At 40.6% G+C, this 72,089-nt stretch overlaps 1 protein-coding gene across 1 annotated transcript; it reads right to left on the minus strand.

Annotated features, from left to right (window-relative positions):
• Nucleotides 1–16,718: 16,718 nt before the first annotated feature.
• uts2rl.S (urotensin 2 receptor-like S homeolog) lies at nucleotides 16,719–40,307 on the minus strand. The gene is made up of 2 exons (XM_018237856.2): nucleotides 37,965–40,307; nucleotides 16,719–17,603 (listed from the first exon to the last, which is right to left on the minus strand). The coding sequence occupies exon 1, from the start codon at nucleotides 39,097–39,099 to the stop codon at nucleotides 38,020–38,022; it is 1,080 nt and encodes a 359-aa protein (XP_018093345.1). The 5' UTR covers nucleotides 39,100–40,307; the 3' UTR covers nucleotides 16,719–17,603; nucleotides 37,965–38,019.
• Nucleotides 40,308–72,089: the final 31,782 nt, after the last annotated feature.

Here is a 72,089-nt window from a genome sequence, read left to right on the forward strand (position 1 = left end):
ATACAATTATACAGTTATGGAATGTTCTGCACACACCATAAGCTTGTTATACTGTAGTGTGTTTAGGGAACCAGCATGGCTCTTTCTACTCATATACCCATATTTTAAAGATTTTGATCTGTGGGAATTGCAGGAAATCTTGTCTTGCCTTGCATAATGAATAAAAGAGATCTCCCAGACAATTACAAGGACAAGAGAAAATAAGTAGCTGGTGGCTAAAACAATATCCGAGTTCCTGGAAAAATCTATCCACAGCATTAGTGAATCTGAACAGTAGTTTCCCGCTAATGTTAAGTGGTTATTTCTGACTTCTGAGGAACAGTTACATGAATAGTTGAAATTACAGCATTCAATGTGAGTTTCCTTCCCTATAACACTTGGCCACATTTATGGGAATCCCTCTCTATTTGTCATAGACTAGGTTTTTAGCACATGGTATAAGTGAACAAGAATAGCACTTAATTTAAAAATATAATTTTGGTCCTTTTGCTACACTGTAGTCTACTTATTCTTTAAAGACAACATTTAAAGGGAATGGAGGAATGAAAATACCCTCTTTGACAATTTCGACGAACAACTTCGACAATCCTATATTATTTCCCCAGTACGTTTTTCTTTGAAAAGTTTTCAATCAATTAATTAATTTCAATTAATTTTAATTAAAACCACTTGACATGAGAAAGTCTTGCCAGTAGGGAAAAAAATCTGTCAAAATAAAATCCAATTAAATCTGGCCCTAGGGCTGAGTTGCAGCACAATGTGCATCTGATTAGTAAGCAAGGGTATTGAATGATAAGACAACAACAATATCCACTGTGCCAGCCTGCAAAAGGTATTATTTCATTAACAATGTATATGATTTCTCATATGTATTAATTAGGTAAATACCATGTTAATAGTTAACTGACCCTGGTCCATTAATCCCTTCCATACTTAGGCGAGAGCATGAATGAGATGGGATAACAAATGGACCCCCTGGTTCATATTTGCTTGTTTGTTTTTTATATATCTTCTTGCAGTGAAGATATTTGGCATGGTTATTATAAATAGGTTAACAGAGTAGTTTTAGGGCAGAGACACGCGGTCAAATTCGGGGAGATTAGTCGCCCGGCAACAAACCTCCTCTTCTTCAAGGCGACTAATCTGCCTGAACTGCCTTCCCACAGTCTAGAATGTAAACCACCGGCGGGATGGCAGTCGTAGCGCTTCATTTTCCATAGTCGGCCGAGGGTTTCCTCATAAGGCAACTTCGGGCAACAAAGTGCTCTGAGTGCCATCCCGCCTGGGATTTACAGTCTAGCTGGCGGGAAGGCAGGGGAAGGCAGTTCGGGAAGATTATTCACCCCAAAGAAGAGGAGATTTGTCGGCGAGCGACTATTCTACCCGAATCTGACCGTGTGTCTCTGCCCTTATGGTATCTTTCTGTAAAGGCTATGAGCAAACTTAGCGGCTGTTCCTGCTGAATTGTGTTTAGTACAGGGGAATACCTTTGCTGTCATAATTTTATGGGATCTCTCTGTACAGGCTAAGAGCAAATATAGGGGGATGATCCTGCTGAATTGTGCTTAGTACAAGAGAATACCTATGCTGCCATAGGTTTATGGTATCTCTCTGTACAGGCTATGAGCAAACTTAGAGGGCTGTTCCTGCTGAATTGTGCTTAGTACAGTGAAATACCTACACTGCCATAGATTTATGATATCTCTCTTTACCAGCTGTGAGCAGATTTAAGTAAAGATTGGGATTCACCATGTTGACCCAATAAATAGTTAAAAGCAAAGTTTTGCCTGAATGCTCACAATTATTTAACCTTGTCCCGTTGCATATATTCATGATCACTACTATTTTATATGAAAAAAAACCATTTTCTGTATGTATTATTCTCTGTTTCTATATTTGTCTCTATTAGACAAGTGAATTTTTGAAAAGAAGGGTGTTAGCAGCAAAGGGTGTTGGCCTGTTCTTTACTGTCGTATTGCTTGGGGTGAAGTACCTATTGCCCTCTGACAGCAAAGGAAACAGTTTTCCTTCTGGTTCCATGAGTGAATTTTGTATCACTATGGTAACTCCAATTATTCTGATCTCCACCATTCATGTCGGTAATGAGTAGCTGCGTGGAAACATTATTTTTCTCTAGAGTGGCATTACAGTAGCAGCACCTTATAACAAAAAACGTGTAGAAAGATGAATACAATATCAGTTCTGTATTCAGTTTCAAAGGGATGCAAGCTATGAAATCTGAGAAAGTAAGAAACAGGAGAAAGAGGGAAACAAAGGAAGAGAGATGGTGGGCAAGGTCAGACTGGGCCTGCAGGACACCATGAAAAAACCCACTAGCCCCCCCAACCTAGGAAGGAAAGTAAAGAAGGGAGCTAGAAGGAAGCTGGAAAAAAGGAAGCTAGAAGGGAAGGAAGATGGGAAGGAAGAGAAGAATAATGGAAGGCTAAAGAAATGTTCTAGTACAACTAAAATGATGTGCCTAGAAAGGGTTTATTGCAACATAGCCAATCGATACCCATTTACCTAATTATCATTACCAAATAGTATCCAAGTCCTGTTTGTTCCAGCTGCCATCAGATCTGTCGACTTGGATCAGTAACTTGGCTGCTATTGAATTTGAATGCCTTGTTCGAAGTATACAATGTATACAGCTGGCCAAAAGTAATCACTGACTGGCTGCATTGGATTCTTTAACTTGTACACACATCCATCTTGTAAAGAAGTCAATAAATCAAACTGTTCGGCTCCAAGTGCCAGATCCAACATCTAATCGCTGGTCCAACTGAAATGTGCTTATTGTAATTAGCGTAAAGGATGTCTAACAGTGAAGCTGGGAACTGAATTCTCAGGGGTTTTTTTGCAACAAAATTGAAGACCCAACAAATATTTGTACTCAACTTGATCCAAAGCAATTTGTACAATTCTGCATTTCCTTACAGTTGTCATTGGTAATGGCTAGTACATTGAAGCAATTATATTGCAAGAAGGAAAGGGGAACCAGTATTTCTATGTGACTATATAAATATGCATGTATCTGCGTTCTCTTCCTTTATCATGTATTGTAGGGAATAATGTACCCCTACTGTAAATTATAAGCATATTAGAAGTCAATGAGGGGTTCTGTGACCATATAAAGGCACAAGGCTGCAGGCTGAGTTATACAGGGAACTCTGAGTATCACTCATGTATTATAAGGGATAATGTACCCCCTACTGTAAATTATAAGGATATTAGAAGTCACTAAGGGGTTCTGTGACCATATAAAGTCACAAGACTGCAGGCTGAGTTATACAGGGAACTCTGAGTATCACTCAAGTATTCTAAGGGATAATGTACCCCTACTGTAAATAAGCATATTAGAACTCACTGAGGGGTTCTGTGACCATATAAAGGCACAAGGCTGCAAGCTTAGTTATACAGGGAACTCTGAGTATCACTCATGTAATATAAGAGATAATGTACCCTTACAGTAAATGATAAGGATTTTGGAAGTCACTGAGGGGTTCTGTCACCATATAAAGGCACATGGCTGCAGGCTGTGTTATAATAGGACTCTGAGTGTCACTCATGTACCCCCTACTGTAAATGATAAGGATATTGGAAGTCACTGAGGAGTTTTGTGACCATATAAACACATGTATTTTTATCATTTCTAGCATATATGATATTTTATATACATTTTATTTTTCTTAAATACATTTTCTTTTCTCAGGGAAAAAAATGATGGATGCAAGCAGAATTGCTATCAGCAAATGCCCTGCATTTAAAAAGATAACTTGCCTCTTCCATTTTAGTATGGTACAGAAATATCTGGTATATCTGTTCAAACATTTTTTATTGTTGTATATTGGGTGCCATCCACAGACTATACTGAATCCATGTTCCTCAGTGTTTAAACTGACATAAAAAAAGGGTTTAAAGAATCAGTGTGTGTGTGACAGAGACATGCAGTAAGTGGAGTGTGAATGTTTCAGCACCATGGAGAGCGGTTGCCTTGCATGTGCATTCATATTTCCTTCAGCACCTTAGTCCTGTCTTCTATGCTAGCTCCTGCCTAAAGATATCAGTGTAACAGTTTCAGCACCATGGAGAGCTCATCCCTTCCAGCAGTCCTCCTCAATCACAAAGCCCAAAATAAAATACCTTTTCAATTAGGATTTTTTTTTTTAATGGTGGAGGGCCCTTTAACTTCCATAAATAGGATTGCCAACCTTTGGTTTTTCGGCTGTTGCTGAGCTACAACTCCCAGTACTCTCTCTCAGAGCTTTTGGTTGTATATGGATTAGCAACACTAATGTGAAGCATTGTTGTCTCAACCTTGCCCTATTGTCATCATAGTTTGCCTTTGTCTCTATCTTGGACTAGTGACAAATTTCAGTCTTACAGGATCATTTAATAAAAGCTGCAACATTTGCTACAGTTCTAGTAACCTGCAACAACCAATCATCAGGTAGCATGTACTGGACTTTTAAGCCTATGATTAAGGGTGGAAATGCCGAAAATGCATCAGGTGGCATACTCTGCGTGCTGTTTTAATGTGGATAAAAAAAAGTAATTGTTTTTAAACATCAACATTCTGAACTCTTCTAGCATTTACTGGTCGCCTGTTCAAAAACAAACATCTTATTGCTGCTATGAGTTATTGAGTTTGGGCAAGCTTGGTGCCTCTTATTACATGTAGAGTTAATGTTTAAATATTGCCCTACTGTTGCCACCTTGTTTTTCTATTCCTGCTACCCTAAACTTCCTACTTACAACTGCTGAACTGGGATTTCATCAACTAAGGGGCCCAGTGAAATAGCCCCTACTTGCACCAAAATTCCAGCATATGAATGTGATTCTCTGTCAATAGCCTTTGTCCCCCAAAGATTTCTGTTCAACAAGGTATGACAGGTTTGATAATACAAGCTGTTACCTTATGGCATGTGCACTTGGGGCTTTTAAGCAGGAATATAATTCAAGGTACAGTGATTTATAAAGTATTTTGGTCATGTACCAAACTTGAGTTCTTTTTGTCTAAGCTCAGCAATGTCTTTTGTTCCTCATAATGTAACAATTACTTTTTGATTCCTTCAGTTCAGAATGTTACCATAGCTGATTACTGATGTAATGGTGTTGGTAGAAAAATAGAATTCCTAACGCTAAACAAATTCTGGAAGGCTGCAGCCACCCTTGTTTTTGTTGTACAACTTCTTTGAACTTGCTGGGCTCCCCATTCTCTTTGCCTGCAACACTGGTTATACTCCCCCTGCCTTTGTCTTTCTTCTGTATTGCCTTTTGTAGCATTCCTGTTTACAGTTGTCATAACTGGTAAACAACAGCACTGAGTAAGATAAAGGGCTCCTACCTTATCTCAAAGTCAATGATCTGATCTGAGCAATCAGTTCCCCTGGGCTCTCTCTCTGTTTTTTAACTTGCTGTTCTATTCTCACTGCAAGAGCCACTGCTAGCATTTTATTGGATGTATTTTATTTTTCTCTTTTAAACTGTAGCACTTTCTGCCAAATCATGTTCAGCCAGCCTACCCCCCTGCTGCTAACCTAATGTCAACCCAGCCTTGAGAATATCTCATTCCTAGGGGACAAGTGATAGACAAGAAGGTATATTTCCATACCATCAGCCTGTCATGTGTCAAGATTTATCACATATATCTAAGTGATAGACAGAAATGACTTACAGTACACAAAGTGCACCCTAAAAGGGTGATATAACTGGGAAGGATGTCACCTCTCTCATTTCTATAGGCCAAACTAAAAGGCCCCCTCTCATGACCTGCTCCCACTTTGATTATCACTTGTCAATCAGTCGTATGGGGATGATCTGTTTCTTCATTCCTTTTTCTGAGCTTATTGCCACTATCCATCACAGGATCACACACACTAAAGAATAAATTCTACAAGAAGCCTGTAGCTCAGCCAGAGAAATCTTATGAATGAGCTAAACGCATCCTGTAATCATCAGCACTTTGCATTCTAAAGCATCAGTCCCATTTTGTAATCTGTTACTTTAAATACTATAAAATACAGTTTTCCGAATCTTTGCTGTGGATTGCGGTAACATTTAGGGCAACACTTAAAGGGCCACTATATATATGCGTTTTTAAGGAAAAATTACCCCTTATATTTATTAATGAAAATATTAGGAGGGGGCTACATACCGGTAATTATTCCCCTCTTGCTTTGTTTTGCCTGGATTCTAGGGAAATGCCACTGATCTCATCCGGTTTCTACAGAGCAATTATAATGCATTGTGACCTATTATTTCTTTGGGGACCTGTTGACTAATGATCAATGAAATACCTCCACTTCTAGTTATTGACCACAATTTAGGATAATTTTATTCTTTCGATTCGCCTAATGTATTACAAACAGGGAGTCTGTAACTCAAGCAGTGGGTGGAACTATAACGCTCTGATGGAAACTTACGGGGGTAGAAGGAGAGGCAATGAGTCTGTAACACATGCAGTAGGTGGGACTAGGTGACTCCATGCTATTATCCACTTCTGAGTGCTGTAATTAGAGATGGTTAATTGACATTCATTAATACATGGTTTGCAATAACAACAGGTGGTGGAACATTATCCCCAACCTACTTCTGGTTCCCTGCCAACATCTAGCTTTATTGCGCCTGCACCTTTATTTTGTAAAGCTCATTTATTAGGGATATGTGGGAGCAGAATCGCACGGACATCAGGTAGAGGTCAGGGATGGCTCCATAGGGGATTTATTTTAGATTAAATGTCAGGTTAATGAATGGCTCCTCTTATCTTTTTAGTGCAGGAATTTTCCACCTGCTGTTTCCTGCTTGCTGATGAGCTGCAGTTCTCAACATTATTTGTCAGCTAAAGCTTAAAGGCAAACTGCAGCCAATCTTCAATTTTTTCCTATACATATGCCTGTGTAAGACATTAGGCATTGCCTGTATGACAGATATAATATTGTTTAAACTAAACTAGGGGTAATTATTTTAAGACTGTGTCCCTTTAATGAAAAATTATATTGTCCTTGTGATGCCTGACCTAATGGAGCACACTGACTAATTAAAACTTGAATAATTATACAGTTTGAGTTGGGAAATACCAAGACCGGATTCATCTCCGTCAGACCAAGATGAGCAACCTCAGAGACCCTTCGGATCAATCAATGGGCAATCATTTCCCTTGGCTTGCTAAATAAATTATGACTGATCTGTTAATCTCTCGTGGCAGTGGGTTATTCTGGAAGTATCATAAATGGGATAAATTATACCGTCGAAAAGATGGGAAAATGTCATGGAAAGCAAGGCAGGGGCTATTACCATAAATCACTGGCTAATCTTGTCGGTGGGTCACTAATGAGCATTAATTAACCCTTTCAAGATTGCTCTATGGAGAGCTGTGCAAAACTGTTCTCCTCTATTTTTACATTACAGTAGAATGACATTGTTGAGCATTTAATATCGTTGTGTGTTATGTATTACTCACATGTCACACTAAGGGTTTGCTAATTTGCAATGTGGATATGCTGTTTACCTGACCACATTGAGAAGGGGTCTAGTCTCTTTAGGGAACTCTCTTATTAACATAAAATATGGAACACAATGTTAATGTGCACACTAATCCACCAAAATAGATCGATCCATTACCTATCGTTTTGCACCATAGATGTGGTCCTTGCAACATTGCAAAATATACATTATTGCTAATAATCAATAAGCAATTTAACAGTTGGATGCTGGACAGAAACTGTCTTTACAAGGCCTAGACTGTACAGAGAGAAGCCATATACCTATTCGAGTATATGTATTCCCCTGTACTAAGCACAATTCAGCAGGTAAATTAATGGCATTATGTCTAAACTGGTGAAAACAACTTGGTTTCATGTTATTAACGCTTGTTATTAAATGCCTGGTTTCCTGTTCTTAAAGTATTTCTGTGCAATTTGCCAAGTTCTCCGCTCTTTGCCCCCCTTAACTACATGTAAATCACTGATCTAAGCACCTCCAGGCCCTTGATGGACCTTCTTTCTCCATTTGAAACTACCCTTCTTCTTTTAATCTTTCTACCAGCTATCCTGCTTTTCTGTTGCTCTGTTTTCCCAAGTAACCATTTTTATTGTTTTAGAAAATGATTTATTTAAATTGGTGAAACAGCATGGTAGCACAGTTCCTAGTAACCCCCACTCACCCTGAAAAAATGGGTTTTTGTTCAAGGATGTATTGTGCCCCCTTATCCTAATACCCTGTACACTGTGGGGTAGGCAAGATTATAATAATACTAACCCCCTGACTGTACCACTTAATTAGGGGTGCAGTAGCCTGGATGCAGTCATGTACTCTGCACAGACAACTCTTGGGTGAGCCATCATCCCCCTATTCTCAGTGCTGGACAAAATGATCTCTAATTGAAGGAAATGATACAGAAGGTTCATTGTTGTTGTAAATATCATCCTCATTATGTGTTTATATATTGCCAGTGTGTTGTGCAGAAAACCCACGCAGGGTATTACTCACCCTTAAGTATTAATATTTATACGCTTCCCTATGTGGCTGATCCTTAGATACATTTATGATGATATGTATGACAGCTCCCGCCTTTCACAAAGCTTCTCTGGCAAGTTTATCCAAAGACAAAACTCAAATAGAGAGATATCTGACGACAATTGCTTCATTATTTATAAGATTTTGTCTGCAAACACTACGGTGACTTTCTACTTGTAACCTTGTGTAGAATGATTTGTCTTTGCTGTTGAGGGGAAATACAAGTTATCAGGAACCGTGTGCCAGATGGTGGCTTGAAGCCAAGTGGGTGCTCAAATTAACTTGCTTTCTAATGTGTCACTTTCACTAAAGTGAATTTGTCGCTTTTAGGGAAAGGGATGGCCTTGCAATGCAGAAGGGCTGCCAAAACTTCTACACAGTCAGCATCCCCCTCTTTCTCATACTGAGCAAGTTGGGACACTAAGCATGCATGTGCCAGGAGCTCCCTTCCCGTAGGGCAGCATAGTACTAACTATCACCAATTTTGATTCCCCCATGTTGAGTGCAGGCTTTATCATCCTCCCCAGGTTACATTTGTGTCGTCTAATCATCCTTCTGAAAGAGAACCAGCTCTAGAACTGGAGTAGACATATTCAAGGACTTGTGCATCTGCGGTTGGGGGGTTGCATCAGGCCAGGGTGCCCAAAATGTAGATCTGGATCTACCAGTAGACCTATAGCTGATGATCAGTAGATCTCAAGATACTCTCAACAAATAGCTTGTCTAAATCACCCTCCTATTTCATGCTTTTCATTCAGATATTTATTACCTTAAGGTCACATAAGAAATAGTTTGTTAAATATAACAATATGCAAGTTCTCATGAATCAAAATTTAAGTAAAATTTTCCATGGAACAGAATGCCAACAATGCTTTTATGGATGTAGATCATAATGGGACAAAATCACTAAAAGTAGACCTCACATTAGTAAAGTATGGGCACTCCTGCATTAGTCAGTATCGCAGCACTGAAAGTGTAAGATGGAGCAGATTCTACTGAAAGAGTGGGAAAAAGCAGGAGAAAAGACACGTGGATATCTGTGCCCTGGGCACCAGTACCTCTTGGTCTTGCACTGTTACTTGTACAACAATATCCATATAATACTAATAAATCAAAACTATGGAGCTCAAGTGCTAGAGCACTAAGGGCACATGAGTGTGAACCTTACAAACACTTGCACTCATTAAAGTCTGTACCTATCCGGTGAGAGGTGCACAGAGCAGCATAAGGGAATACAGGCCAGCCCTGTCATTTGTGGTCTTCGTCTTCTCTTGCTCCCTAAATTGTGCATCCAAATGATAGCTACTGTATGTGCTCCCGCCAAAAATTTTAGCACTAACAAATAGGGATGTAGCGAACGGCGGAAAAAATGTTCGCGAACATATTCGCGAACTTGCGACAAAACATGCGAATAGTTCGCGAACGTCGCGAACCCCATAGACTTCAATGGGAAGGCGAATTTTAAAAGCTAGAAAAGACATTTCTGGCCAGAAAAATGATTTTAAAGTTGTTTAAAGGGTGCAACGACCTGGACAGTGGCATGCCAGAGGGGGATCAAGGGCAAAAATGTATCTGAAAAATCCATTGTTGACACAGCGCTGCGTTTTGTGCTGTAAAGGGCAGAAATCACACTACGTCACTCAGGTGATGTTTCTGGACACGGAATGTGAAAAAGCTCACACAGCTAGGTGGCACTTGGTTAAAGACTGGGCAAATAATGCCTGCAAGGTCAACGTATACACTACAGCCGTTGGATACGGAATATATTATTGCTGCTTGAAAAACGTCACTCGGGTGGTGTTTCTGGAGACGGTATTATTATTGATATTTAGACAGCTAGGTGGCAGTTGTTTGAAGAACAGATGCAGATGAGAGATCAGCAGCAGGACAGACAGCTGCCCACAGCAGCTACATACAGAGCACTGCAGTAGAAGGTAGATTACTAGCCAGCAAAGCTACCTAACCTAAAATGTCCCTCAAATCCCTGCAGAGTTCTGTCCCTACAATACAGAGCAGTATCAAGTAGATTACTAGCCAGCAAAGTTACTATCAACTGTCCCTCAAATCACTAACAGCTCTCTCCCTACACTAGCTCTTCCAAGCACACACAGGCAGAATGAAAAAAACGCTGCAGGGCTTCAGTTTATATATGGAAGGGGAGTGGTCCAGGGGGTGTGGGGGTGGTCCAGGAGGGAGAGCTTCCTGATTGGCTGCCATGTATCTGCTGGTCTGGGGTGAGAGGGCAAAAATAAGCGCCAGCTAAGGCGAACCCAAATTGGCGAACGTCGCGCGACGTTCGCGAACATTCGCCGAACGCGAATAGTCGATGTTCGCGCGAATTAGTTCGCGGGCGAACAGTCCGCGACATCCCTACTAACAAATACAGTCAGCACAATATACTCCGGAGCCGCTGCAGGTCCTTGTGAAACAAAGAGAAAAGGCCTGCAGCAATTCTGCAAAAGGGAAGAAAATTGCACTAATTTTTTGTACTTTGCACAGTGCCCAGGAGGACGCAAATTATTCCTTATATCTTCTCCAAACCTGTGCCAAACCTTATGGGGCAAATTCACTAAGATTCGTAGTTGCGCCAGGCGCAACTTCCCCGCACTTCGCCGCACTTCACCAGGCGTGGTTTCGCCAGCGCTCTGCAAATTCACTAAAATCCGAAGTTGCGCACAGGGGTAGCGTAAGGTTGTGAAGTTTCGCTAGCGTTGATTCACTAAGCGAAGCGAAGTTACGCTAGCGATGGTTAATTTGCATACGGCGCCAAATTCAAATTTCAATGGAGGAATACGTAGAATCACTACAAATGCCTGGGAAACCTTCAAAACATCAAATAATTTTTTTTTTAGCCCTACACATGTGCCCACTGTATAGTTAAGTTGCCATGAGTTGGGAAATGTAGGGGGGAAGGAGGGGAGCCCCAAAAAATGTTTCGATCTTTTTCAGCCTATCACCCATAATATTAGAAAAAATGTGACAATTTTTTGAAGCAATCCCTATCTACTCTATTGCACTTCGCCTGGTCTGAGGTGGTGAAGGAAGTCTAGCGTAAAAGGTAGCGTTCAGTACACTGTGCGCATTAGTGAATTTGCTTAGTTACGTCTGTAGCGAAAATTCGCCAGGCGTAAGGGTGCGAAGTAACACTAGCGAATTTATGCCAGCGTTCGTTAGTGAATTTGCGAAGTAACGAAAATGCCCAACGCTAGCGAATTGACGCTAGCGTTAGGCGCTTCGGCGCTTAGTGAATTTGGGTCTATGTGTTGTTTATTTCCCCGAACAGTAGAAGGAACACCTTTTTTCCACGACTAGGGTTATCGGGTCACTCTAGAGATCCCTTACAGTTGTAACCAGTTCACCAAGCCTATCCCTTCATGATCAGTGTCCAGTCCACATTAGGAAACTGCTAAAAGTAAAAGCTCAATATCAGTGAGTAAGAAAAGCAAACTTAGAAATCTGGGCAGTTGACACAGATAGTGTTATTCTGGGTTAGCGAATTAACTAATCCGCCTATAATTTATGGATTTATTTGTGGTTTATTTGTATATATTCGCTTGCCTTGGAACTGCAGGTGGCCAACATTAATCCATCTTTGGGATTATAATGAAATACTATTTTATGACATGCATACATGAGATGATGTACCCCCTACTGTAAATTCTAAAGAGTTGAGAAGGTATAGAGGCATTCTGTGATTTATAACATCAGGGGGTAAATGCCTAATAATCTCCATATTATACTTTATTATGCCTTATTACATCATTGCCTTATGGTGTTAGAGCTTGGAGCAGCCATCTTGTTAACTTGCATGACAGTTATAAAAGGGTTTTTAAAAAGCCGATGTGGGTTGTGACAGTTGAAATTTTCCCTCAGCTGCTTGTGGAATCATCTTCAACATGTACCTGTCACTTGGCTGCTAAGTACTTTTATAATCCGCATTCTCCAGATATAGGCCTCGATTATATAACCGTGTATGAGGCATCTCCAAACTGTCTTAACTACTTACCCCACATATTCACCTTGTCATTGGTGTGAGGGATGTGGAGGTAGATAAATACATTTCTGCTGAAATATATGCTTAGTAAAACCTTCATCCTGTAACGTAACTGTCACTTAGCTCTGCCATTGTGGGAAGCTGTGCCATATTACCCATAATTTTTCCGCTGCCACTTGTCATTTACATAAACATATAGTTAAAGGGTCACAACATGGGGTCTCTGGTTCCATAGTTATTATTATTTTTTATTAGTCACAAACTTCTGATTACGATTGGTTTTAAATATATTTTAATTCGACTGAAAGCAGTATCTATCTAGTTGTTTATATTCTTGGTACATTGTGACATTCTGAAAACCAGGAGGAGAACTGACTTTGGATGCATTGTTTTGAGTCATATACAGAACAGATGCAGCGTTCAGGTTTAACATTTTAGAAACAACTTAAGAACTATTGAAAATGTGTAATGAATGTATATTGGAAAGTGGAGAAGATCCCTCTTTAAAAATGTCATACTCCAGCTGTCGATCATTGTACTATAAAGTAGCATTTTATTTTCTTATTTGATAAAAAGTCATCCAACCCTTTCTCAACCTGTTTATTGTATCTGCCCAGTGGTGTAAATAAGGGCCCTGCAGACCCCATAGTGAACTTTTCCTTTGAAGTTTCCTGATTCATGTTTTATTCAATGGAGACGCTGTGCCAAAGGTCTTGTTGTCTTCTTCCCATGACTATAAACTTCAGCGGATAAAATTCTGTCCTTCAAGACAAGATAATATATAAAATCCTATCCCCTCGCCTTATACTGTAATCTATTAGGCACCTCTGTTGAAAGTCCCCTGTGCTGTATGGCACCTCCTCTGTAGAGTAGAGATTTCATGACTAGATGACAGTTGTATAAAGCCAAGATAGGGACGATTCAACTGTACATGACTCAGTATCACTTATCTGTCTCATTACCTACTCAGCGGAGCGTGCAATGAGAAATTCATTTGGGTGAAGCAGAACATGTTTATATGATTAATTTGATAGCTTTTAATACTTGATAAAACTGCACATTATTCAAGCCTCTTTCTCAAGAGGCAGATGTTCTAACTCTGCTGCGTCTGTCTCTAAACAAGAGCAGTCTCTATCAGAACAGGCCCAGGAAATTTTCTGTGTATATAGATATGATTCAATAAGAGCATGTAAGCATGAACAGCATCAGAGGGTTCATCTTAAGGCTAGTGGCACACAGTGTCTGTTGCAGAAAACAGCATCACTAAATGGTAGACGACATCTCCCAGTCCACCTTTCATGGCACTAAATGGAAAGCACCAACACTGACGCACATTGAGTGGTGATAGGTGGATCTCTGCATGGAAAAACCTCAAGCAAGTATTTTAGAGTGGCGCTCCATCTGTGTTTCAGCCAGGGAGCTTCCCATAACTATTATTCAGGAGTGGAAACAGGTGTTTTCACCACTGATGTCTTCAGGACACAGATGATTTGACTGCCACTGCCTTCAGGACATAAGCCTAAAGGTGGCCATACACTGCCAGATGCTCTTGTTTGGTGAGTTTGCCATATGAGCAGATGTGGGACGATTTGGCCATCCACATGCTGAGCCAAATCAGACTATACATTGGGGCCGACTGAGACCCGTTGGAAAAGAACTGCAGCAATGCACCAATTATCAGTCAGACAGGCTCATCATTGGTCCCCATAAATGGGTGAATAAATTGCCGACTTGTTCTGGAGGGTCCGAGTCAGCAACTTTTATTAGCCCATGTATGGCAACTTTTTTTTTTTGTAAGGCTTTTTATTGGTAGCACAGTGAGAAACGAGTTTTTAAGTAGCAACTGTTATAATAGCATCAGGGGGTATTGATGAGAAAAGGAATGCATGGTACATCAGTCATAATGTTTCCATTTTCATAGCTGTTCCTACACTGTAAGCCTACAATTATGTGTGTATAAATAACTTCAATTAGTAACTAAGCTATGTATTCAAAAAACAAAAAGTGATTTCAAGAAGCAGCACAGAAGGGGAGAAGAATTAAAATAGAACGATAGGTAAGGAAACATGGACCTGGATCTGGACAACATTTTTAAAGAAGAAGGAAAGTCATTTCACACTTGGGGGTGCCAAATGTTAGGCACCCCCAAGTGATTGTATTGAGTTACCTGAAACCCAGGGCCGGTGCTCCTATCAGCAGAAAACTGCACCAGCCCGGAGTTATACCAGTGAGCACTACAGAGCGTTCCTCTTCCAGCTTCTTCTTTCTTCTCGCGGCCACGTATGTGCATTACAGTGAGAAGCCAGACTTAACTAAAAAGTTGTCTATTTCATTCTACTGCGCATGTGTCTGCCCTGAAAAAGAAAAAGAAGACAGAAGATCACTCCGTGGTGCTCACTGGAATAATCCTGGGCCATTGCAGTTTTCTGCTGATAGGAGCACTGGCCTGGGGTTTTAGGTAAGTAAATACATTCACTTGGGGGTGCCTAGCATTTGGCACCCTCCAAGTGTGAAACAACTTTCCTTCTCCTTTAAAGTAAATAGTGCCTACTGTACTTCTCAAAGAATGAAAACAGAGTTCACTACAGTTTTGCAGGGCAAAGTCCCCAGCTCTCTCTTCTCTTGTAGAGGATTTTTAGGGTCATTTTTAATAAAGGTTAAAGTGCTTTTAAAAAAACGACACAAATCATAGTTAACTTTGAAATTCTCCTCTGGTGAACTGGTTTTAATCTATGTTACAGGGCTAAATGCATCAATTATGGACATTCACCTACGAGCATTACATACTTTTCCATTGTCCTGCTTTTCATAGAAAGCCACAGTCTGCTTGCGGACCAAAGTGTGTCATGAAATGCCTGGCGGACACAGTGTCATGAAACGATTAGGAAACACAGTGTGTTATGAAATACTTTGGGATTGACTGTGCATAAAATCCCAGGGACCACAATATGTCATGAAATGTGTGCTGGCTGGTCCACCTAGTGATTTTTTCTCCTGATGCCGCCATTCCAACCATGTAATAAGGGGTGTGGTTTTGTTAATTAGTAGTGGTATTTTTGGAGTTTGGCTATACAATAGGCATGGCCAAATGTTTTACCGATGTGGTTAATTGTGTTCCTCTTCACCTTTTTCCAGTCATGGGATACAGTTGCGTAAAGTAGACCCAGACCTCGGGGTCTGTTTCCTCTATAGTTGAAAAGAATACTTCCCCAGCCGCTCTGTTACCTGCAGCAGGAAAGAAGGGAAGCAGGCGGCCGGAGACTCAGGCCTGTCAGGGGCCTATCGGCTCCTAGTGAAGAAGTCTGGACCAAGGAGGAAGCTTAGGGTTTAAGTCCAAATTTGCGGTATCCAAAGGGGTCAGGCGTAAGCGTGGTCAAGTTCAAGCAAGAGTCCAAATAGGCAGGCAGCAAGGATCAGGGTCTTAGCAGAGGGTCAGGAAACCAGGAATCAGCAAATTAGGATTATAGGAACACCCAGGAACACAAGTCAGTAATTCCTATAATCGGGCATTGAACCTGTGACCTTGGCGTCCTTTTATTTTGAATTTTGGCACCAGACGAGACGCGATGACCTCATGCGTCTGCATGCTGGCATTACTATGCTGGCGTCGATGTCCACATGATGGCTATGGGTGCCGCCATCTTGGACGCGGCGCCGAAGAGGAGCTGAGCACCATCAGGCGCTCCTGACAAGGCCCTGGCAGGAAGTAGGCAGGTGCGGGGTAGGAGTGGGCGGGCAGTTGGGAATTTATTTTCCTGGGAATTAATAGTAATTGTATTATTCAGTAAATGACTGAATCACTGGTATGGAGTCATATCATTAGGCAAGAGCGTCGGCTTAAATTACAGCAACTGTGAGAAGTGAGCATAAAGACTTTATAACGTGCCAGTCCATAATCGCTCTGTTAGAGGAAAGTTGCCAAATACTCTAGAGAGAAATTGTATGAGACTTTCTGCTACTTTGCTGAAAAAAATAATAGTCAGTTTCCAGGGCAAATATGTTCACTTTGTAAAACACTCCTATAACTTTTTTTTAACTAATTTAAAAAAAAATCTTGAAGGCTTATTGTCAGACCCAAATCATCTGGCACTGGGTTGCCTTCTCGTCTCATGACCTTGCGGCAAGCATCCAATGACAGCAACGATGCACAGGCCGAGACTCTTTAATGCACTCAAAAACATTAAAAAGACGACACTTGAAGACCAAGTAATTTAATCATTTTTTATTAACTTCATCACTTCAATTTTATTTAATATTTTTTTTACAATTTTTCAGCATTTACGAAAAGACAAACCTCTAAAATAGCAGGAATTCCCTGAACAGAGAGTTTAAACCCCAGAAATAAGCAATAAATATCAAATTTGCTTCATTTTTCTCCACTGATTTTTTGGGCTTCAAAGAGGGAATGTATTTCCTAGTATTTCCTTACTGCTAAACAACTGTAGTCCTGTCTTGCTTTATGGCAGAGACAATAAAATGCGAACATTTACTGAGACCCCAAATGTAAGTCCAAGAGCACCCCCTTGTGCACATTTAAAAAACAGTTGTATACAGGGTCTGCCTGCAATCTGCACCTCCCCAGTGGCACTCCTTATGAGTCAGGGGGATGGGTATGGGAGGGGGGGATATTATATAATGACATCCATTTAACCTTAGCTATATTGAATATAGAAATATATTATTTCTCCTAAAAGTGCATATGTGCCTGTTTAAGCTACATATTCTAATTCCCTGTTCATCAGATGTTTAGAGAGGTTTTCCTGAGATGATGAATGAATCATATGATAAAAACGAAGACCAAGATGGCATCAGTCCATGCACGCTTCCTTTAATAATGTGTGTGGGGTTTACAGCCAGAAGGAAAAGGAGCAAGAAAAGCTGAGATCACAAACTGTAAGAGCCTTACAGTTACAGCTTATTCCTTAAACCACATAGCAATCAGAATTGTCTTTTAGGATTTGCCAAACCTGACGCGTTTCACATCGATGCTCGATGACTGCCTTGAGGTAGTGACTTTGGATCTCCTGGCTGCAGAGTTCTGACACATTGTCAGGGCCGGAGAATCCAATATGAGAAGCAAAAGATGGAGTCCCTGAAAATACACAAATACACAAATACACGTTAGAAGGGCTTGCTTAGGATATTGCAATTAAGGCATTAGGCTTTGCACCAATGCAGTAACCCATAACAACCAATCAGGATTTTGGTTGTGGTTTTTAACTTGCAGTAGAATGTTCCAAGCTATCTCCTGCCTGGTCACTGCGGATTATAGCACTGTTGAAAAATGGTGCACTGTTAGTAAATAAGCCTCACCGAGTAAAAGTGAAGCTCTTACTGCTGTCATGCAATGAGCCCTCAGGCCATCTGGGGTAATCTAAAGAGGTAAGAGGGTGGTTCTGGACAGCAAGACAGTGGGGTAACATAAGGCAATCAGGCTCTACCACCTTACGTTGCTGTATCATTTTGATTTAGGATGCAGAAGCCAGGGCTGTATTTCAGTCCAGTGATGCTAGACACTGGGCCTCAGCCTCCCCTTCCTTAGCATAGATGGTCCGATATTGGATGGTGTGGTTTATTATACTTGGAACAAACATGTACATAGTTACATAGTTACATAGTTAAATTGAGTTGAAAAAAGACAAAGTCCATCAAGTTCAACCCCTCCAAATGAAAACCCAGCATCCATACACACCCCCCTCCCTAATTTTAATTAAATTCTATATACCCATAACTATACTAAACTCGAAACAAGCAGACGGCACTTCTGGAAAGGTTTTATTGGGGTTACTGCTGTAGAACTTTACGCGTTTCGGGAGTGAATCCCTTAATCATAGGGATTAAGGGATTCACTCCCGAAACACGTAAGGTTCTACAGCAGTAACCCCAATAAAACCCTTTCCAGAAGTGCCGTCTGCTTGTTTCGAGTTTATTGGATGTTTGCAGTGGGGACACTGCTTGACAGAGCACCTGGTCAGGAGCAGCGGTGAGCAGTAGCGGTCCCCTTTTCTTTGTTCTTTATCTCCATAACTATAGAGCTTAGTATCACAATAGCCTTTGATATTATGTCTGTCCAAAAAATCATCCAAGCCATTCTTAAAGGCATTAACTGAATCAGCCATCACAACATCACCCGGCAGTGCATTCCACAACCTCACTGTCCTGACTGTGAAGAACCCCCTACGTTGCTTCAAATGAAAGTTCTTTTCTTCTAGTCTAAAGGGGTGGCCTCTGGTACGGTGATCCACTTTATGGGTATAAAGGTCCCCTGCCATTTGTCTATAATGTCCTCTAATGTACTTGTAAAGTGTAATCATGTCCCCTCGCAAGCACCTTTTTTCCAGAGAAAACAACCCCAACCTTGACAGTCTACCCTCATAATTTAAGTCTTCCGTCCCTCTAACCAGTTTAGTTGCACTTAGTTTCTGCACTCTCTCCAGCTCATTTATATCCCTCTTAAGGACTGGAGACCAAAACTGCACTGCATACTCCAGATGAGGCCTTACCAGGGACCTATAAAGAGGCATAATTATGTTTTCATCCCTTGAGTTAATGCCCTTGTTTATGCAAGACAGAACTTTATTTGCTTTAGTAGCCACAGAATGACACTGCCCAACATGCATTAGCTGAACTGCAGATATTCGGTATCCATAGAGAAATGGACCCATCCGTGATCTCAGCCTGACCTCGGACACATTTACAGTTGTTACGCTCCTGAAACCTTTATGTATGTATGTGTAAATACTGCAATCCATTACTTACCCTTACATTATACCCTGCAATTATGTTAAGTAATGGATTGCACTATTCACACATATATAAAGGAGTGTACCGAAAGTATATGTGTTCAAGGCTTAATTTCCCTTTAAAATAACAGGATAAGGATTAGTTGAGCGAACGACAAAACCCAATTGATTCTTTCTTTTTCGTGCTTAAAAAAAAAACTATACCGTGACTTACAAAATGTCAGTAGATTAGGTCCCTTGTGCTTGAATGTATTGCTGTAACCCTAGCCTGAATCCATAGCATGACATTTACTGTTCTGTTGGTATCCCATGAAGCCCCTTGAACTCTTTCCTTTCTCATCTCAGAATATTCCTATCATCTCCGCTGCCTACAGTACAATCAGCTCTCCTTCTTTATTGTGTTCCCCTCAGGCTGCTTTACCCCCTTCCATAATATACAGGATTTGTTCCCTTTCCTTTCAGCACTCGGAACATTATGGTAAAGAAATATTTCAGTCCACAATTTCACCATAAAACCACATTGGGCATTAATATTTCTAATGGGGAAAATATATGACATGACTATCTTTATATGATATATATTGATTTATTGTTGCTCTTCATTTCCAACCTTGCACGTGAATGTAATTAACATTGCTCTTTATTGATATATCTTTTTCAATATGAGTCTCAATAACTGAGGAATATTAGTTCGTCCTACCAGCTGGCAATTGTGTTCAGCAATCCAGTCAATATGTCCTGCTCTGTATTTGCCAAATAAATTTTTTACCAATATGCATTAATAACAGTCATAATATTTATGGCAGAAAAAAGCACCAACCTAAATATGTGCTAAAATGTTCATAGATCAATAAAATCAATGCATGCAATAACTTGCACATATTTGCATTAATCTCACCAGCTGTGTCACATCACACACTAGTCTTTTTACCTACACTTATGCAATTCGCTATGTGTATAACCACAATGCAATATTTTCCCCAGGATTCCAGTGTAATAGAGACTGCACTGCATGTAGTATCTGATGCATTTGAACATGTTTAAACAAGACAATTGCATGTGCTTGTTTGGCGAATTGGATGAAAGGTGTGATCAAATTTGTCAGTGTGGGGATTGTGTCATTTCCAGCGTTCAGAGTTTATGAGGGTTATCTCTCAAAATCCGAATTTATCTCATTTTCTGAAATATACTCCGACCAAATCCGCACAGGTTATTTCCCGTTATTTATCAATACATTTTGCCGACAAAAATCCAGTGCATGAAAAAACACGAAAAAATTGTGAAATTTTTCAGATTTTCCACCCGACAACTCAAACTTATCCAGATTTTGGCCCAAAACCAAGAAATCTTCGGATTTTTGCACGAAACCCTGCACAGATCAGGATAACTTCAGAACTTCTCCCACTGAGATGCCGGATTTTTGGATTCTGACTTTTTCCATCCTCATAATCACAAATAATTTCCGTTTTTGTCATTCAGACTTTAATAAATAACCCCATATATGTTTGATTGTGATTCTTTAAGGTCTGTATTGACACAGCCTGTAGTGGTTGCTCCAGGTTTCATCAGTAGGTGCACATACACATGATTCACGTTCAACATCAAGATTTTCAAAAGGGCACTTTAAAAACAGGAAACTAAAAGGAAAATAAATATATCTCTCTATAGCACAAATACAGCAAATGGGTACATATGTCAGAATGTTAAAGTGGACCTCTCACCCAGACATGAAAAGCTGTATGATAAAAGTCCTTTTCAAACTAAATATGAAATCCAAATTCTATTTTTTATTAAAGCATTCATAGCTGTTGTAAACTCATTTAAAAATCTCAGCTGTCAATCAAATATTGTCTGTCCCTCCTCTAGGCATAGATGCAGGGCAGGCAGCTACTTTCACTTTCAATTCAGCACTTCCTAGATGTCACTGCACTCCCCACATTCTAATAATGAAGGAGGTAAGGCTGTAAATCAGGGAAAAATTGGTGGGGGAATTTCAGATATGTGGTAGCATTTGGGGCCAAGAAAGACACAAATGTTTAGAATCATGGCAGTGGGCCATAACAGGTTGCAGAAAATGGGTAACAGTTTGGGTATATTGGCCAATGTTTGGGCAAGGACAGGTTTGGTTTGGGGGTGTGGCCAGACTTTGTATTTAATTTTTCAACTTGCCCCATTCTACGTGGGGTAAGAGCTATGTACTGTGCTGAGAACCCAGGCCCCATGAATGGACCATCTAAGTAGTATTGAACCCTATTATTTCTGATATGGCCCTAAAGGCACGGTTAGTATGTTAGATAAGAGGGTAGTAAAATGTGAAATAGAGGTACAGAGGAATAGAAGGCTAAACTGGATCGAGAAGAAGTGAGAGAAGTGGAGAGAAAATTAGAAATAATAATGGAGAACATGAGGGAGAGTAAAACCAAGATGGGGATTACCAATTATAGACAAAGGTTTTTGGTGGATACTGGGATTTGTCGTTTTACAGCAGCTGATGGGCCATAGGTAAGCAATGGGTGTCCTAATGTATCTTATCCATAGGAGCCTGTACCTTGAGGTTCACTCTGAAGTGAGTGAAACATTTATTCATGGAAAAAAAGGGGGGATTACCCTCGCACACCCTGGCTGTCCAATCCTTATGAATCCCCGGTGCTCGATGAAAGAGGTATTGGCAACCTCAAGTTCAATGCAAAGGAGTAGGAAATCACCGGCACAACATGGGTTTTTTTTAGCAGGGAGAACCCTTGCTCGGCTTAACCGAGAACCCTTGCTCGTTTATTGCGGATGCAATGTTTTGGGGTATAACCCCTTTGTGAAGTTTGCAATGCCCCGAAACGTTGCATCCGCAATAAACGAGCAAGGGTTCTCCCAGATAGAAATACCCACATTGTGCCGGTGATTTCCTACTCCTTCACATGAAACATTTATTTAACAGAGCATTTCATGAAAAATGAGATAGGCAGTAGTGAGTCCAATATGCTTTCTGCAGCACTGAGAACATTCAATCTAAAGTTTCATTCCCTCTGGGTCTGTGATCAATGCTCTGAAATATCTACAGAGTCCAATCAAAATCCCCAAAATGATAAATTAACCCAAAGCCTAGAGGTGATAGGTTTTCCCAAAGACTAAACATGATAAGTTAATCAAAAGTCTAGACAGTGATGGGTTTGTTGGGTTTAGGATAGATTGCACCATGACTTGTGAGATTATGATTAAATAGATAGCTAGATAGATAGATTCGTAACATATTATATATATATATATATATATATATATATATATATATATATATATATATATATATACATATAAGTAATAGAGGATCCGCACTCTCATTTTCATTTCAAAGTGATAGCTTTTATTTTTCACATCACAATCCGACGTTTCGGTCCCTCCTGGGGACCTTTCTCAAGGATAATGTGCACAAACAGTGTAACCAATTAAATACCCTCCCCCTCCAGTGAATTTGGCGCCCTCCCTGACGTCATAAGTCCATATATAGTCATTAGAATAAACATTTTCTTCCTTTTGTTGAAGAACCTGTGACTATATATGGACTTCTGACGTCAGGAGGGCGCCAAATTCACTGGAGGGTATTTAATTGGTTACACTGTTTGTGCACATTATCCTTGAGAAAGGTCCCAGGAGGACCGAAACGTCGGATTGTGATGTGAAAAATAAAAGCTATCACTTTGAAATGAAAATGAGAGTGCGGATCCTCTATTACTTATTCCTTAAACATTGATCGAGCACCTCGAATCAACCATTGTCAGAGGTGCGGGCACTCCAGAAAAAGTTTATATATATATATATATATATATATATATATATATATATATATATATATATATATATATATATATATATATATATATATAATTACAGATATATATATATATATATATAATTACAGATATATACCAAGACAGTTCTGTGCTGTCTGAAATTTGGGGTCAGTGCTTATTTGTGCCCTGGGTACCCCTGGAACTATAGCAGGGTGACTGTTACCCCAATGTTTCTATATATCTGTAACCTTGTTATGAGCTAAGGGGGCCCAGCCTGAAGGCCAGTTAGGGGGAGATTTGGGGTGATTGGGTATTTAATGCCTTAGGAACAGAAATGTGGAGACCAGCAAACAAAGTGGAAGAGAGTGGAGTAGCACTGGATAAGAAAGTAGAGCAGAAGTGATAAGGGAAAGGAGAGAAAGTGTATGGTGGAAAATAAGAAAAAAGAACTCTATACAGAAGAAGGGAGAAAAAAGCAAAGGAGAGAAAGAGAGAGTAGAGGCTACCTATGAGAGACATATGAAAATAGAAGGAAGAAAAAAGAAAAGCAACAGGCAGGGGACAATAGACCAAAGATTGTGTGGGGTTGAGTGGGGATGTTAGGGGACATGTAAACCTGTAACCAAGAAGTTTGAAACCCTATGCCTTTTGTTCTTTTATACGTTATTTTCATTTCCAAGTACCCTCTAATGAACCATGTGATTGTTAGAATATCAACTAATAATTATCTTAAATGCCCTGCTTAATAGACTCATTACAGTTATTGCAGCTAAAAGCAGTAATGGGCAGCACACGTCTCACTCCATCTTAATATAAATTAACTAAGCCAACCCACAGGGTGCAGAATACCATTCACTTCATTATTGCTTTCCAATACTTTATGCTGGGTCTCTATCAGTGGTTCTGTAGCGCCAAGCATTCTAGTAGATCATGTCGTTAGATATGCTGCAGACTATACTGGTATCTATACAGCCACAAAACACTCATTTTCCTTTATTCCTAATTACCATTATTCCAAACGGTAAATTGTATCTTTGTTTAGCATGCAGATTTTATAAGTGTGCTATATGAAAGGTGTGAGATGGCATTACTATACATATGCTTCTGTTTTGACATCAACAATTTAATCCTTCTTCAGGCCTTTTGCACCAAACATTGCCAACACGTGTCGAAACAGACTTCAGGTTTGACAGTTTATAAATGAGGTTCTATGTATTATTCATGAACTGTAGTTCTTTCCTAGATTCCCCTCCACTCAAATCCTCGATTCTCCATCGATTGCCATTCAATAGTGTAACAGCTCTACAAAATCCTGGGAACCCCCAAAGGGAATTAAACGAGTATCAGGCAAATGTATTTTTGCTATGTTTTCAATTAGCCCACTTTAATCATTTTTGTAAATGTAAAGCATTACATATTCTGCACCCTTTTGACGTGATTTAGAATTCATTCCTAATCCCCTGCTGACTGCTTCAGATTTATTCTTAGTGCCTATTATTGCTTCTGGTGCGGTGCCTGTTGGAGGCAGGGATCTGTGACAGAATGCTCTGTTATACAGATAGCTAGAATCTCAGCCATAAAGCAGGGCAGGACTGCTGCCTATAATGGGTCTTAAACAGAGATTTTTTTATTAGTAAAAACTTAGCCAATTATAAAAACTTTCAAATCAATCTATAGTCCAGCTATTAGCAAACATGAGTCAGTTTTACTTTATATTGTCTTTTCATTTGTTCATGGGATAAAGTAGTTTCATACATGCCCCCCACCCATTCGTCACACATATCAAAAGAACATAAATGAAAATAAAAGCAACTTGCCATTCAAGTTGGTACATATCAAAACAAACTGTCTTAATGTCAAAGAGAAGGCAGGAACACTCCTAGATGTACACACTGCCATTTTGAGGCATTTACAATGAAGCATCTGACCTCCCTTTCCAAATCAGCCACCACAGACTTCACTTCAGTAATAACATCCTCCTGGCCAAGAAATCTCCTACAGCGGCATTGCCACAGGTATTATCATTTACATCATTCCTCTGCCAAGTGGATGTTGGACAAACAAAATGCCATAGGCAGCACCTGCACAAGAAAGTTGGCTAATGTGGGGCACTTTCAGAACCTCTGCTAACTGACACCGCACAGTTTTTATCACAGGGCAATCAAATAGAAAATGTTCCTGGGTCTCATCATTGGAGCAGCCCCACTGGCACTGCCTGACAGCGATGTTTAAGTAGCTCACATTGCCCCGAACAAAAAACCTTCCCTGAAGAGCAAGCCAGTTAAGATCAAAATATTTGGGGAGCACCCTTCTGTCATTGAGCCACGGAGGCTCTGAGAAAGAATGTCCCCCCACGCAGTCTCTCAAGGCTAACAAGGGACAACAAAATAGGTTCCCAGGATCCTGCAATAGATTTGCTTTCTCTGGACAGAACCCAGTTCCCCAATTCCGACATTCCACTTCCTCAAAAGCTTCAGCCCCAATTCAAGATGTTGAGGGAAATGACGACTATGCGCCCAGACTTCCTTCACACTATCTCCAAGCACCCAATCTCCCACCAGAGGCAATACCCAGTTCCCGATGCAACTCTCCAACAGGGAATCAGATCTTTGGCCCAGGCCAAACTTCAGGAAGATTTTGATGTAAAAAACCTAATTGGAGATGATGCCATCATGAATATTTGTCATAGATTTGCCATTTCTTCCCTTTGCTGAACAATCAACTGCATCCCCATATCTCTTAACTTGGGGCCCTAACTGCAGTTGCTGTTCATCATTGTCACTCACTGGATTTCTGGCCAGAATGTGGGAGCTGTTTGCAGTTTCCATTATACCTTTTTTATGGACCGGCTGCTCTCCCACTTAGCTAGTGTTTATCTTTGAAGTCAGGTGAACCTCCATATCTTCCTGCTCCACCTTCCTTGGATTACTCTCCCTGGATTCTTCTCTCCCCATCCTCTCCAGCTCCTCTTGCTCTTCTCTTTCTGCCCTATCACCCCAGGTCTCAGAATTATTATCTAGCACTGATAATTTATTTCCAGTACTAACAGAGAAATTATTTATTCCTGAGGCACCTTCCCCTGGATCTAACTGATGGGCATACTTTTTGAACATCTTCTACCTTACCATCAGTTGCCACCTTACCTGCGCTCATTTGTTGGCTGCCTAAACCTCTGTCTCTTAGAAATTACTCATGAGATGCTGGTAACTCTTGGTCTTGGTCCTGCTCTCCTTCAACCGCAAAACCATGCACTGGCGCTGCAACCAAAGCGACCTCCTTGGGAACTGCATCATTTTTCATTATTACAGTAATGAGTTTGGTCTTGGGTTTGGTCATTGGAATGACAACTAAGCTCTTCCAGTTTTGGTGTCCTGCTCTTTTCTGTAAATTATAAATCTGCCAGAAGTGATCTGAAGCATCAGGCAACTAAAAAGTAATGTTGTATTCTATCTCTGTTTGTCCAATTACAGCTGATAAATCTTATGGTGAAAAACCCATCCCATCTAACAACATGGTGCATATAATGAACCACATTGGAGGGGCATCCTCTCTGTTGCCATCCCACTTTGGCTTTACAAACTGGGAAAAGCCGCTTTCTCTACCAAAAATGTGTGGATTTGCCTGGCTTCCTACCTGAACTGACACTAACTCTACAGCTTCTGAAATCTGTTGGTGTACCTGTCCCTGGCTAACTTCTGTCAATACATTAGCAGCAGAAAAGCCCATATCCCCACCCACCTCTCAAGCTTGCACTCCACCACATTCACCCTCCATTCCCCCAACACCCGTTACAGTTTCACTCACCCTGTCATTCCCAACAGATACAGAGGATTCCACTTCATTCACCCCACTCTCCACTCTCTCACTTTCTTTCACACAGGAAGAATAAGATTTTGTTAGTGTAATGTCCATCTCTTATGCATGCAGCTCTATCTCTTCTTTTAACACAGTTCCAGCTGGATCATGGGCACTTCCTTTCTGCTCTTTTCCACTTCCACTGGTATTTTGGGGTACCGGATTTGCTGTAACTTTGCCTTTAACTTTTGGCAGCTTTGGAAATCCTGATCCAGTTCAAAAGCCTGGTCCTTCTTCCCAACAGTAGCTTTAAAGGCCATTTCTTCCTTCTGCTTTCTTTTCTGGGCATCCATAGCCTGCTGATCAAATGCCATGTTCTGCCAGTTTATCTTGCCACACCGTTTCTGTATCCTGGGGCGGTAGCGGGTTTATGAATTCTGCCTCACTCTCAGATGACACAGGGTTATTGGATGTGCTTGCCTGAAATTGGATGTGCTTGCCTGGTTTTGCTGCTGGAGTGCAGACACTGGATCCCATTGCTGCAAATCTCTGTATATTTTGGTATACTTCCTTCCAGGGACTGACATCTTTAAACAGCTCAGAAATATGAAGCTCTATATAGGCCTAGGCCTGGACCTAGGGTGGCAAAATACTGTATTATGGGCGGCATGCCGCCCAGCCACTTTCCGGGGTGCACTGGAGAGCTCAGCTCTCCAGCAGCTCCCCGTAGCTCTGGTGCTGGCGCACATGCGCGCTTGCAGGGAGGGGAGTATGCGGGCGGGCGCTAGGATGCATGGCCTCGGGACGCCCGCCCACTAAATCTGCAAGCTCATTCCCCAGTTCATCTCTTCTGCATTTGTTAGATGCCTTCAGTTTATCATCTGAAACTGCCATTACATTTGTTAAATAAAACTTTTTTAAATAAAGACTTTGGTCCAAAAATTTGGACTCTCTGCTGCTCACAGTCCACAGTCACACACTGCTGGGGAGGTATTCTGGCAAATATTTAAGTCTAGGGCTGGGCCAAGTTATTTTGACACCCTAGGCAAGGGCTTTAATCAGTGCCCCCCAAAACCCGGTCCTGCATTACCATTTCCCATCTTACCATTCATTTTGCTCCCTATACCTGTGCCAGCACCTATCATATTGCCCCCAATTGTAACTGTGCCAACGGCAGTCAATCCTTCAGATTGCCCTCAAGCACCCAATTTGTACATGAGCCAGCATAAGCCAAAACATCCATCATATTGTTACCCCCAATCTGCAGCTAAGCCAGCGGCAGCCACAAAATTAGATTTTTGCCCCAATTGTATACCTGTGCCAGCAGAAGCCAAAAAGCCATAATATTGCCCTAAACATCTGTATACTTGTGCCAGAAGCCACCATATTGCCCCATGTACCTGAGCCAACAGCAGCCAATCCCACATCTGTACCTTTGTCACTAGCAGCCAAAAAACCCACTTTATTGCCCCCAAATATGTACTTGGGCCAGCAGGAGCCAAAAATCCATCATATTGCCCCCAAAATATGTACCTGTGCCAGCAACAGCAAAAATCCATCATATTACCCCTAATCATCTGTTTACCTGTGCCAGCAGCAGCCAAGATATCGCCCACAAATATGTACCTGTGCCAGCAGCTGCCAAGAGGGAAGTGGGGAGTGCTTCTGCCTGCAGTACGAATCATCAAGAGGGGGTTGGAAGAGGCATTTTATAAAATTGAAAAACTATTAAAGGCCAAGCAAACCAGGGTTTAAAAAAAAGAATCAAAATTCCCCTTAAAAGTGTGCCCCCCCCATGATTGCACCCTATGCGTGCACCTACTCTGCCTACCCCTTGTTCCAGCCCTAGAACTTTCACTACTGGCAGCTTATTATTAACTTCAGCGTTACCATTAGCAGCTCAAGGGGAGATATTTCCTTCAGGGCACCTCTGTGCACAAGCTACAGCTTTCAGAAACCTGACAGCCTTATACTACTGCTCATTGCAATTCAATAACTGGTTCAATGCTGTAGGTTAAGTAATACTTGAAGAAAACACTTCTGTTCTCATCTTGCCATTCTGTAACAATTTCTTTCCTGCTTCGTGTGCCATCCCCTTACTTGTCTTACTTGCAACTGCTGCTAATTTGTGGGTCTCTAAGCAATGAGCCTTTTTGGATCCTATAAAGATTTACTTTTATAGCAACACACCTCCATCTTCAGTGATCTATACAGCAATGGGTGCAATGCAGAGCCTGTCAGCCGGTGACTTTGAAGGGTGCCGATTTCCTACACTAAGAGAGACAGTGAGTGAGCAGCGTGAAAATTAGATTTGCTATCGATCTAGCTGGGTGCACAGAAAGATGGGAGAAGAAGCTGAGATGGATATGTATTGCCTTTCTGCTGACTGGAAAAGGTTCAACTGTGTTGATCCCCACTGGCACAAAAAGGCTGAAAAATTTGGTCTGGCAAAAATCCATGCACGACTTTATTATTAAAAGAAGCAAAGAGGCAGCTCCCCGCCCCTAACAATAACACTTTATTATGATAAATCTCCAAAATCCTTGGCAATGCTATTCTCCTCCAGGGAGCACTGCTATTTAAAGCATATGTATTATGAATACCATCATTTGAATACTGCTGACGTTCATGGTGTTTTGAAGAACAACTTTGTAGATAACACTGCACAAAAGATTCAATTAAGGCTTTAGATCCAGAGAATTTAAAGCAATGGTAAAAAGCAAAGGCTCACTGATAGGTGAGGCTTCAAGGGGGTTTGAGGAAAACCCTTGTGTCCCAGATGCTTCTCTATGATTGTTTTTTCTTTGGGTCACAGTAATTGCAACCCCGGCCATGGCTTGAAGAAGAGATCTAAGTGACTGTGAGTGAGGAGGGACAGTTGGGGTATATCTGGCCTTTACAGTGCAATAAATGAACAGAAAGCTGCAATTCCTGCTTGGAATTGAAAGTGGGCTAAGATACAGTTGTTCTTGGAAGCCCTCAATGGAGTTTAGTAGCGAGGCAATTAAGTGAAGGCTGCTAACTGAAAAGAGAGAATTTTAGATGAATTAAGGGTTGACTAGAGTGAACTTATTAAAAATGCACAGAAGAGAATTGGTGAAATATTAATGGATACATAAGGTTTACAAAATGTTTCAGAGGAACTGAATTTTGATTTTATTTCCGATTTAATGGCTAAACCAGGTCAAATGGGATATGCAAAGTGAGGCTTAGATAGAAAGCTCCCACAAGACCCAACAAAGGATAGCCAAACTAGCTGCCCATAACTTGGATGGAAATACACCTTCTGGCAACCCAATGAATTATCTGACAAAGTGATATTGGGAAATATGGTTCGAACAAAAGAGGTCCCAATGAAATAACACTAACTTGCAGGTAGATACTCCCAAACAGTGAGGTGTGCCCCTATATGTGAGTGTGAAGTCAGCAATGAAAGGATTCAAACAACAGCTTGGAAGGGAGGGGGGACACAGTGGTGCTAAAACCTCCTCATTCACCCCCACATGAATATGGGCAGGCAATTCAAGACTTTTCAAGTGGCCAAGCCATCAAGGCTGTATTTAGCCTCAATTTTTTTGCCTACAGCAGATACAAAGAGACCAAGAAAACAGTTGAGCAGGAGAGTCATTTTTATGGATGAATCATAGCTCAGTTAACCCTTAAGAACTGCACTGAAGAGATGGTTGTCACAAGCAGAGTTCCTACCATCTTCATCTGGACACGCCATTAAACCACTGGAGAAGAACCACAGATTTGGCTGTCACATATATTGTCGGGACCACTGTGTCCTTATGAAATTGTGTGCATACATTTGAAAGTGGGTGTGGCTAAAATAGGTTTAAAGGATAAGTAAACCTTTTAAAATAAGTGAATTTAAAGTTGATGATGGTGCTATTCCAAGCACTTTTGTCATTTACAGTCATTATTTATTTACATGTACTGTTAATACTAATGAATTTTGTTCCAACAGTGCCACCTGCTGATAATTTTCCCACCAGTCTGACCACCAAGTAGTCAAGGAATTTATATCACTTAATATCTTGGAATAAAAACAAAAGAAATAATGAATGTAAATTAAAAAAGTGCATAGAATAGCACCGTCATCAAGTTTACATTCACTTATTTTAAAGGTTTACTTATCCTTTAAGTAGTGGCACACCATGTACCATGCTCCAACATTTTTAGATGCTTTATGGACTGGAAGAACTTGCCTAAATCTCAATCATTGGATTAGAGAGCCAAACAAAAGTTTGGAAACATCTGTCCTAGAGTGTCTACACACATGCTCTTACCCTCATGTGGCAGATCTACATTCATGAGGATATATTGCACCGACCTGGGCTTTCCTTGAATACTCCCTTTTTAGTGGTGCTTACTGCTACCCCAGGCTCTATCTGTCATTCTTCACTCAAAGAAAAAGACTGGGAACCATCCCCTCCCTTTTGTATATTATGTGGTTATCAAATGCCACTCTACCCAAGAGAAGCGGTAGCCAGCAATTAGGTTTCTTCTCTAATTACTACAGGAGAAAGATAAATACATAGGGATGCATATCCACTTCTCGTTAAAAGCAAGACAGAAGAATATTGCCATGTGTGTTGTTTGTGGATAGGACTGGAGGAATTTACAGCAATGGGAAACAAGGATCAGTGAGAAGAAGGCTGATAGTAAATTCAGCTGACAACCTGAAAGCAAAATGAGTAGGGAGAGCAGTAATGGTAGGAAATGAAATTCAGAGGTAATGCATGGATTGTATGGCAAAATGTTACATCGTAACAATCACCAGTAACTTGAAGACTTATCAGCGAGCTGGAAATGAATCTGAAGCTTCAAAAGGCCCTATAATCATCAAGCCTCCCTGCAAGACAATTTTACAGCACTTTCTGTTAATTCAATAATTTCTCCAAGGCATGCTAGTAAGTGAAAAAATATACTTTATTTACATCAATAGTCAGATTCTGCCTATGACTAAGTGCTGGGTAAGCATGAAACGCGTCAGGCGTTAGAGGGGATATTTTTCATGTTTTTTAACTATTGATGTAAATAAAGTATATTTTTTTACTTACTAGCATGCCTTGGAGAAATTATTGAGTTTATGGTTTTACCTCTGTTTGGTCACTAGAGGTCTCCGGCATGCATACCAGTAATGTTTACTGATTCTGCTCCCAATTTGATCCTAATAACTTTCTGTTAATGACCTAAGCCTGTTCACATTCTTTGGTTTGCTGTTGAAGACCCTTCCTGCCATATGTGAAGCGGCTGTGCATCCATACTGTTACACTACTGTTATACAGGAGAAAGAGCTTAGATGCGCCAACATAGTGATCGCATCTTCCTCAGGGACAGTTCACCTAAGGTCATCTTCTATCAAACCCATCTGAATTGAGTCTGAGAAACATCACTTTCCTGTGTGGCCCCTATATCCAATATGCCATTTACCAGGTTAGCCCTCCTTTATATCAGAACACATTAATTAAACACTCAATTTCTCAGGTTTATTTAAATATCCCCAAGATATTTTCAGGGTGATCAAATAACAAAACTAATCAGACATTATTATAAAATCCACTATTGAAACTGATTATGTGACAGCATTTCTCTTAAGGGCAGAGACACAAGTGGAGATTCCAGGAGACTAGTCGCCCATCGACAAATCACCTCTTCTTCGAGCAACTAATCCCTGAACTGCCTTCCCACCGGCCAGGGCCGGGCCAAGCCGGCCTGGCGCCCCAGGCAATTCGGCCAGCACCATCGGCCCCTCTGCAGCCACACGTAAACAAGAGCGCACGAGTGCATGTACGTCAGCGCGTGCTTGTACATCAGCACATGTCCGCACTGACTGAAAGGATCACCCTTCACCTCTGGTTCATGTGCACAGGCGCGCAAACCACCAAACTTTGCCAGAATTTGCAGACGGACATGGGGTAGGCAGCAGTGCAAGGTACGCGCCTGGCGCCAGCTAAATTTTGCGCCCTTGGCACGTGCCTACTCTGCCTACCCCTAGTTCTGGCTCTGCCGCCGGCTAGAATATAAATCACCTTAGCGCTTTGCCTCACGAGGAAACTTCAGGCTACTTCGGAAAACGAAGGCAAGATGGTGGCAGTTTACACTCTAATACAAAATGGCTACAATAGGCAAAGTTGGCAACAGAAGTACAAGATGGGTCTGTGTGTTTGGGCCATTGGATCTAAAGACAACTGAGAGGCTGCTGCAGCTTCTGTTTTCAATATATACCAATGTTCTACCCCCCAAGGGCATCAGCATTACATTTTCTGTCCAGACAGAAATCGCCCAACCAAATCTGTGCATGTTTGGCCACCATAAGGCTGGAAGTAAAAAGGACCTTTTTGTGCTGTAACAGTAAGGGATTGTAAAACTATATTAATGTAATGGTTAGTACTAGTAGTCTTTTGTCTATCTTTCAGACTATTAATAAATATGATGTTAGGCTACAAAGGCCAAGTGCACACAAGCTGCCTTCATTACGCACCAATCTCTACCTAGCTATTAGCCATTTTGGGGGATTAGGATTCCAATTAGGCTAACCAATAATTTTTTCGGGATGCCTATGGTGTCCTCTAATAATAAGCAAGTCTTTCAGAAGTGGAGCCACAGGAAAAATACATAGCCACTAACCCTGGGAAGCCAACATTTATCTGAACATTTTTACTCTCTGCTGTAAAATTACAAATAATTACATGCTCTTCTGAAACACAATAATCACACAATTTTTGACCACCCTCTGGGCAATATGAATGAAACTATAGATCCCATATAATTGTAATATTGCTTTTTCATTTACACCATTTTATTTGTGTAATTGGAGACTACAGTCGGGAATAAAGCAAATGCAGCAGGGTATCCATGGCAGTTTTAGCTTTCTATTAATTGCCACCACCATAATATGCTCTTAACCCATGTTTTCCATCAACAACAAACAGGGGGGCTACTTGCACTGCTTCACTTTGTGGCTGTTGTCAAGCAAACCATGAACAAAACCATGTTTTGATCACCAGTACTGACATCAAGCAACATGCTGTGTTCAATACCTGTAAAATATTATTCAACAGATAGTAATATTTATACAGAAGGGATGACAACTCTAAGCAAATTAGTCTTACTTGGGCACAGGGGGTATAATTAATATAATTAGAACGATAGAATAGAATAATAGAACAAACATTCCGCCAAAGTTAGAGTTTAGTTGCTAGAGTTAGAGTTTAGTTGCTAGAGTTAGAGTTTAGTTGCTGGTGGGCACAGAACATTCCTTTTCAGTGTGTCAATATATATATATATATATATATATATATACACTTATACACTTATGAGTGGAAGCTGCCATATTTAGACAGTACAGTATGAGGGTATAACATTTTTTCTCTGTATATTTCTATTTATACATATGGATAGGAAGTGCCATATATGTTTCCTTTAGACATTACAGTATAAGGGTATAGCTTGTTGTGTGACCAGAACATTCCTTTTCTGTAGATTTGCATTCATACAAATAGTTGGGGATTCCATATTGTTTCCCTTAGACAGTACAGTATGAGGGTATAACTTACTGTGTGCCCAGAACATTCCTTCTCTGTATATTTGTATTTATACATATGGGTGGGATGTGTCATATTGTTTTCCTTGTACAGTACAGTATGAGATTATAGATTACTGTGTGCCCAGAACATTCCTCCCTGTATATTTGTATTTATACATATGGGATGGGGGTGTCATATTGTTTCCCTTAGACAGTACAGTATGAGGTTATATATTATGGTGTGCCCAGAACATTCCTTCTCTGTCTATATGCATAGCTTACAGTGTGATAACATAACTGATGTAACCTGAGATGATTACACTACAAAACATGGGTTCTTTTCTGGTGGCTGGCCGCAAAATGATATAATATGTATGTGCTGCACCAATCCCAGAAGGGAATGTTATGAGATTACTTACTATAACCTTTGCTATGGATTTATGCTTCACTTAAAAATCTCACTTCAGCAGTACTCCCAGACAGACACTGTCTTGTTAAAAATACCCTGCTGACTATTTTACACATGGCATTTTAAATTTTTATTATAATAATTGCATATTTGCACAATGGCTAAGGTTCCGTACAATATAACAGTAACTTCTTTAGGGATGGGGTTGGAAAGAAACACAAATATTTAAATATAAAGGCACAGCAGATATAAATTATTATACATGCTCACTCAAAGAGTCAAATAAGGGGGGCCTATCATGTTCAGGCTTGGCAATAAATAACTGAGCCAAATACAGGCAGGATCCTAAGTTCATCCAAGTTCCCCAAATTAGAAAGACAAATGATAGAGACCCAAACTTTATGAATCTGTGCAAGTACTAGAAATTGTTAACTTTGCTAGGATGACATGTACCTCAAAGGGTTAATATTGTTAGTATGTTTGCAGGAACATGAAAGGATTATCATATACTATGATGCAGAAGAGAACAAACTCCTAAGAATTTACTTTTTTCCTGCCACTGGCCAGGCTGGCCAGGCCCACAAAAATGGGTTAACTACAAATGGAACCTAGCTAAGCAGGCTCCTTAAACGGTTAATCCTACTGTCATGGGCTGGAAGGAATATTAATGATATGCCCTCCACTATGTTGCTGCCAGCAGGCCCTTAAAAGAGTTAAAACTACAGAGATTCTGATGGGCAGGGAGAGGGTTACCTCTCTGTGAATGCCACTAAACTGAAAGGGTTAATACTAATACGTTGCAGTATAACAGGGACCCTGGGAAGGTTACTGGGGTGCAGCTGCATAGGTAACTGTGTTAAACAGCATTTAGTCTGAAAATATATATATATTTATATATATATATATATATATATATGTCTGTTTGCAACTGTTGCTATTTGGATACATAGTTTCCTTATCATAATGTTTTTAGCTTTTTAGATGGTCACATTTGATACACCAATATGATACATTTTATCGATTAATGTGTTTTGTATCTTTTTGCACGTATTTTAAAACCCTTTTTTTAGATGGCACATGATCTTTTTTTAAAAGGCCTTGGTATGGCCACATAACACAAAGGTCTTTGTTTTAGCAGCCACTTAATGGGTGCGAGCAGATTACCCCTAGTATATATGGGAATAGGGTGTTACTTTTTAATTCACATATGTGGTGTTATAAATATCGGCACGCTGATTGGATATGAGGGTTATTTAATGATTTGTCTCACTTCCTGTCATCATCCTGACGATGGCTTCACCTGAGCCGAAACGCCTTGATACGGCGCTGCAGCCGACTCCAGCCAGCGTGACTTCCGGGGGGCCCTGCGGGGTGCGGGCCCTGGCCCAATTGCACCCTCTGCTCCCCCGGTAGTTACGCCACTGACTTGTGCATCCAACGTTTCGGCCCATGCCTGAGCCTTTATCCTTGATAATTAATTAGGGCCTCATGGGAACCCCTATACCTCTTGGGCCAACCTGCAGCAGGGTCTGCTTCCTCTGTAGTTACGCTCCTGCTAAGAAAGATGTATTGGTAGAGGAACTGCAGTGGTAGAGAAACCTTGTAGGATTGGCCCTAGAAAGGTGCAGCTGTACTGAAACCTTGAAAGGGTTAACCATAGAGTGATGCAGTCTTATCAGAACATTAGAAGATTACCCATAGCGAGAGAGAGAGAAAGATGCTGTTGGACAAAAACATTGAAATTATGACCTGCTTGAGAGAGTTAACCATACCTTTATTGCATACAGCAATTAATTCTACTGGGGTGCTGGTGAATACATCGCGTGAGTGTGTTAAACCTACTCAGTGGCGTAACTAGATGTTACTGGGCCCCAAAGCAAATTCATTTTATGGCCCCCAACATAACCACAAGTTGCCCTTTTTTACCAATATATTTTGAAATTGCTCATTAATTAGGGCATCATGGGGCCCCTATACCTCCTGGGGCCCCCTGCAGCCGCAGGGTCTGCTTCCTCTGTAGTTACGCACCTGATCCTACTGGATTAACCCTTTTAAAATATAACTGGGTGCATACCATGAGAGCGACTGGGCAAAAACTGAACAATTAACACTACTAAAATGTAGGTGCCGGTGTAATCTTAGGGTTCTTACTGACGAGCATTTTTAACTGCACACCCTGCGTTCCGTTTTTCTGCGTTCAGCTGCAGGGGAGCGCAGGAATAGACGCATTCGCATTTTTTCCAATGGGGCTGTACTCACACAGGCGCGTGTAGGTGCCGAACACAGGAAAAATGCAGCATGTTGCGTCTCAACCTGCGTTCGGCGCCTACACGCGCCAGTGTGATTACAGCCCCATTGGAAAAAATCGAATGCGTCTATTCCTGCGCTCCCCTGCGGCTGAACGAAGAAAAACGGAACGCAGGGGAGCGCAGGTAAAAACGCTCGTCAGTAAGAGCCCTTACAGAGATGCATATAGACAGTTGCCATGAAGGGGTTAACCCTACTGCTCACTGTGGAGATACTTTGAGGGGCTTAACCCTACTGACATTCAGAGGGCATCTTGATAAAGGAGACTTGGGAGGGTTAACCCTACTTGAATTCACCTGGTCAAGAAATTTGAAAGGGTTAATGGTACTTTGTTTGGCCTTTACAGAAAGATAAAATTAGCCCTACTTTGGTACACTTAAATGGGTTGTTCCCTTTTGAGTTAACTTTTAGTATGACGTAGGGAGTGATATTCTGAGACAATTTGCAATTGGTTTTCCTTTTTTTATTATTTGTGGTTTTTTAGCTATTTAGCTTTTTGTTCATCAGCTCTTCAGTTGCATTTTAAGCAATCTGGTAGCTAGGGTCCAAATTACCCTAGCAACCATGCATTGATATTAATAAGAGACTGGAATATACATAGGAGAGGGACTGAATAGAAAGAGGAGTAATAGAAAGTAGCAATAACAATACATCTGTAGCCTTACAGAGCATTTGTTTTTAAGATGGGGTCAGCGACGCCCTCTTGAAAGCTGGAAAGAATCAGAAGTCGAATAATACAAAAACTGTGAAAAATAAATAACGAAGACCAATTTAAAAGTTGCTTAGAACTGGCCATTCTATGACATACTAAAAGTTAACTTAAAGGTGAAGCACCTCTTTAAACAGGCCCATAGAGAAGTATAAGCTGAAAGCCTTCACTTACCAGAGACAGGTGCCCCTTCTGTGATGTTTTAGCCTCTGATGAGTCTAAAGATCCTTCACTTCATGTCTCTTACACTTGTCATTACGATGGACTCGGACCCATAGTCGTAGTGGTTGCTGCTGGACATGGAGCGACCCCAGGAGGAGCACTGAAGACTGGAGCCCCTCTTCCTAAAGGCTGAGGTGAACCTGTAGAACTTCTTGTGTCTGTTTTTGAGATACTCTCTGTAGTTCTTGGTGAGCAGAGTGTAGAGGAAGGGGTTGATGCAGCTGTTGCTGTAAGTCAGGCAAGTCACTAAGTAGTTGATGCACTTTTGGGTCTGGGAGGAGAGCTTGGGCGACATGTCGTAGAGCCTGACCAACTGCCAGATCCAGAAGGGCAGGAAACAAGCCCAGAACACCAGGACTATGCTGAAGATCATGATGAGCACCTTCTGTTTGGGGGACCTCTTGTTCTCTTTCTTATTAATGGGGTTCCTCTGGGATTCCAGGTAGGTTCTGGCCAGTCTGCTGTACAGGTATCCAATGACCATGCCTGGGGCCATGATGCTGGTGCTGAACAGGACAGTCAGGTAGATCCTGTAGGCATCCAGGCTCCAGGTGGGGGCACACATTCTCTTGGCACCTCTCCCGTTGCCTTCAGTGAGGGTGACCATGATCATCATGGGGAGAGTGAGGAGCAGAGACAGGGACCACACTGCCCCGGCCATTCCTTTGCGGTAACCCTTAGATCTCCGGACTGTGTCGAGGGGTTTGGTGACGGCCATGTAGCGCTCGGTGCACATCCCCGTGAGGGTGAAGATACTGGCGTGCATGGTGAGCAGGTCCAGGCTGAGCAGAATGCGGCACCCCAGGTCCCCAAAGTACCAGTCCCGGGCGAAGTAGGTGCAGACTATGAAGGGGATACTGGAGAGGTACAGCAGGTCGGCCAGGGCCAAGTTAATGATAGAGATGTACATGGACGCCCCGCACTTCACGGACTGACACATCACAGTCAACGTGTACACGTTCCCCGCCACCCCCGCCACGTACATCAGAGATAGTACCGTCCCGAAGGTGCCCGTGATCAACAGCTCGTCCCACGACACCCCAGGGGGGGCTGACACGTTCCCCGGGACCGAGGAGTTGGGCTCCATAGGGGGGAGCAGCTGTAGCCCAGACCCTCGCACACCGGCTCCTCAACTGCGACCTCTATACACTGGCACTGGGCTTGTGCCGGGACGTCTCATCTGTCTGTCTGTATCGCTGTGTGCGCCCCATTCCTCGCATCGCCTTGATTACCCGACAGACCTGGGATTGCTCCTGTCTCTTTAAAACCTCTTTAATCACTTCTTGCGTCTGTTTCTCTTACTATATTCCTATTGCATGAAGAACTTATCACTCGCCCGCACTGAGTCTGTCTTATCTACACCAGCCACTGCTCCTCCTCTCACTTATTTCTCTCCTACCCCCTGTACTACCCCTGTTCTCCTCTACTATGTACCCCCTATGTACCCTATGTACCCCCTATGCACCCTATGCCCCTTTACTCCTATTCTGTCTCCCCTGTGACCCAATAACCAATTTCTTATACTATCCACCTTCATTTCAGTCCCCTTTCTTCTGCTCCAGTACCACCTGTCCCTCATCTATCTGTTTTTCCCTGTGTCCCACATCTCTAACCAATCCCCCATTTTCTTCCCCCCTTTCGCCTATAACACCCTCTAACCAATTTCTACTCTTCTGTCTCATCTACCTTATCTTTCCATTCAAACAAATTGCACTCTTTTCTTTTATATCTTCTTTTACCTTCCTCTTCCCCTGTCCTTATTGGATTCCCATTACTTGATATTTGCCTGTCCTTTTATTCTCTCACTGAACTTCATCCTTCTCTCCCCCCCTTTCTCTGCATAGTGTCTTATCCTCAACTCTATGACCCCCTCTTTCTTCGGCCTCCTTCTGCCCTTCCTTTATAATCTCACACTCAGTTAATTTGTCTGTTTACACTTTTTCTCTTATTCCCTTTATTACTTACTACAATTATCACTCTCTTACCTTTATCGTGCCCTCTATATTTGAAGCCCCCATATTTTTTGCTCATTTTGTCCCCTGCATCATTTTTCTCTTCTTTGCCTCATTATCTGAGTCCTTGTGTCTGCATTCCCCCTATAACTGTATATGCCTGCCTGTGTCTCTGCTTTCACTTCATTTGTCCCCTTGTGTCTATGCCTCCTTGTCTATCTGTCTTTGTTCCTATAATTCCATTCTTTCTCTCTCTCTCTCTCTCTCTCTCTCTCTCTCTCTCTCTCTCTCTCTCTCTCTCTCTCTCTCTCTCTCTCTCTCTCTCTCATTTCCTATCTGTCTGCATTCCTATATCTATTTCCTCTGTGTGTGTCTCTCTCTCTTCCTTTTCTCTTCTCCTCCCTTTAATCTCTGCCTGCAGTGTCCCATTCAGAAGCCCCTGTGGTACCTGCTTGCATCCCAGAATTTATTTTTGGCTGATCGTGATGCAGGAATCTCCAAACTGTGCAAGTTGTGGGGTTGCCTTTCCCTTGGGGGCTATACAGGCCTGCATCACTAAGCAGTACTGCAATCAGATATGCACAGTGTAAAGCCATGCCCAGCACGACCTACTTTATATACCGTATAATGCATGGCTGGGCCAGCTCATCTGGACACAAAGAGGCAGGTGGGATAATGGCAATAGAGGACAACACCCTATGATTCAGAGTGAGAACTACCAATATATTTTTATTTGTATCTTTACTCTTCCAATCTCAGGTATCTGCATCTATAGAGATTAATTAGTTCATACAAAAAGAAACTTTGTTCTGCCTCCCAGAAAGAACATCAAGAGTTTATTTATAATACCCCATAAATACAATCTGAGCCTCCACTCCAGATATACAATCTAAATACACAATCAGGAACAGAGCAGTAGTATCATGGAAAAATAATGGCATTATAAAAAAAAGGGGGGGAGGGTGATTGTTTGATGACAGCATCTTTTTAATTCTGAATGGAACCCATCACACATCTATGGAATGTGTCAGTGTATTTGCAAGCAAGTCATTATGGGATGTTCAGTTAGTGCATATACTAGTGGTGTCTGTTAGTGTGCCTGGCGGCGGGCAGAGAGGTGCTGTTGCACATGGGTGGCAGTGTGTTAAACTAGCTGTTTCCATAATTAAGCATTTGCCAGTGTATAGCACTGTGTTTGTATTTCTGTGCTCAAAAAGGTTAATAAGGCTTATGGTACGGGCCTCCCTTCTTGCACCCAAAATCCATGTGCCCTGCTGTTTGTGCCAGATGCACTAACATAGGTGCAACTGGCGTAAGAGTGTAGTGTACACTTCAATGAGGGTAGATGCAAATACTTGCTCCTGGATTCCCACAAACAATTCAGCCACAGGGATCCATGGCATTGTTAAAGTTAGAAAAAAATACTAAAAGATGTGCCAGCAGTACAATGTGAGCTTGTGATAAATTAGCTGCTTTCAAGCATTCATATCTCCAACTAATCTCACCTCATTCCACCCCACATCAGCAGGTCTATCTGGGAGAAGGCTGGATCCTTTCCTGCTGGCTGGCTGTAAATGAAGGGGAAAATTAAGGATTTCTGCCACAGAGTAAAGGAAAAATTCTTTGAAAATAAAAAATTCACAAATCCTGGGAGAAATAATATTGTCATATGATACATTGGTTGATCTTGTTAACTGAATCCATACAAACAAACTGTGAAACAAAAATCATTCTTCCAGGTAAAAGAAGATGGGATGCAAAATAAATTGATGGTAATCAGCAGGCAGAGAGCTGGTGGCCAAGGGAACGACAAGAGCCCCCTCTCAGTAACAAAAACAAATAGTAATTGCTACTTTATTTACACTTTATAAGCTAATTCAAATGTATCAGGATATCTGATTCGGGTGCTCTCTTGTTACAAGGGCCATCTGGAAAATAACTTGCATATTTATACATGTAAGTAGGTGCTGCCATAAACTTTTCCTTGGGAATTACAGGATGAAGATATAGGGTTATTTCACTTTCACCATTTGATAAATACGCCTTTTAAAATCCCATAGAAATGAAGAGAGAGAGGCCATAATTGAACTGCCAGGGACTATTTTAAATCCCAGTCCAGACCTGTTTATCAGAGATGGTACTTGTTTCATCTAAAAACTATAGGGCTCAATTTACAAAAGGATGCAAATTGCAAAAAGCTGATGATGCTTTTGGCCGCAATGTACCATTTTTTCAGAATCATTTAATAATAACAGCTGAAGACTGACCAAAATGGTGCACAGATGAGCACACACCCTACTAGCATGCCAGGGTACAGTGAAATCAGAACAAATAGAGAGATAGATGCAAAAAACAAAGCCTGAATTAAATGTTGGCGTCTGTCCAAAATCTGCTGAACCTGCTCCCTTAGTAACTACTAGGCTCTGCAGAGAAATTTTAGCAGTGGCGTAACTACAGTGCCGGGGTGGGGGAGCATAGGACTTCTTCCTCCGTAGGGGGTTGTGATACGGGTTGTGGGCGCGTTCAGGTTGAGCTCTTCTGCCTGCTCTTCCCGCCAACGACCTTACACTGCCAGCTTCCGGCTTCTGGTTTTAAAGGAGAACTAAACCCCCTTGCTAATAAAAACCCCTACCCTCCATAGTCCCCCCTCCCTGCTCCCCCCTGCATAGGTGTTCACACAAGTAAATGCCCCTAAGATGGTAATTACCCCTCATTGCAGAGTCAGCACAGCGGACCTCACAGGTGCCATCTTGCGGCGCTTCAGGAATCTTCGGGTCCCTTCGGCGATTTCTGTACAACCGATACGGTGCTTACTTTCTGAAGTTTTCCGAAGCGCTGAAGATGTCAATGTAAGCTCCGCTGCACTGACTCTGCAATGAGGGGTAATTACCAGTTAAAGAGATTTACTTGTGTGAACACCTGTGTGGGGGGGGGGAGCAGGGAGGGGGGACTGTGCAGGGTAGGGGTTTATATCAGAAAGGGGTTTCGTTCTCCTTTAAAGACACTAGCCTGCCAGCCCCTCCCGTTTTGTGATGTCTAAAATAGAGGGGAGAAGCCTGCTGTGGTCAGGCACAGGTCAGGCGCACATGGGTCAGGGTCCATCACTTGTAGGGGGCCCACAAGTGACCCACCATTTTTCCCAGTAAAATGGGGCAGGAAACTTTTTTTTCAGGGGACCTGGCCTCCAAAGTTATGCCTCTGACTATTAGCCATAACACAGATATTCCCATGGAGAGGACATGTTCCTCCCTAATGGAGCGAGACCCCAGATACAGGCTGTGATTGTCCCCATTGGGAATGTCAATTATTCACAGCTGTGCCAAGATGTATGCTCACATGGTACCATTTATTTAATAGAGATAGGCATAACACATGAAAAGATATATTATATATTTCCCTTTTACTTTACTGTAATACAGTGTTAGCTGTAAAAACAGTCATGGGCTTAAGGGGAGAGTGTGCTATCAATTGCTCAGCAGCCAGAATCAATAAAGGCTAAAAATCTGCAGTTTAGTAATATTGAGAAAACCCGAAAACCATCTCCCATCCCATCTCCTTTATCTGAATTTCAACCGGACTGTCCTGCCTGAATCAGGGGTTATTCTGCCACTGTCAGCTGGCACTTGGAAGAATTGCTAACTGCCCCCTAGAAGGTCACAGAGAGCTAACAATGCCAGAAGTCTGACAAAATAAAGTCAATCTGTCAATATTTCCTTGTACTGTTTAATGGAGTGGCTGCTATTGAAGTGTATGTGTTGATGTCATGTTATAGATGTTATAGGGATCAAATAGAAGAAAATTGTGCTGAAATTCTACATTTTCAGCACAGTCCTTTATGTGGCACAGGACGAGCGCTGTCCCCAAGTAGCCAGAGTGCTGGGGGGGCACCACATCCATAAGCAAGCAAAGAATATGGCTTTTGCTTTCCCATGGGAGACATAAAATTGATTATGGAAGAACTGCAGACAGCTCAGTAACACCTACAATTTTACTTTAATGTCATGTTATCAAACGGACGTTTAAGGAGAGATTGTGGGATTCATTCTAATTACCACTGTGATCATGTAGTGTATCAGCTCCCACTGCCGCTGTATTAGCCCCAGCAGACATCTAAGCCTTGCTCTGTGCCTTTCACCTAAAAGCTTGGTTTTGTCTTTAATCCTGAAATTTCATTTTCCCCTATCACCCGAGCAGTGCCATGTCACTGCCATCCCGATCTCTCTCCCCAATAACACAGGTACATCTCTTTGAAACCGAAAGCTCTGTCTTGTCTTTCATATGGAGTCTGTAATTGCAGATGAACAAACAACAAAGCCAGAAAGCAGCCCTTTAGCTGCTCGAGTAATACATGTATTAGTTCTGTTGTTGCAATGTGTATTATCCCAAATATTGTGAACCAAAACAGTGGAGCAGATTCTAGGTTGTTTCACAGGCAAAAAAATCAGGAAGTGTTGGAATATGAATTTTAATAAATACATTTTTTTTGAAGACTGGATTTACTGGTGGGCGTCTGATAGTTTGCCCCCCCCCCCCAATAAATTGGTCTTTCCTAGCTGCTTCTGACAGTTACTGCAAAGTCTTTCCTAGCTGCTTCTGACAGTTACTGCAAAGTCTTTCCTAGGTGCTTCTGACAGTTACTGCAAAGTTCAGCCAAGTCTCAGACTAGTCAGCTTGGCCTATTGAGATTTCTTCCGCTGTCCTGCCTGACCCGGCCAACCAGGAACAGGAGGGTGCAGAGATAACACATACAGATTACATACAATTAATGGCATATACATAATACAGGACATAATGAGGGCCCTGCTCACCAGAACCTGTTAAACTACTAGTAGACAGTTGATGAAGCATTTATTCTATAGGATATACAAATTAATGATTGATGGTAACTAGTTATTTTTGCAATCCGATTCCCCTATCTGGAGATACATAATAGTGTGTTTGTGAGTTACACCTTCTAGCCTTCATCAGGGTGGGACAGAACTTCCAGTTCCAGACATCCAGACACCAGACATCCTCCCAATGGGTTCCAGAGCAGGAAAACTCCCATCAGGCCTTATTTATTCCCCTCACAGGCCTACATAATACTTTTATGATTTAGCACTTTTAAAATGAGGGTTTGTGTATGTGCCCTTGAAATGGGTGTCTAACACTAGCTGTCATACTTTGATAGGTGTCAGTAATAGGGATCATAACTTTACCAAAACCAAGTCTCAAATAAAGATCTAGGCCAGGGATCCCCAACCTTAAGAACCCGTGAGCAACATTCAGCAGTAAAACACTAGCCTGAAAAATGTTCCTGGGTGCCAAAATAAGGGATTGTTATTGGCCATTTAATAACCCCTATGTGGATTGTCAACCTATTGAGGCTGTGTTTAGCAGTGCACCTACACCTTATGCAGCCAGAACTTGCCTCCAAGCCTGGAATTCAAAAATAAGCACCTGCTTTGAGGCCACTGGGAGCAACATCCAAGGGGTTGGAGAGCAACATGTTGCTCATGAGCTACTGGTTGGAGACTGATCAAGGGAATCCCCCCATGGAATGTACTACTTTCAAAGAGAACCCCCATTTCAGGCTACAAAGTCACACTTGTATTTAATGTTGTACTCAGTGCCTTATATCAATTAACCATTTGCTGTACTAAGACTCCAATTACAATTTAGGGCATGATAGTTCTAGTCCGTGGGGGTTGCATATCTGTCAAGTGGAGATAGAAGTGAAGTTGTGGGAGATAATCCTTATAGTAGTGGCTGTGGAGTTAATTATATTTTCTATCAAAGGTGAAGCAGGTAAATGTAATACGGGAACATACACTAAATAAGAATAAGGACTGGTGAGTGGAATATTTCCCAGTGTGTGTGTGTGTGTGGGGGGGGATCACTTTGATCCTGTTTTGCATCATGTAATTGAATTTAACACCCAGGCTGATAATGCCATGTAAATCAAGGACTGCAACAGCTTGATGTGTTCTATCCATATAAAAATAGATGTTCTGTGCACACATTAAACTATAGGGGTTGTTTCCAATCAAATTGCAATTTCTGGCACATATCTCCATGTTTTTTAAGCACTGTGCAATTTTTTTTCCCCCATAATTCCAGAATAATTGAGGTCACGCTCCAAGTTGCATCCTCTGCAATTCTGTGCAGTGAGAAAAATGGATACAACTGCGCTTGTGTTGTAACAGAAATCAGATTCAGATTTTTCTTCACTTCGCAAAGGAATTTCTCCTCTAAACATCCTTACTATTGATCAGTAGTCTTCACAATTGTATACTGGTATAGTTTTATGGTATCTCTCTGCATTGCCAAACGTAGGGGGCTGTTCCTCCTGAATTGTACTTTTTACAGGGGTCTACCTGGTATAGTTTTGTGTACTGATTAACTGGGTTGCCTTGCAGCACTGGGACTCTCTGCAAAGATTCTGTATCCCTGTGTCTATGTGGGTCCATTTTCCTCTTGATAAAACCCCTGTGCATGTGAACATGATAAGGAATTTGAGTGTAAGCTCCACTGGGAGAATGATGTATAATTTCTGTAAAGTGCTGCAGAATATGCTGTGTTATTATATGAATAATAATAATTGTGTATGCATGCAAACTGGGTGTAATTGTAGATGCATTGTGCTTTCCAGCATTTTGTTGCTGAATAACTTCTTTTTTTTTCCAAACATTGATTTCCATAAATAATTAATATAGGTCTCAACAGCAAGCCGTTGTTGAGAAGGGGAACAAAACAGAAAATGAAAAAAATATAGTGTAACATATTTCACTTTATATTTTTTTCTTTTTCTGTTTTTTCCCCTTCTCAACAATGGTTTGCTGTTGAGATTTATAGTAATTATTTCTGGAAATCATTTTTGCATTGGAGGTAAAAGAGAGCCCTATTGGATCCCTGGACTGGGGATACACTGAGTTTGAGATTTAAGTTTCATTTATAATTATTGCTATTTTTTTCCTCCCATATCTATCCCTCCTGTGCTGACTCATATACACTGAATATTGACTGAATGCAGCTTTTTCCAGATTTCTCTAACGATTTAGTGATTTTGAGACTGATACGCTCTTTTCTTTTTGATGTTAAAGATGTGCTAAGCCAATATATATATATACAGGTAAATACCTATATACATATATATATATATATATATATATATATATATATATATATATATATATATATATATATATATATATATATATATATATATATATATATATATATATATATATATATATATATATATATATATATATATGAATTCGCGCCTGGTGAATAAATTTGCCCATCACTACTGGTGATTTGAGCAGAACTGCTTTGACTACTGATATATTGTAAGTTAAACATTCTTAAAGAGACCAGAAGGTGTTATGTTCACATAGGCCACATGATTGCGGCTCTCTTGACAGGGTCCCCATCCACAAAGTGGCTAAAAGTATACCTTATAAGTGCTAACTGGTGTTGTATTTGAGAAATAACACTCGCCAGCTAGCGTTATACCTGGATGTGATAAAATGAGAAAATATCTTTCTTATGGCAATGGCAGATAAAGTAATGTAGGGGGTTGATCCTTCATGGTTTTCCATTATAAGAAATTCAAAATCTAAGGAGCCATATTGGAGCATAATGCTCCAAAAAGTGAACACTAATTTAAGATGAATCTAACTTCCACTGAATCCCATTTTTTGGGTGAGAACATTTTTTGCTTATTGCTTCCTTTATGTATCAAGTGAACTTTCTCTGCGTGGAAACATCTCTGCACGCTCCCATATTTACTTCCAGTTCTTTCCTCCCTCTCTTTTTCTCATTGCAGCTTTACAAAGTTAGTAAGGAACATAGTAAGTTAGGTTAAAAAAAGACAGACGCCCATCAATTTTTAAGTCTATATGTAACTTGCCTAACTGCTAGTTCATCCAGAGGAAGGAAAAAAACCTGAAGCCTCTCCAATTTGCCTCGGGGGGGGGGGGGGGGGATTTCTTCCTGACTTCAAAATGGCAATCAGACTAGTCCCTGGATCAACTTGTACTATGAGCTATCTCCCATAACCCTGTATTCCTTCACTTGCTAAAAAGCCATTCAACCCCATCTTAAAGCTATCTAATGTATCAGCCTGTACCACTGATTCAGGGAGAGAATTCCACATCTTCACAGCTCTCACTGTAAAAAACCCCTTCCCAATATTTAGGCGGAACCTCTTTTCTTCTAATCGGAATGGGTGACCTCGTGTCAGCTGGAAAGACCTACTGGTAAATAAAGCATTAAAGAGATTATTATGTGATCCCCTTATATATTTATACATAGTTATCATATCACACCTTAAATGCCTCTTCTCCAGCGTGAACATCCTCAATTTGGCCAGTCTTTCCTCATGGCTAAGATTTTCCATTCCTTTTACCAGCTTAGTTGCCCTTCTCTAATTCAATAATGTTATGTTAAAATTGTACAGCATATTCTAGATGGGGCCTTACAAGTGCTCTATACAGTGGAAGAATGACCCCCTCCCCCCTTGACTCTATGCCCCTTTTAATACAGCTCAAGACCTTATTTGCACTTGATGCTGCTGACTGGCATTGCTTGCTACAGCCAAGTTTATCATCTACAAGGACTCCAAGGTCCTTTTCCATTATGGATTTGCCTAGTTCAGTCCCATTAAGGGTATACGTGGCTGCATATTTTTACATCCCAGGTGCATGACTTTATATTTATCGATGTTGAATCTAATTTACACTTAGCTGCCCAGATTGACAGTTTCTCAAGATCCTGTTGCAAAGATAGCACATCCTAGATGGAATGTATTGGGCTGTATAGTTTTCTGTTATCTGCAAACATTGGCATAACTAGATGTTAATGGACCCCACAACAAATTAATTTGAGGGGCCCCAAACTCTCCAGAGGTTTTCCTGTTTTGCCAATATATATTAAAATGACTCATTAGTTAGGGTCTCATGGGGCGCTATACCTTCTGTGCCGCCCTGCAGCAGCAGGGTCTGCTTCCTCTGTATTTACTCCTCTCTCCGCAAAAATGTATACATTAATTACAATAACCTTCCCTAAGTTAAATAAAACAAATTAAATAAAAGCAAGTATTATTACCAACTGCCCTCTGTAACAGATCCTGTAGTCAGTTTCCTGTCAATGTACAAACAACTTCACTATGGCCAGTCGTTTGTGGGACACTGTGTCAAACAGTTTGACAATATCCAAATTAATCAAATCTACTGCTCCCCCGCTGTCCAGCATCTTGCTTACCTCTTCATATAAGCTACTTCATAAAGCCATGCTGATAATAATAATAATACATAATTATGCCATTCTTCAGATCATAATTTTCAATGTGATCCCTAAACAAGCCTTCAAATAACTTGCCCACTGACAATGTTAAACGTACTGGTCTATAATTGCCAGGCTGAGATTGTACTGAACCAACAGTGCAGCTATCGGGTGGGTCTTTGAACTTTTGCTCCTCTATTGTATAAAAGAACTGATTCAGCACATTTGTCTTTTTTTGTATACATTAGAACCTTGCCATTATTTATAGCATCCACACACACCTTGCCATTATTTATAGCATCCACACACACACCTTGCCATTATTTATAGCATCCACACACATAGTCAAGGGAGGAGGGGTCATTCTTTCACTGTATAGAGCACTTGTAAGGCCCCATCTAGAATATGCCATACAGTTTTGGTCTCCATCACTCAAACAGGACATTATTGTATTAGAGAGGGTACAGAGAAGGGCAACTAAGCTGGTAAAAGGAATGGGAAATCTTAGCTATGAGGAAAGACTGGCCAAATTGGGGTTGTTCACGCTGGAGAAGAGGCAATTAAGGGGTGATATGATAACTATGTATAAATATATAAGGGGATCATATAATAATCTCTCTAATGCTTTGTTTACCAGTAGGTCTTTCCAGCTGACACAAAGGTCACCCATTCCGATTAGAAGAAAAGAGGTTCCGCCTAAATATTCGGAAGGGGTTTTTTACAGTGAGAGCTGTGAAGATGTGGAATTCTCTCCCTGAATCAGTTGTACAGGCTGATACATTAGATAGCTTTAAGAAGGGGTTGGATGGCTTTTTAGCAAGTAAGGGAATACAGGGTTATGGGAAATAGCTCATAGTCCAAGTTGATCCAGGGACTAGTCCGATTGCCATTTTGGAGTCAGGAACAGGGTCGGACTGGGGGGCCCGGGGCCCACCGGGACTAGTGTCCAGGGCCCCCCTCTGACCCTCGCTACCTAGGCGAATCGCCACTCGGCATAATCGCCCAGGCGGCTCATCGCGCATGCGCAAATGGCGCTAGGCACGCATGCGTAAACGGCGCTAGACGCGCATGTGTAAACGGCGCGCATGCGCAAACGGCGCTGCGATCCGCCGAAATTTTGTTTATTTTTTTAAAAAAAACTGTTTGGGAGAGGGGGGTCTGGCCCGGCGGGGGCCCACTAGGTTCGGGGCCCACCGGTATTTTCCCGGTATCCCGCCGGGCCAGTCCGACACTGGTCAGGAAGGAATTTTTCCCCCTCTAAGGCAAATTTGAGAGGCTTCAGATGGGTTTTTTGCCTTCCTCTGGATTAACTGGCAGATAGGTAGTTAATAAAAAAAATAAAAAAAAAGTTTGAACTCGATGGACATGTGTCTTTTTTCAACCTTACTATGTTACATAATTTTGCTATTAATATATTTAAAAACCCTTTTGGGGTTAGTCTTAGCCTCTGTCACAATGTGCTCTTCATTTTCTGTTTTTGCCTTTAGTGTCTCTTTATTTTAGTTCAACTGACTCTGGACATGTATTTTTAATCAAATCGACTGACTAATAGGGACATCTGTGAGAACTTGGAGCACAAACTGGTACAGCAGATATATCTGTGCCTTTGATACAGCAGAACTGAGTAAATAAAAGAAAAAATAAATAATTGCTGATTTCATCCAGATCTAGGTAGAGAGGCAGAGATATTCCCAAGCACCAGCAGGCCTGTCTGCTTAGATGGAAGGACTTTTATAAAGTGTTATTCTTTATGTCCACTAATTTAGAGCACACAGTGATATGGCCCTCCAGCTGCACCCACTAATAGTAAATGTGGAGTGGATGTCCTGGCTTTAATTATAAAAATATAATAAATGGAATGCTGCTTGTTCAGGAAAATTAAACTACATGATTAAAGTGTGTTTTTGTGCAACTTGCCTGTGTGACTGTGTTACAGAAAGATATATGAATATGTGTGTGGGTAACAGGTGGCCGACTTATAAACAGCAACATACTCATCTATATTGATATCATTGCATTGTACTACATTTATATATTGTTGCACCCTAGGCAGGTGCCTCCTCTGCCTCCCCCTAGTTCCGGCCCTGCTAGAATCTCAGCCATAATGCAGTTAATGTAATGCAATAGGAGGTCTAAGACTTGCCACACATGGCTGAAAATGCGGCGGATTTTGGTGCTGAAATGTCTTCGTTTTTCCGCAGACTGAGTTTCAGCCCAGTGTGGCTTAAGCTTAAATAAGTTGATAATAAGGGTGTGGCAAACCACCTGAGAGACTCAGTTTCACCTTCTTAAAAATTATGGAGGGGGAAAGGCGAAACAATACTATATCTCTTTAAAATTCTATTAAATTTTACCCAAGTGCAACCACTGTGCCTGAAGATGCACACTATCAAACAGAATTGCAGTAAAACCTAAATATTGCATCCACTGGCGTAACTATAGAGGAAGCAGATCCCACGGGGGAACCCAGGGAAAAGGGGGGCCAGTACCGCAAGGTATTTCTATATTGTAGAAATCCCCCTTCACGCTGCTTTCTTTTCCTTTAAATTGACGCAATCGCACCTCAATAAGCGAGTGAGCACACGTTCGGTGCAGGGGGAGTTGCGGGAGTCTGTATGCGTGTCAGGTCCTCTGAATATTTTTCTGACAGGGGGCAGGTGGTGTTCTGTTGTTACGCTCCTGATTGCATCCCTGATTTAATGTTTTCACTGTATGCATGATGGATTTCCCTGATTTTTAATTTTTTCAGATTTTACACCATTTTTTCTGGTCCCCAGGAAAATTTAAAATGGGAGTTATACTGTAAATATGTCAAAAACAATGAGAAAAAAATCTTCATTTTTTAAACATCCATGTCAGTTTGACATATTATTTTATTATACACATAAATGATAAAAAGTCAAAAAAAAAAGATAAAAATCTTGTCTTGCTTTTTTACATACATAAAAAGGCCTCTTCCTTAATGGGTTAATATCTACATACAATGCGGTTATGTTTGTGGGCGAAAGATATCAATATGAAGGTTATTCCTATTAATTACTCGGTCGCTGCTTCAAAAATAAAGTAGAAAAACAAAAGTGTTAATCAATAAGGTAACGTGAAGCTCCTCATTGTGGTTGAAGCTCTTACGGGAGATTTATGACCCGTGACACTTTGTATCTAATAGAGTTATATTATTCTCACTCACTAGATATTTTTCTTAGGAAGTATAATTACGAGATTTTATATTTCGTGAATAAGATGCTCACCTTCTTTGCACCTGCAGAAACACATCAACTGTTTGTATCTTGTCTTTTCCCCTTGATATTGTTATAATTGGCTTTATTATATGGGTATTTTATGGGTATTGTAGTGAGTCAGAACACAGACATTATAGCTGCTTCGTTGCATAGCATTCCTGAAGGCAACATAATAAGAGCCCTTACTAACCTGAATATGAGCTCCATGCATGCCATTGCTTTGTGTGTATGAGCTTTTGTATCTGCCTTTAAAATGGCCTGGCCTTCATGCACTTGACTTGATCTCCAAGAAAGAAATTCTTTCCATTAGAACAAATTCTACAATACAGAGGAACAGTGATACAATAGGGAGTAGGGGAGAGTATGGGCACTAAGGAGAGTGCAGAGGAATAGTAATAGAAAAATGGAGAGGAGGAAGGTAACACTGGGTAGAAGACATGGGGCAGATTTACTAAAGGGCAAAGTGGCAATTTGCCAGCGTTACCACCCGCAGGGAAAACGCTGATTTACTAAAGGGCGCAGCCAATTTACTAGTGAAAGAGATAGACGCAAGCGCTCTTTCACACTCTATCGCCAGACAACGAATGGACGTTACACCGCAAATTCACTAAAATGCAGATTTTTCTGAACGTTACCTCTTTCGCAAGACTTGCCTTCGCCAGCTCAGACCAGACGAAGTGCACTGGAGTACATAGATCTTCCTCAATTTTTCTGTTACTTACATATATTTTTTTTTTCTGTTACTTACAATATTTTTGAGTGGAAAAAGCATAAAAGTTCAAAAAACTGTGGTGTCTTTTCCTTTTTCAGAGTGATAGCCTGCAAAAGTCCTTTTTTTTTTTTGTTAACCAGTTTCTCACATACATTTTCTAACATATGGAACATTAACTATACAGTGGGCTCATGTGTAACAACTCCATTGTCTTTATTAAGGTTCCCTGGACATGTGTAATTAACAGCAGGAATGTAATGTATTTGCTGCAACATATAACATAAAGACGTCCATTCAACTTTAAATTTCCCACCGTATGAAAATTAACCAGAGCACAAGACCTCTAGCGAATTTACGCTAGGCAGAAATTAACACTAGTGCATCTTTGCTTTGAATTGCTCGCATTGCCGAAGTAACGCTAGCGAAAAGTAGCCAGCATTTGGTGCCCACGTCGAAACTCTGCATTTTAGTGAATTAGCTTTGTCTGAGTGAATTTTCAACTGGCGAAGTGTAGCGATGGGTTGCGAGGTGGTCGCTGGGGAATTTTCGCCCCTCAAAGAGCGGAGGAAAAGTCATTCAAATAGGGAGTGGGAGGATATACTGTAGGGCAGTGATCCCCCCCAACCAGTAGCTCGTGAGCAACATGTTGCTCTCCAACCCCTTGGATGTTGCTCTCAGTGGCCTCAAAGCAGGAGCTTATTTTTGAATTTCTGTGTTGGGAGCAAGTTTTAGTTGCATAAAAACAAGGTGCACTGCCAAACATAGCCTTAATGTAGGTTGACAATCCACATAGGGGCTACTAAATGGCCAATCACAGCCGTTTTGGCACCCCATGAACATTTTCATGCTAGTGTTGCTCCCCAACTCTTTTTACTTTTGAATGTTGCTCACAGGTTCTAAAGGTTGGGGATCACTGCTGTAGGGAGTAAAGAGAGAGAGAAAGAGGCATATAGTGTACAGAATAGAATGGGGAAGGGGAAATGTAGAGGTTTATATATAAAGAATGGAAATGGGTGGGTATAAGGAGAAGGTAAGGGAGCAAGAAGAAAGGGAAATTGGGGAATAAGAGCAGGAGGAAAGTGGCAGCAGATGGTAAGCAGCTTGGACAAACTCTTTCAGTAAAGAACCACCAGTATTGTGTGATGGTTATCTTTATCTATGAGTTGATACCAAGGGCCAGATTTACTAAAGAGCGAAGTGACTAACGCTGGCGACGATACTGCTTTCAGCCACTTCACTGATTTACTAACGGGCGTAGGCGTCACTTCGCTAGCGAAGAAGACAGACGCTAGCGGTGGTTCACACTCTAAAGCCAGTCTAATTTTTGCTCTAGCAAATGGACGTTACTCTCCAAGATGTGGATTTTCATTTTTTCAATGTGTTAGGCTGCAAAAGGCATAACATTTTTTTTTTGGGTACCCGGTTTCCCCATACATTTTCTAACATATGGAACATTATTTTAAAGTGGCCTCATGTGTAGGGCATTAAAACAACTCTATTGACTTTATTAAGGTTCCCTGGACATGTGTAGTTATCAGTGGTAATGTATTGTATGAGCTACAACATATAACATAAATAGCTCCATTCAACTTTAAATTTCCTGCTGTATGCAAATTAGCCTGAGCGAAGACCTTTAGCGAAGTTGCACTAGGCAGAATTGAATGCTAGAGCATCTTTACTTAGATTTGCTAGCATTGGCAAAGTAATGCTAGCGACAATTCGCCAGCGTTCGGCGACCAGGATGCAACTTCGCATTTTAGTAAATTAGCGTTGTCTGAGCGAATTTTCACCTGGCAAAGTGTTGCTATGGCTGTGAAGCCTTCACTGGTGAATTTTGTTGCTTAGTAAATTTACCCCCAAGTGTGATCTCTACTTGTGCAGTAGGTTTGGAGTCCCCATTTTGTTAGAAATAAATGACTCTAATTGGCCAGCAGGGCAAAGTGAGTAAGTAATTCTCTTTAAGCATTGTTGGATAGTAATTCCTTCGTGGTTAGTAGTGTACTGATTTTAGAAGTGGGTATTGGTTAGTATTTCTTGTATTAATAGCTTTAGATTCATAGGAGGAGAGGCTAATTCTTCCCATCATGCAGTACAGTTGTGGTATTCAGTTCTCAAAAATGGCATTATTGAAATATCAAGAATGCAGACACCATCAACTAAACTTGTCACAACAATGGAGGATCTTATAGAAAGGCTGGTCACGTTGGATTATTTATATAGGAGACGAGGAGCCCAAGAGGAATATGATTGCTTTGAGATTAGAAGAAAGTTTGTTTCATCTTTAAGGTGCCCAATGGGTAATTTTTACAGCCTTGAAGCTGTGGATTCTCTCCCTGAATCAGTTCCACTGACAGACACATGAAAGACTCAAGAAATGGTCAAATACCCTTTTACCAAATGAGAAAATACACAGCTACTGCTATAAATACTTATAGTACACAGTTGATTAAAGGACTATTCCATTTGCTGTTTCAGGTTAGACTAGAGTAGTTTGAGCCAAGAATAAACTTTAATGGGTGTGGGCTTATTTTCAACTTCAACTGCCCTAGACAGCAGTCATTTCCTTACTAAAGCACTTTCGTTTGACTTTTCTAAAATGTTGTGGTGGAGCAAACTTTGTATCTTTTGAAAAGGCACCTGTTGGCTAAATATATTATCCCTAACTATTCCAAGCACTAATGTACATTCATTACTTATTGTTTTTAGATTCCAAGATATTAAGAGATACATGTACTGTCAATATGAATGAATTTTGTTACAACAGTGCCACCTGCTGCTCAGTTTCTGACCACCAAGTAGTCAAGGAAGTTGTCAGGAGAAAGAAAGAGGCCGATCTGATGTTCTTCTGCTCAGGAAAGATTTGGGCAAGGTTTCTAATTTTTTTCCGACCAGTCTGACTTGGTGATCAGACTGGTCGGAAAAAGACCAGCAGGTGGCGCTGTTGTAACAAAATTCATTCACATTAACAGCACATGTATCCCTTAATATCTTGGAATAAAAGTAAAATAAATAATGAATGTACAATGCAAAAGTGCTTAGAATAGTACCCTCATCAATTTTACAGTCACTTATTTTTAAGGTTTACTTTATAAAAAAACTTTTTTAAAAATACCCCTTCCAGTGCTAGGCCATCTGCACTGGGAGGGAGCTCCTGGTTCGAGCAGCCATGTTGGGGCACACGCAACCTCATAATGAGCGAATGCTACAATTTACTTATTACATACACACACGTGATGTCAGAAGTGTGATATTCGCATGTGGGCTAGCACTGGTTGGGGCAGTTAAAAAAAATATTAGCCTGCCCCTTTGGTTGGAGAAAATATATTTAGCCATCAGGTGCCTTTAAGGACAAAGACCTACTAATTGCCAGTAGCACCTATGCTCATTGGCCGTATGAAAGGGTGGACCAGTAACATGACACATAAATAATAAATCCTCTGCCCTTTTGTTGGTGACACTAAATCACACCAACGAGGACACAGAAGCATAGGAAGGGTTTCTTTACTGTGAAGACAGTCAGGTTATGTGGCAGTAATGCGATTTATTGATAGTTTTCAAAAATTGGTGGTGTCCTTTCAGCGAGAATGGACATGGACATGCACATATCATTTTAATCACTTTTTGTAATTCAGATATTTAAATAAAGCACTAGCTATCATTGGGGACTGGAAGGATATTACTTTGTGATGTATAACATTACCATGAATATCTGTATTCCCATTTTATGTGGGGTTTTTTTCAATAGCACTGAATAAAGTATTCTACAAAAAATAATTTGTTGTCTTGGTCTTTTGTTCTTCTCCATTTGTTGCATCGCTTATCTTTTCTTTTCTTTTGTATGTTTCTTCTCATTTCTTCTTTTGTTCATATAAGGCCACAATTCTAAAAGTGAGTGCTTACATATTCCTGACCTTCAAGCCATGCATTATCTTGTAAGAATAGTATGGACAAGTAACCTTTGAGAAGCCATGCAGGAGACAAATGTATTCTGTCATATTTAAGTCTGGCCAATGCAAACTGACATTTTCTTAATAGGCAGAGCTATGCTTACTACAGGGAAATAACTTTGTAGGCATATTTTAGTGGTCACAGCAACTGGGAAGTGACTGTGGGATATCATAGCAGGTATAGTAGGGAAAGATGGTACCTATAGTAACAGTGGGATAATAGTCTCTGGGAAGGGATTGTGACTGTGGGATAGCAGGTATAGTAGGGAGAGATGGTGCCTATAGTAACAGTGAGGATAATAGCCTCTGGGAAGGGACTTTGGCTGTGGGATAGCAGGTATAGTAGGGAGAGATGGTGCCTATAGTAACAGTGAGGATAATAGCCTCTGGGAAGGGACTGTGGCTGTGGGATAGCAGGTATAGTAGGGAAAGATGGTGTCTATAGTAACAGTGGGATAATAGTCTCTGGGAAGGGAGTGTGACTGTGGGATAGCAGGTATAGTAGGGAGAGATGGTGCCTATAGTAACAGTGGGATAATAGTCTCTGGGAAGGGAGTGTGGCTGTGGTATAGCAGGTATAGTAGGGAGAGATGGTGCCTATAGTAGCAGTGGGATAATAGTCTCTGGGAAGGGACTGTGACTGTGGGATAACAGGTATAGTAGTGAGAGATGGTGCCTATAGTAACAGTGAGGATAATAGTCTCTGGGAATGGACTGTGACTGTGTTTTAGCAGGTATAGTAGGGAGAGATGGTGCTTATAGTAGCAGTGGGATAATAACCTCTGGTAAAGGGACTGGGGCTTTAGTATAGCAGATAAAGTTGGGACGAATTTTAATATTTTATATCACTCTTGTCAGTCCTGTAGCTCTTTAATTGGTACAGTCCCAGGACTATTTATCAGTTTGGTTGTTATATACAAATTATAATGTCAGGGTGTCACATAGTTTCATGTAGGGTAGCAGGTATAGTAGGGAGAGATGGTGTCTGTAGTAGCAGTGGGATTATAGTCTCTGGGAAGGGAAGGTGGCTGTGGGATAGCAGGTATAGTAGGGAGAGATGGTGCCTATAGTAGCAGTGGGATAATAGTCTCTGGGAAGGGACTGTGACTGTGGGATAGCAGGTATAGTAGGGAGAGATGGTGCCTATAGTAACAGTGGGATAATAGTCTCTGGGAAGGGAATGTGGCTGTGAGATAGCAGGTATAGTAGGGAGAGATGGTGCCTATAGTAACAGTGGGATAATAGTCTCTGGGAAGGGAGTGTGACTGTGGGATAGCAGGTATAGTAGGGAGAGATGGTGCCTATAGTAACAGTGGGATAATAGTCTCTGGGAAGGGACTGTGGCTGTGAGATAGCAGGTATAGTAGGGAGAGATGGTACCTATAGTAACAGTGGGATAATAGTCTCTGGGAAGGGAGTGTGGCTGTGAGATAGTAGGGAAAGATGCTGCCTATAGTAGCAGTGGGATAATAGTCTCTGGGAAGGGAGTGTGACTGTGAGATAGCAGGTATAGTAGGGAGAGATGGTACCTATAGTAACAGTGGGATAATAGTCTCTGGGAAGGGAGTGTGGCTGTGAGATAGTAGGGAAAGATGCTGCCTATAGTAGCAGTGGGATAATAGTCTCTGGGAAGGGAGTGTGGCTGTGAGATAGCAGGTATAGTAGGGAAAGATGCTGCCTATAGTAGCAGTGGGATAATAACCTCTGGTAAAGGGACTGGGGCTTTAGTATAGCAGGTAAATTTGGGAAGAATTTTAATATTTTATATCACTCTTGTCAGTCCTGTAGCTCTTTAATTGGTACAGTCCCAGGACCATTTATCAGTTTGGTTGTTATATACAAATTACAATGTCAGGGTGTCACATAGTTTCATCTTAACAATAAGTTATCACCAACCCTTTTTCAAATGCCAATTGTGTTTCTGGTGCTACAGTGCAAATAAAATGATACAATAATGGGGGGTGTCTATTCTTTCAGTGTGTCCCAAGCAGCTCTTAGTAATTTGCACTACAGAAGCAGCTCCGTGCGTCACTCAGACAGATGGGAGAAGGTGAGGGTAAAGACAGGGGTTGATGTTACCTGTACATTTTCAGTTTCTCAGCGGGGGCGAGAGAACAAGGAGTTATGGCAGCAGGACACAAGGTTACCCTGAATATAAAAACCGGAGAGTCACAGATGGAAGGAGTGTAAGATAAGGACAGATGGGGGGAACTTGTTTCCTGTCATGTAATTTCCCATTTTATACAAAAAAATATTCAGATGATTTTTATCAGCAGCTGCAACGTATCATTCAACTGTGTTCTTTTATCTCTTTGGCAGCAAATCTGCATTTCCCATAACAAATCATTTTCTAAATGGGAACGAGCGAGTTCCGTTAACCCTTGGGCTTCAGAAGACATAAGCAACCCCGCAAACATGTACCGGTAGGAATATACTTTAAAGGGAACTACAGAAAGGGGTTAAACTTCATAGTTGCCAACTGCTGCCACTTCCATTTCCAGTCGCCAGTTTTGAGACTCTGTTTATTATTAAGGCTATATTGCTTGCATTATTGAACTGTTAACATTGTACTACTGGGATTTGTGTGATTAAGTGTCTGCTTCCGTCCTCAGATACCTGACAGATTCACTGCCAATGGCGGAATTGCAAATAGACTGTATTTGAAGCAGTTGAAGATATTATCCCGAGAATCTGCCCAAGGTCCCGGGGTCATAAAATAATGATGCAGGCAAGTCGCTCTTTTCTTTAATGGTGAAGTCGATCTGTAGTTTTGCTGTGTAACCTTTTGGCCCTGCTCCTCCAGCCATCAGATATTCCAGAAAGGATGACATTTAATGTGCAATGTTAATGAAGACATTCCCAAATGATGTGTTGCAGCCAACCCAAGTTTGTGCCCACACAAAAAACTTAAGGACTAGTCTGGCATGGACTATTTTTGGTTGCTGAAAAATCAGGGGAAGTCATATAGAGTGATCGATAATTTATAGAAGAGGGTGGCAGAATATAAAAAGGAGGGTAAAGGGGAACTAAACCCCCAAAGATGGCAGCTGCCAATCCTCCTACACAGCTCTGTCTTTGGAGAGCCTGTATAGGGCACAGGACTGTTTTTCGGAATTCATTTGATGCTGTACAGAGGGAGCTTGAGCAGAAATATTTTAAAATTGCTATGGGTAGAGGTTTACTTCCCCTTTAATGCATGTAAGCAGAATTTAAAGGGATACTGTCATGGGAAAAAACATTTTTTCAAAATGAATTAGTTAATAGTGCTGATCCAGCAGATTTCTGCACTGAAATCCATTTCTCAAAAGAGCAAACAGATTTTTTTTTATTCTATTTTGAAATCTGACATGGGGCTAGACATATTGTCAATTTCCCAGCTGCCCCAAGTCATGTGACTTGTGCTCTGATAAACTTCAATCACTCTTTACTGCTGTACTGCAAGTTGGAGTGATATCACCCCCTCCCTCCCCCCCCCCAGCAGCCAAACAAAAGAACAATGGGAAGGTAACCAGATAGCAGCTCCCTAACAGCTGCCTGGCAGATCTAAGAACAACACTCAATAGTAAAAACCCATGTCCCACTGAGACACATTCAGTTACATTGGGAAGGAAAAACAGCAGCCTGCCAGAAAGCATTTCTCTCCTAAAGTACAGGCACAAGTCACATGACAGGGACAGCTGGGAAATTGACAAAATGTCTAGCCCCATGTCAGATTTCAAAATTGAATATAAAAAAATCTGTTTGCTCTTTTGAGAAATGGATTTCAGTGCAGAATTCTGCTGGAGTAGCACTATTAACTGATGTGTTTTGAAAAAAAAACTATGTTTTCCGATGACAGGATCCCTTTAAGGGGAAACTGTCATTACAACATAATCCAGAAAACTATAGTGAATGTTTCACAAATTGTTTGCTCAAAAAAAAATTAGGCTTTTAATTTACCTTGACAACTAAAGCTTAGCTAAGAATATATATTTATAGAAATGTTACATGTTATCTTTTGGGCTTCTGTAATAGTCCAAGATGGCAGCCTTTTAGCAGGGAAGACACCGCATTTGCTCCTTTAAATACTCTGGGCTGCTGTCAGTTACCTGAGCTGAGGAAGTGATTCATAATGTGAATTACTGTATATTTATAATATCAGAGTCATGCAACAAGGCTAGTTAGTAATTAATTCAGTCAAATTACATGCAGGTCAACAATCAGTGCATTCTGCATCAGACTTTAACAGCTGATCAGCTTCTGTGACAATTTCCTGCTTGATAATTAGCAGTGACCACTAAGCTTAGCTTCTCAACAGCAGCCCAGATTGCACTGAGCATGTGCAGAGCCCCTGGCACACAAAAGGTGGCCTAACAAGATCCAAGATGGGGAGCTACTGTGGGCAACTTTGATTGCCTTGATCATTACTGTTATTGATATGCTGAACCTCTGGGCTGGTACAGTACGTTCCCAATATAAAATCAAATTATATCACTGAAAATGAATTATAAACCATACTTTTATAAAACTTTAAATACATGATCAGGCAGAGGACCATTTTATTAGTTTCCCCAATGCATTCTCCTCTTTAGATAGTCTTAACTAGAGGGTGCTCAAACTGCTTTAAAAAAACATTTTAAATACCATTCTTTCAGTTGGGGCTAAACACAGTCCAACACCTGACCAAAGAAAGAGAACAAACAGAGGAACAGAAAGTACAGTACAGAAAGTAAAGACAAGTGCAGTTCCCTGGAACTGGCTGATTTGTGGGGAGAAAGTTAGTTAGACTAAGTTTTATTACTAAAAGGATTTCTGTTTATAGGGAGGTAGTTATTTATGAAGCTGCAGGAGGAAAAGTTTTACTATATTCTTGCAAAAAAAATTACGAACAATCCATGTAAAAAAGAATTATATCAAAAAAATATTGAAGAAAAAGACCAGTTCTATATTTTTCCAGTAATCTGTGCCAGACTGTTTCAAATAAGAATCTTTTATATTATTAAATATTAACCTTTTTACAGTCGACAGAAGTGTTTGCTTTGCTGATTTTAGACTTCTTTCATTCCACAGATGACAAATAATTATAGAATTGAGTACAAACACAGTGTTTTGATAAAAGGAGACATATAGGATATGTGAAAAACCCCTCACGGTCCCTGTCAGAAGCACAGTAGGAGGGGGATAACCAATCACATACCTGCAATAACACATGCAAAGGCAGGCTTTGGTTCCCTATCAGGTCAGCCTGATTGGCTGCTAATTGGTTCCTATCCTACAGTGCAGTGTACTGAGTGCTGCCAGCTCTCCTGCACATCCAGAGAATTCAGCAGGCAATGGAACAGATGGGCAGGACTAGTAGAGTTTTGTTGAAATTTTCAAGAAATCAACCCAAAACTAGTGGGGTTTCGCCGGAATAAAGACGCCCATAGACTCCAATGGGTGAAAAAAATTGTTGTGCGTCAACAAAAATTTGTGGTCTATAGACTTCATTGCATTTGGTGAATTTTCCACCTATTTGCCCATCACTACCCAAAACACTACTTTTTAAAGCACATTACTTCAATATTTATATAATAGTATAGTAACATAGTAAGTTAGGTTGAGAAAAGACACACGTCCATCAAGCTTAACTCTATTTTAACCTGCCAGTTGATTCAGAGGAAGGCAAAAAAAACCATCTGAAGTCTCTCCAATTTGCCTCAGAGGGGGAAAAAATTCCTTGCTGACTCCATAATTTCAATCGGACTAGTCCCTGGATCAACTTGGACTATGAGCTATCTTCCATAACCCTGTATTCCCTCACTTGCTAAAAAGCTATCCAACCCCTTCTTAAAGCTATCTAATGTATCAGCCTGTACAACTGGTTCAGGGAGAGAACTCCACATCTTCACAGCTCTCACTGTAAAAAATCCCTTCCGAATATTTAGGTGGAACCTCTTTTCTTCTAATTGGAATGGGTGACCTTGTGTCAGCTGGAAAGACCTACTGGTAAATAAAACATTAAAGAGATTATAAGCACTGTGTATCTTGACAGCGCTATATAAATAAATGATGATGATGATGATGATGATGATTATATGATCCCCTTATATATTTATACATAGTTATCATATCTCCCCTTAAGCACCTCGTCTCCAGTGTGAACATCCCCAATTTGGCCAGTCTTTCCTCATAGCTAAGATTTCCCATACCTTTTACCAGCTTAGTTGCCTTTCTCTGTACCCTCTCTAATACAATAATGTTCTGTTTGAACAGTTTGAAGAGCATAATATACTGGCATGTAGCTGATTTTCACACAATGGGCCTGATTCAACCCAATGCAATATGGTACATTTTGTGTTACAAGTGCAACTTTTTGTGTGTCCGCTACACAATTCATAACACTAAACACTTATCGTATTAACCAATATATCTTTCCATTACCTATGTTTTCACTGCCTAATGGCCTATTGAAAGTGCGGGGTACGCTTTCTTTTCGCAATTCAATTCAACCCGAAACGACTTTTCTCATGAAGTCTTTTGCAATAACTTCTGGTTTCCCTTACGCCACTTTGAACTGGTGGAAATGCTCTTTCTCTTATCTCTAAAGGATTTTCGCCCTCTTTCCATCTTCTATTCTCTCACATGCACAAGTTTTTAAATGCACTTACAGTTACACCAATGTGTATTTCATTAACAAAAGTACTTTCACATGTTCTATCATTTTAAAAAAAATAAATAAATTGATTCAAAATATGTTGTCTTATTTGTCTTATTTTTATTTTTTAGCCAGAGTCTCATGGATCTCTATGAGCTTATCAAAAATTATATTGATCCTCTGGCACCTACAAATAGGGCAGTTCGGGTTATCACCGAGTTATTGCCAACCTGTCATTTTCTGGCATCTGGCAGCTTTCTGTATTCAGAAGGTCTTGGTCACTGACTCAAGTTCTATAAGCTCTTAAAAAAAGATGTCAATCATTAATCAATTTTCCCAAAACCAGACAGGAGTGGCTGAAAGTAAAAGGGACTTGAGATTTGCCTGACGTCAAGGGTGCAAAAGATTATATTATGTGGCTTTATTCGCCCCTCTTGGTTAGGAACAATCTAATTCAATCAACACTCAAATCATTTGTCCCTGGAAGCACACACAATTCATATATTCTGCACAATTGATCAGTCTATAGGCATTTTTAATCTTGTCAATTAAGTGGTGGTTGGCTTGTAGGTAAGTATTGTTTCAACTTTCCATATCATTTTAGTTATAGTTTAGTCATGTCAAACTTCTTAAAACTCTTATTACATACTAATGTTGTTTAAAGAGTGCAACATAATCGATAATTAACATGAACTATTATTCAGTCATTCTTTTCCAAAACCCATCCTTAGTGTGTAGACCCTTTGTCTATATGATGTTTGTGAGATGTGTTGCTACTAAACACTCATACCAGGCCTGTTAGCAAAGGGATGAAAGAGGAATCTTTCAAAAGGTGTTCATTAGGAACAAATTAGTTGACACTCTAACCTTTGTTAGAGTGTCAACTAATTTGCTCCTAATGAACACCTTTTGAAAGATTCCTCTTTGCTAACAGGCCTGGTAATTAAGTAATTAGCTAGCTGTTTTAATTGGAGACAGAATTAAAGATGTCAGGTGTAACATTTTTGTAAAGCTTACTTTCTATAGAATGCTAAATGCTGGTTATGGGTGTGGACCCTGGCTGCTGAATCCAGTTGTTAACCAGCCACACCTGGCACATAAAGATACAATACATCTTATTAAAGGGCCAGACAAATAATTGAGCATGCATTTGGCTTACCCAATATGCACTTCCACTGTTTGGACCATTCAGGGGGTTTCTGCAGTATTCCCCTAGTGTGCAATATCATTTTAGCAGCCTGTAGTTTACATAATATTGCAGGGGGCAATCAATTGGTGGTTCTACAATTATCTGAAGCTATTGAAGGTGCCGAGCAAGCTGAAGATCCTCCAGTTCATCCTGCAGATGCAGGCTAACATGGAAACCAGGTCCTGCAGCACATCATTTGTTGACACTTCTCTTGTAAGTTCATTTAAAAAGCTCTCACATATGAGTTTCTGATTAGCCGTTTAGCTTATGAACGTGCCTGTGACCTCATCTATGAACATGCTCATTTTCATTTGATGTGGTTTATATCACACTCTTTCCTTTTTCTAGCAGGATCATTGTAATGTTGTTCTTTGGTCCTGTCTATTTTTTAGACAAGTGTAATTTGCACATTAGATGCTTTGAAACATTTTTTAGAGTCCACACAAAATAGCCTCTTATGCGAGGACACTCTTTGCTGTTTACTGAAACATTCTCAAAATCTTCCTTCTCTAAACCCTCTCCATTACACTCTCTCATTCAAACAGGCTGATTGCTTTAGTAAAATGTGCCCTAGCAACCAGACATCTCAGTAACATATCAATAGCTATATGTATGATGTTAAATTATGAAGAAGTGTGCGTATGAGAATTACTTTTTCCCTTAATCGACACATCTCTTTAGAATTGGAATGAAACCTTGACTAGGTGTAAGTAAACATTCTTTTGAACATTTAAGATAAGTTTGGAGAACATGAGGGAGACTGTCCCCTTTGCCCTTTTGTATTAGTTAAAAGTGTAGGCTAATGAATGTTGGCCCTTAATTGATCAGTAAAAAAACACATCTTTGCCACAATTTTTATTACTAAAAATAAATACGATTCCTTAAAATAGGAAATAAATAAAAAATTCTAACAACAAATACTTCTGTCCACTTACAAACACCCGACTATTGGTGTCAAATAGAAAATACACTTTGCTGCAAATGTTACAACCAAAATACATGACAGGGGCAGCATCAATCTGATGGGCCCCTACCAACAACACCAAGGGGGTTATTTACTAAACTCCGAGAGCAAAACTCACAAAAAAATTCATGATTTTTTTTTTATAAAATCGAACTTTTAAAAAAATCACGAATTTTTAGGAATTTATTAAACTCAGAGGATGGAAAAGTCAGAATCAGAAAATCTGGCATCTCAGACCTGTTGAGGTTGCATATAAGTAAATCAAAGAAGTCCCAATGATTTTTTTGATGTGCACTGGGTTTCGTGCAATACTCCAAAGTTTTTAGGCAAAAATCAGAGTTGTCGGGTGAAAAATCAGAAAAAAACTTGAAAATCGGATGAAAAATCTGAAAAAAACACACAAAAAGCACAAAACTGATAAGGACTCAGTGGAACATTAGTTTCTTTATTCAACCTGGAAAGATGATCTTTCTTGGCCATAAGAACTAACAGTGATCCATACTGGGAATCTGTAAGCTTCCCAGCCCTTGATACCACATTATATAGGGCTACAAGTTAAGGCACTGAAAGTTCAGAAAACACCTTATAGAATTCACTGATCAGACCATCAGTACCAGTAATTTTAGGGCCTTATTTATCAAAGTACGAATTTTCGGATTATTTTAATGAAAAAAGTCCAACCAAACTTGAATTTCCTATTGCACCTTATTTATTATTTAAAAATCACGATTTTCATCGGATCGGGGACAAACACGGAAAAAATCGAATCGTAAGAATTTTTCAGATTTTTGCCCGAAAAGTCCAAAATAGCTGGATTTTCGGGCTTATTCCAGCGCAGACCACACAAACTTCCAAATAGGATACAGACCTCTCCCATTGACTTAGAGGCCCATTTACTAAGGGTCGAATATCGAGGGTTAATTAACCCTCGATATTCGACCATCGAAGTAAAATCCTTCGACTTTGAATATCGATGTCGAAAGGATTTACCGCATTTAAATCCGATCCGATTAAATCCTTTGAATCGAACGTTTTGAAGGATTTTAATCCATCGATCAAACGATTTTCCTTCGATCAGAAATTGCTAAGAAAGCTTATGGGGAAGGTCCCCGTTGGCTAACATTGGTGCTCGGTAGGTTTTAGTTGGCGAAGTAGGTAGTCAACGTTTTTTTTTAAAGAGACAGTACTTCGACTATCGAATAGTCGAATAGTCAAATGATTTTTAGTTCGAATCATTTCATTCAAAGTTTTTCCATCCTTGGGGTATATTACTGTAAATCTAGAAAAATTTGAGTTTTTTTTCTCCACTAAAAATTCGGATTTATTGTTAAAAAACTCAGTTTTTTTAAGTTTTTGGCATTCAGACTTTAATAAATAACCCCCTTAGTGTCACCTTATCAACTCTTAAGGTGGCCATAGACACGCAGATCCGATCGTACGTGTGTGGCGTGTGCCGACATCTTTCGTCTGGTGGAGATCGGTCGTTTGGTCGATCCGTCAGGTTTGATTTTGACCCGACCGATCCCGCCGGAGCCCATGGCACATCGTAATCTGATTACCCCCGATATAGCCATGCCTGTTAATGGCATATTGGGGAAAGATCCGCTCGTTTGGCAACATCGCCAAACGAGCGGATCTTTGCATCTATGGCCACCTTAGACACATCCCCCAAATACTGCTCTATTCTCACATGACCCATGCACTCTAAAGCTGGCCAGACACAAAGATCCGATCATAAGAATCATCGTACGATCGGACTTTCCCATCTCCCGACCTGCCACTAACCATTCCAATCAATTAAAGTAGTAAAAGAACAGATCAGCTGATGTTCTGCCCCTGACAGCAATCGTATGAAAGTTATGTTCGACAAAGCTGGTGACAGTCTCCCTCTGAAAACCGTATGATCGGCAATACATGCAGAGAAATTATCGGCAGCCGATAGAAATCTTTTAACCTGTCCGATCGACCAAACGACCGATCTCCGCCGTACGAAAAATGTTGGGACTCTCCACACACGGTCCGAAAATCGTACGAATCCTCGATTCGTACGATCAGATCTTTGCATCGATGGCCAGCTTTACTGCAGGGTTTTCATTTCATTCTAAATACATAATTCAGTAATACAACTAGCATCTATAATTTCCCCATTATTAATCCTGGTGTATAGCCTACTTAGCATTAATCGTAAGGCCATATATTTCATATACTTTGTATTGCTAATTCTCTTTGTTCTCTATTTAAAGAAGATAGTTTTAATATCAGTTTTTCCATTTTCCCACCAGTCTGAGATATTATTATAAATGGAATGAGTGGCCCTACAATCATCATAAATTCATCATTCCTGCTTCACTTTCTCATCATTCAAAGTGCATGCGTTTAGCTGTCATACACCTTTATCATACGGCTTGGGATCATATAGGGTTATTGGAGTGACAATCATATCAGGGTCTGAAACCTCCATGGGAATAAGCTTAAATCCGCTCAGCCCAGGCTGCTTATTTATATATAACCTGGCTATATGGCCCATTTAGCTTTATGGGAGCTAAACCCATACTTTATTAGATGAAAATAAGAAAAATCATCAATTAACCCAGCCTGACATCCATTTTTTTTTAAAAAACAATTCCCATCATATTGTAAAACACAATTCCTGGTCCTGTCTCTATTGCTGACAGCACAACTAGAATCTGCTCCTACAAACAACACCTTAGACTTAAAATAATACAGCTTGATCTAGAAAAAGAAATCCTTTATAGCAGCTATTTTTTGAGACCCATAAACATTAATAATACCATATCTGGTACCATTCTTGTTAGATCTAATAGAAGACACCTGCCAAGATGAATCTCATTTATTTTAGCAATAGAAAATTCACTTATTTTAAATAGGGGCCAAATGTCCTCTTTCTTTTAGCACAAGAAATGTCATTATTGTTTTAAGCCTTATATGAAGCAAATATGAAAAATATTGATAATGTCTTTAATTCTTTATAGATCAACGCCCTCCTTGCAATGGATCTTCCGTTCACATTAAGTGAGTCATTGTTTCCTAAGATATTTTTCCCCTTGCCCACATTGTCATCATGTGACCTCCATCATTTCACTGATTTCATGTCTCTCTGGCAGTTCCTTAAAAACTGTGATCTCCCAAGTGACTGTTCATGCTTCTCTTGCTCTTCGTATCTGCCAAAGTTATTTTGTAGGGTACCTGACCTAAATCATCACTGGTGTTATTTTCCTGCACATTTTGCTTTGTTTTTTTATTTTTCTTCTGCAAAACCTGGTACCCATCATCTGCTGGGACTGCTGGTGAATGAGGCAACTCTTGTTTGATGGTATCTCAGCAACTTCCATCATGGAATCATCTGATGTATCAGTCTTCTGGATGACTTGGGAAACATCTTTAGTTGGTGCTAAAGCTCTGCTTTCATCAGGTTATGTCTCTATGAATTCATTAAATGCCTCGTTCATTAAACTGTTAAAACTTAGCTCTTTCTTGCCTCTATAAGGAGCTTTAGGGCAGCTGCTAACATACTGACCCACAGCAGAATGCAGGTTATATACATCTTTCTGACCTTTTTAGTTCGTCCCATGCTGTTACACTGTGAGCATCTGATCTTGTCACACCTATGGGCAAGGTGCATAAACCACCTACACTTTTACCAGGTTCTGTGCTGGCCAGGATTAATACAGATACCTTTATCTGACCCAATGAAGAAGTTGTGGGGCAAATGTTGTATTTTGCCTCCATCTGCCAATCCAATAATCTTCATCGTTAAACAGTCTTGGAGGCTTTTCAAGAACCTGATATTGTCTCTATGGGGTAAATTTATCAAAGAGTGAAGTTCCGCCACTAGAGTGAGATTCCGCCACTCTCAATTCATTTCTATGGGATTTTGAAAGGCATATTTATCAATGGGTGAAAGTAAAAGTTCACCCTTTGATAAATACGTCTATAAAAATCCCATAGAAATGAATGGAGAATGGAGAGTGGCGGAATTTCACTCTAGTGGCGGAACTTCACTATTAACTTCACTCTTTGATAAATATACCCCTATGTCTCTTAAGTTTTTCCATGTTTTATGTAACATTTCCCAGAATAGAATATAGCAATTTAAGGCTGATGTCTAACTGTCTTGTGCCAGGGAAGAGAATGAAGGCATACACTACATTGGTTGAGAAGCCCATTAAGAGAGAGAGAGAGAGGAGAGTTCTACCAATACATTTTCTATATGGTATATTAGACTCAGGCCCAGTATAGACCAAGCACACATCATTTTTCCTTCTGCTGGCTTCTCTCCCAGGCTTTATTATATCAAAGAAAGATGTATTTATCTTGCTTTCCATTCATGCCACTTGGATTGGACTTCTTGAGTCCACACCATGAGCCTTCAAACTCTCTGTAGAAGTTCTACTTTCCACTGCAGCTTGTGGGGTGTCACATCCAGAAATTAATTGTACTGTATTTTTATTATTACCCATTCCACTTTGCAACCAGCCACCTCTGTGTTTTGCTACTGCTTTCTCTGTGCTTCCCATTCCAGCTTTGCCGGTTCAATGTTTTTCAAGTGCTACAGACTTTTAGTCCTTCTCAGCCGGCATTATAGGGAGGGTTATATGAACCAATAAGAGGAGTAATATGGTGGGGCATTTAGAGAAAAAGGAAGGGATATAGGCAGGGTTATAGTGAGCAACAGGAGAAGTTATTCAGAGGATTACACAGGGCAATTAAAGTGCTTTTAGGAGAGTTATATGTAGCAATAGAAGGGATTATGAAAAGGATATAAAGAGCAGCACCAACATTTCCTTTAATCTTGAAAATGTAATTGGAGAGAATTTAAGTGAAAGTATTACTAATGGTATTTACCCAAAATGAAGAAGCAGGATTGCAGCATGTTTTATCATAATATCACATACTTGAAAGATCTTGAAGTTTTTTGCAAAGGGAAAGATAATTAAATGGGATGCTGGTTGCTGGATTAGAAAGCCAAGCTGAGCAAATCTATTAGCAGATTGTATTGTGTGTTCTCACCAATAATGAAAAAAAATGTAATCACATTTAGACTGTCACTCATCTTGTAGAAAGGCTTAATGATGCAAACAAAATAGGGGTGCCATCAATAGCAGCTTTTCTGCAAATTACCCTTAATGGCTTTTCCAGCTGATTTTTTTCCCCGTTTGTATTGATAATTTCTTATAGAAGCTTTTTTATGACTTAAAGGTACGTCGTTATTTGTATTTTAATTTGTGTCTCTGTTTAAAATAATTTCTAAGTCAATAGTTTTAATAAACATAATTGAGATGCTTGCCTATTAAGCTGCCCAGATTCCATTTCTATCAGAATGTAAAATCAGTGGAGGGGTAGTTAAGGGAGGTGCTCTTGTATGACTGCTGCAAGAGTGCTTTTGATGGAGAGTTTAAGGGGAGGCTAATTAAAGACATAACAGGATAGATACAGTGCCATGTCCATGTACATGTACAATACAATGTATGACAGGTTAAATGCAGGGCCAATTTCATGTATTATAATCCTAGAACACTTAACGGGATCAATACATTGTCAGCCCTGTGTATAATGTCTTTAAAGAACACATGGTAGGATGAATAAAGTGCAAATTCCATGTATAATAACTGCAACCTGTTTATTGTCTGAAATTCATTGGTGTTGGTTTTGGGAGGCTTGGCATTCCCAAACCTTCATTAAAATACACGTGTTGTGGAACTTTGCAACCCCACAAAACCTGGAGTCATATCTGCCTACTGAAACAGTGTTGGACTTGCTTACCCAGGGCCACCCGAAGTTCTGAGTTAAGGGCTCACCACCCAACACTGCCACCATCATCACTATCATTGCTGCTGATTACCAGCAGAGGAAATCTATAGCATCGCCCACTAACGTTCCTGGGGAGGTGGGGCAAAAAGAAACTGACCTCTCTGGGGTTTCTCCTGGTGACCCAGTGAGCTTGTCTGACCCTGCACTGCAACAAATAGGGGAAGAAAGCTAATGGAGTCTGGCACAGGTATGAAACAGAAAGCTGGGGGAGGAAAGTATATAGATTTAGTGTCAGAAATATATATATAAAAATATATATAGTAGTGATGTGCAGGCGGTTAACCTGTGGGTCGGACAGGTTTAGGCGGACATCCACAAGAGTTTTCCATGTCATGGGCAGATTCTGGTTGAGCACTTCC

Source organism: Xenopus laevis, chromosome 9_10S (assembly GCF_017654675.1).
Source record: "Xenopus laevis strain J_2021 chromosome 9_10S, Xenopus_laevis_v10.1, whole genome shotgun sequence".
In the NCBI taxonomy this organism is placed as follows: Eukaryota; Metazoa; Chordata; class Amphibia; order Anura; family Pipidae; genus Xenopus; species Xenopus laevis.

Bases quoted from the DNA above. Each gene is read 5' to 3' on its own strand.
- uts2rl.S (XM_018237856.2), bottom strand. From the start codon at position 39,099: ATGGAGCCCAACTCCTCGGTCCCGGGGAACGTGTCAGCCCCCCCTGGG.